The following is a 72089-nucleotide window of genomic DNA, read 5'->3' as shown; positions in this document are numbered from 1 at the left end:
TGGGGAGGGCGCGGTTTTGCAGAAAGGGTAGGAACTGGTTGATAGCTGGGACGAGTCACATGCATATGGAGGCTGAGTTGACTCGGTATGGTAAAAGAGGAGGGTGGTGAAGAAGAAGAAGAAGAAGAAGAAGAAAATGAGTGTGGGAGGAGTGAGAGCTTGGAGCTTCATTGTGTGCGGTTTGGTTAGTTGCAGAAGCGAATGCAGAAAAAAGTGAAAGTTTATAGGGCAGAGGCATGGACAAAGGTCTATATCACTGATGACTGAGCCCACTGCTAGTTTGAGGCCAGTCTCTAATTAAGATAGTTTGTTATATTACTAAAATCATTTAATTTTTTTTTAGATAACATTTTTTTAGATAAAAAAATATTTTATTTTTTGTGAGAAAAAATTGTTTTTAAGTGAAAATAATATTGGTTTTTATTGTCAGTATTAGCTTTCAGGATTTTTATTTTTATAAAAGTGATATTAAAGAAGAAGGGGGGTGAATTGATCTAGGATCTCGAATGCATGAGTAAATGTTCTTAACCTTTTGAACTACCAGCCCTTTACTTGATTTATATTTGAATTAATTTTAGTGATTGAGATTTAAGGGAAAAAAAAAGATAGAAAGAGTGGGAAAAAGAGGAGAGAAATGCCTTTAGTTGATGGATACAGTCAAACAAATGAGTATAAAAAAGAAAGCAAATATAGGGAAATAGCGTTGAATGCCACTGCAGTCCAAACTTTATCTTCAAATACTACATTTATCCACACATTTCGCAAATACAACCTATAAATGCATACTTATTGCCTACTTAACACTTTTTCTCAGTTTTTGTTTTCTATCTCAGCTTTCTCTCGCAGTTCTCTTCCTCTCTCAGCACGCTCTCTCTCTTCATCGTCTCACCACCACCACTCTCTCAGCACTCCACAACCACCACTACTCTCTGTCTTAGCTCCGCAACCACCGCTACTTTTTGTCTCAGCTCCGCGACCACCACCAGCTGCAACATCGAACAAGTTTTGGCTCTAGGCTTCAGGTTCCATCCAACAGACGAAGAATTCGTCATTTACACCCAAGCGCAAGGTCTGTCGAAAACCCTTCAAATTCAACGCGATTTCCAAGGTTGACATCTACAAGAGCGAGCCTTGGGACCTCGCAGGTAATACCCACCTCTCCAATTTTTTTTTAAAAAAAAATTGTGTAAAATTTGCTTCTTAAGCATTGGTGCACCTTGTCTTCTAGAGAATGCTCTGGCATAAATGGTGCTATCTGTGGTTCCAAGCATATAGGAAAGTCATGTGGATGCTATTAAAAACCTATGCCTGGGGTATGATCCGTTTCATATGATTTGCATTTTTGCTTCCTTTTAGTGTATATTGATATATGACTTTTGGTAGACTACTTGTTTAAAGAATTCTATTTTCCGTGGATTTTCTGTTGCCTTTCATATGTTAACAACTCATGGTGGTTTCTCTACCAAACATGTTCTTTCACATGTTAACAATTCCAGTTTATGATGTCATTGAGTACAGCAAGTGTGGCTTGGAGACAGCACTTGTGTTCCTTTAGGCCCAAGAACCTGTTGCGTAGACTTAGTCGTTCACTTCAATGTCTCATGCTGGAGAATTGTCAAAGGGGTTGGATTTTACTATTCTGGGTTACTGTTATGGCTTCTCTTTTTTTGCCTGGAAATTCTACCAGTATAGAGAAAACATGGCAGCATTTCAGGTGAGCATGTGCTTTCCGCTTCGGAAGGTATGGGGTTGGTAATTGCCGGATTGAGATAAAGAACTCGGACCCTGAAGATTGTGATCGTGAGGTTGATATAATGTATTTTTGAATCTTCGATTTGTCTTGAGGATTTGCTCTTGATTTCACTAGGGGACATATCAAAGGGAAATTACAAATGAACACTTGCTTTCAATATTTCTAGTACTCATAAAAATTGGCCAATTAAATAAGAAATGTGGGAGTGATTTTCGTCCCACAAGACTATTGGTCTGAAGATTCCGTCTTCCCCTTCGCTTCTCTTTCTCCTTGCAAAACAATACGGAGTGAAAAGACCACACTTGGGGGTGTTGGCCAAATGCCCTCCGATGCCTAAGTTAGGTCGAGTGTTTGTAGAAAAACAATAGCTAACAATAGGATGGAGATTTCTCTATGGTGAGAACCGGGTGGCCGGAGCCGTGTGTGGTGGCCGGAGCTTTGTGTGAGAGAGAGAAAGAGTATGGCGGCTAGGGTTTGTGAGAGAGAATTTCTGTAGAATTTCAGACAGATATTTAGACGTACCTCAACCCATGGTGTAGCCATGTATTTATAGGGACCTCGGAGGCTCGGGTTTCGGAAGAATAATTCCACATATGGAAAGGAATTATTCTTCCCTAATTTGGAGAGATTGATTAATCAAATCCCTAATTAAGGCAGGAATTGAATAAATCCAAATTAAATCAAATAACTCTCAATTAGGTCAAATAATTCCCAAATTGATTAGCTTAATTATTTGACCTAGGTTAAGATATTTGCTCCCACAAGTCAGCATACCAATAGATGGTCAAAATTTTCATCTTTTCAGAGCAGTGATTTTTTTAAATTTTAATTTTAGTATTGCTCTGATGTGAAAAATTATAGTAGCTAATAGTACTATAGTACAGTTCCCTTTGATTTTCAAACTGGTCTCAGTTTAATTATCGAAATGCATGTTTTAAGCAACATGACATTGATAAGGCAGAGAAGGGTTTACTGGCCTTGCCCTGCTCCACTTCATGCCAAATATTTAGGTCTAATTTGTGCACTTTGGTTTCCTGCGGATTGTGAATGAATGGTAGATGCATGAGCCACAATATTCAAGTTAACATTGTGATCAAATTCTTCTTGCTGCAGCAGAACCAGCATGTGAATGGACAGAAAGAAGCTGACATCAAATTCTTCTGGGAAGCACACTTTCGTATGATAAATATATCATATTTGTTCTACATGATCTCTCTCTCTCTCTCTCTCTCTCTCTCTCTGGTGTCACTACTACAAAAACTGCAAAAGACGACCAGAAAAAGACGACGGTACAACAAAATACTGTCGTTGTGTTTAGAAAGACGACGGTAACAGAAAACCGTCGTGGATAGGTAACTTAAACTAAAAAACGGAGGTCAGCTTGAGTAATTTTAAAAAACGACGCACAGCAATGAAAAAGCGTCGTCTTATTAAAATGGTTTTCTTCAGAGTTAAATTCTGACCGAAAAACAACGACAGCAGGTATGAAGCCACCGACGTAGAAAGTTAAGACGTCAGTTCAACAAAAAAGCCGCCGTGTGAACTACAACATAAACACGACCAAATGTTCTTAGTCAGTGACGTATAATATTATGGAATCGACGTCGGTATATTATAAAACAACGACGTGTTAAATTAATGTACCATGACGCGGAAGATATATTTAAAGACTTATTACTTGGGTGTGTACTACGACGGTACCTACAATACTACTGTTGTATAGAGTAGTAGAGAACAACGATAGTAGAGGAGTAGATAACGACATCTAAATTAGAATATCCACGTCATAGTTATAAAATATCAAAACGTAATTACCACGTCGGTTTGTTCAAGTAGCGACGTATAATATTTATTTACCATGTCCTGACGTTAAAATTACCGTCGTATTTATTCAATTTATACATCTGTCTTCTCTATAAACCGCCGTCTTAATTTTTATTATTTTTAAGGTTTTCTTTTTTCTTTTTCTTTTTTGTAGCCTACGACGGTTGATCTACAAAATGACAAGAACTGAGAAAACCGTCGTCACATGAAAATTAAAATGAGATCCCAAGAGGAATGAAATCTTACCATCGTGATCTTTGGATCCTGATCACTTTAGCTTCTATCCATTTGAAATATGAAATGTATAAGAACCTAAAGAGACTCTTCATATTTCAAATGGATAAGAAGCTAAAGTGTCCACTATAAACCATTTCAAATGGATACACAAACCATCGTGATGTGAGACAGAGCCAAGGGCAAGAAGTTGGAACCCTAATTGAAAACTGAGAGTTAAAAAACGCTTGAAAAAATCATATTTATACAAATTATCTTGAATATCCACGTCGGTTCTATTACATGTAGCGACGTCAAATTGAAATAATAGTCGTTGTTTCGTAATAATTGTAGATGTATAAATAAAAATAACCACGTCATTTCTGTAAACTATGGCCAACGCCTTTTAGAATCAACAATGTCAGTTATGCATAAAATGACGACGTGGTAACATGTAATACCACTTCTACCAAAGTAAACCTTTGAAATACAACGGCGGTTTAGATAAACAAGTGTCGTGATAACATATACTATTAGGTCATCAAAAGTAAACTTCTGTCGTGTAAAACTTAAATAACCACGTCGGTTTCGGAATTCCAAAAGTCGTTTGGCTTTTTAAATAACCACGTCGGTTTCTACTTATTGTACGTCGTTATAACTACATACTAGGGCGGTTTTTAATAAAACCGTCATTGTATTGAACTCTTGGAAGATATATAAACTTTTTTGTGGCCTGACCTAAAGTTCTACATTCTCTCTCACTGATAAAATATCTCATTTTCCCTCTCATTTCCCAAAAGCAGCTTCGTAAGCATCATCGTCTGAATCTCGTCATCGTCTTCGTCTTCATCTCCAAATCACCAAATAATTCGTCGGAAGGAAACTTTCTTTGCACACCAAAGGTTTTTTCTCAATCTCTTTTCTCTTTTTTCACTTTCATTTGAAGAGGGTTTTGAAAGAACGAGTCTGGAAACAAGACTCCGTCAAAATGAGGAAATCTTTCATTGGTTTGATTAAATTCATTAGTCCATTACTCTCACGACGCCTGAAGACGACAGTTCTCTCTTGTTTGCGAAGTTAGAATCGACACACCACGACGGTCGTTAAATCCGACCTAATGCAAACTGCACGACGGTGGTTAATAACTGTCATGGTGTGATAATTAATACGTCGGAAACAAGATAGAACCGTCGTCTCATGGGAGAAAGAACTGGCATTTTTCCTGTAACACGTCTAAGAAAGATGACGGTTGTCTTTTGTGTTTGATGTTGTAATACTAAACCACGTCGGTTCTTAGGCTTAATCACAAACATGGTGTATCAACATTTACGTCCTGAAGGAGATAAAACCATCGTCCTATTTCCATGCATGGTCTGAGAGAACTGTTTAATAAAACGTTGTTGTTTTCGTGATGCCGTCGTGGTTTTTCTTTACGACGACGGTGGTGTTGTACAACCGTCGTCCTAAATTAAATATCACGGCCGTATTTTTTCCGATGTCGTTTTATTATTATGTTGTTCTTTTAAAATAACCATCGTTGTTTTTCTTGCAGATTAATTAAAAATGGTTTCGAAAGCTCAAAACAAGGAAGCTCAAGTGTCAAAGGCTCAAAGGGATGAAGCCAAATCAATTTCAAAGGCTCAAATGGAAGAAGGAAAATAAGTTCAAAGCAAACCCTCGAAGAGGATGAGATTTTCTTCAACCTCCGAGAAAGACTCAAGCACAACCACATTTGTTGAGGAGCCAAAATCCACCCGCGGTATCAACACAATGAGCCGTGTTGTGAAGAGGAAAATTCAGAAGATTAAGCCTGTGATTGAGTTCAATAAAAGGGGCAGACCACATGGCAAGGCTGCTGTTGAGATGCAGTCTTATATTGGTGTTTTGGCACACACCAGAGTCCCTCTTGTGGACAAGTGGACAAGAAATGGACTCAATTGCCTAAGGACCTGAAGGAGCAGATTTGGGAAGCTGTTTAAATGGCTTATGTTATTGGGGAAGGGTGTAAGAAGATGGTCCTGTCGTCTGCCACCAAAAAATGGAAGGATTTCAAGTATAACATAACTAGGCAGTATATCCTTCCATTCGCACATGACAAGGAGAAGTTAAAAGAACCCCCTGAGCTTTATAAGTTCATAGAGAAATCGCATTGGGATGCCTTTGTAGCTTCAAGGTTATCCCCAAATTTTGAGGCTGTGCATTCTGGGCAGAAACAGAGAAGGGAAAAATTGGAGTGCAACCATAGGTTGTCTAGAAAAGGGTATGTTGGTTTGGAGGACCAATTGGAAGAAACCATGCCCGGTGAAGAAATCGATCGACCTCTGCTATGGAAGAAGGCAAGAGAAGATAAAACGGAAAACAACCCTGATCCAAAGGTTGCATAGAAGGCAAAATTAATCGTAAGTCTCACTAACTCTGTTTTGTATAGACGTTGCATGTTTAAATAACCGACGTTATAATCTAAACACCACGACGTTTATATTTAACGACGTTTAAAGGACAATAGAACGTCGGTTTTTGCATGAATTAGACATCTAGTTTGAATTACTACGACGGCTTATATTCCTGAGACGTCCGTCTTTTTTTAAACTTTTAGAACTACCTTCATTTACTCACGCACACACACACACTCTCTCTCTCTCTCTCTCTCTCTCTCTCTCTCTCTCTCCATCTATTTCTCTGAAATTTGTGGTGCACAATTTCTTGAAAAGAATGCATATTTTTGTTAATTTTTTCACCTCTACATTAAAATTTACAATGGTTTTCTCTCATATAAACGTTAGAATTGATATACAACGAAGATATGTTACTACCGCCGTTTGAAATTATGTACTACGTCGGTTTTGTAAAAAGTCCGTCGTCGTTATTGTAATACCGATGTGTGAAATCAATACTACGTCTATTTGTTAAAAAAAATGTTGTTGTCACTATATTATTACGTCGGTTGATTTATTTGTTTTACCATCTCTCTCTCTTTTAGGATGATTTGCAAAAACAAGTCTCCGAGGGCATTCTGACTGTATCCGGGAGCAATGATATTTTGACTCTGGCTTTGGGAACCCCCAAGCATGGTGGGAGAGTCAGAGGAGTTGGAGCAGGCGTTTCCCCAAGTCAATTCTTCAATTTGCCGAGACAGCAGAAAGTAAAATTTGCTGACAAATTGAAGGAAAGTCTTATTGAGGCAGTCAGAGAAGAAACATTGAGGATTGAGGCTAGGTCAAGGGAAAATGTTTTGGAAGCAGTTAGAGTAGAGAGGGAAATTATGTTGGCACAATTCCGTCAACTAATTCCTAATTTTGATACCAACATTGTGGGAACCGAATTAAATCACCCTAGGTCAAATAATTCCTTCCATTTGGGGATTATTTGACCTAATTGGGAGTTACTCAATTTAATTGGGAGTTACCCAATTAAATTGGCAATTACCTAATTAAAATGGGGATTGATTTGATTCCTACCCTAATTAGGGATTTGATTTAAATCAAATAAATCAAATCCCTAATTAATCAAATCTCACCTAATCAGGGAGGAATAATTCCTTTCCTTCTACGGAATTATTCCTCTGAAACCCTAGCCTCCGAGGCCCCTATAAATACCTAGCTACACACAAGGGTTAAGGTACGTCTAAATTCCTACTAAAACGCTGCAGAAATTATCTTTCACAAACCCTAGCCACCATCTTCTTTCTCTCTCTCACCCACAAGGCTCCGGCCTCCACACACGGCTCCGGCCACCCGGTTTTCCTTGAAACACCCATCCTAACTTAGGCATCGGAGGGCCTTTGGCCAACACCCCCCGAGTGTGGTCCTTTTACTCCGATCTATTTTGCAGGGAGAGAGAGGTGCGGAGAAGATGAAGGAATCTTTAGGCGAATATTCTCATGGGAGGAAATTTGCTCCCACAAATTGGTGCTTTCATTGAGAGTGCGAAATTATACTCAAAGCGTGCTCCAAATTAATTTTCCACAACTTTTTCCAATCAACCATGGTCGATACAAGACGTTCGAGGAGTAACACGACCACGACTGGCCCATCTCATGGTTTCGTGGTGGAAGCCTCTCTGCAACCTCACGGTGTTGTGGCTGCCAACGCCTTGCGTCCGCCTCCAAGCGCTTCGCAGCCACCTCCAACTGCCGGAATTGCAGAACAGCCGCTGCAGACAGCTGTTGGAATTGCAGAACAGCCACCACGTGGTCCTGTGACCTGCACAGCCTTGCAGCTGCAAGCGCCAGCGGCTGGAGCTACTCTGCCGCGCCCTCCTGCTGCCGGAACACATCAGCAGCCATACCACTCAACTGCCGACTTTGCTGCGCAGCCCTACGGCTACTTTGACGCCTCCCCAGTCGTGGAGCATATCCATCCTCTGCCACCACACTTGACGTATGCACCTATGTACGCATCTAATGGAGCCCTAGCCCATATGCCATTTGGCTCAATGCACGCCTCTAGTCAGGTGGACCTTAACTCACGAGTTGATCAGCTCACAAAAGAGTCGACGATCAAAACAACCTGATTGGCTAGCTACTCAGGCAGATCAACTTGAACCAAGGCCCTAACCTTGGACCCCGTGACGAGGAGAGGAGGATACATGAGCATGTCGACGAGCAGTTCGAGAGGTCCCAAGCCGGTCAAGCAAGGGCAAGCGGGCAGGGGAGAGAGCGAGATCGTGCTGGCGAGACACAAACATATGCAAGTCGTACTCTGAGTCAGTCAACGATCCGTTCGAGGTTAGGTCCAAGGACCAATGTACGCGAAAGGCTGGGCCCACAGTCCAATGTCCATGCCCGCTTGGGCCCACAAGGAAGTAACCAATCTAGGCTGGGCTCACAAGGAGCTTGAGTTCGTGAACAATCGCGTGACGAGCCCAACAATCGACGCTCACCAGCCCGCTCGAGGACCAACACACGGCAACAAGCCGTAGAGGACTCCTCACAAGCTCAATCTCATAATCTGCCCCACGGGCAGAACAACCAAGAGGATCGACCTTTGGGAACCGAGGAGGAAGTTAACCAGTGGCGCTCGAGACACCGAAGACATCGACCCGAACCACTAGCCCTGCGGGCAGAAGATGTCGAGAAGTCAGTGAATGACCGACTCCAAAGTCTCCAACTTAAAGGAAGCACAGATGAGGCCCTGCACAAGGAAATTGCTCAAGTCGACTGCTCACCCTTTACGGACGAGGTGGAACGAGCTGCACCGCCGAAACGGTTCACAACGCCATCCATCACTCCGTTTAAGGGAGACTCCAACCCTGAGAGCCATTTGAGGCACTTTAAGAGTGCCATGATCTTGTACAAGGCAGACGACGCCCTGATGTGCAAAGTGTTCGCGATGACTCTGTGATGAGCAGCTCAAGACTAGTTCCACACTCTACCGTCCGCGTCGATAGGCAACTTCAAGGAGTTCGCCCTCATCTTCACAAAGGAGTACACCTCCTACAAGACGGTGAGAAAGCATGCAGACCACTTGTTCAACTTGCGCAAGAAACCAGACAAGTCTCTTCAAGACTACCTCAGACGATTCAAGGTTGAGAAGGCGAACATCATAGGATGCAATGACCAAGTGGCATCCTCAGCTTTTAAGAAAGGCTTGCCAACCGAACATGAGCTATACCGTGAGCTGGCCATAATTCCAAGCCAAACCTTGGCAGAGGTCTTCGGGACACCAGAGCGCTACGGACTTTGGGATGACGATCGTATTGCGGCGAAGAAAGCCAGCAAGCAAGCTGATCACCCGACAAGGCAGGCAAGCCAAAAAAGCAACAAGTTCGAGCACAAAGCCCGAGACAAGCGCAGATCACGGCCCTAAGAGGGAGGCTCGAAAACAGGAACCTTCACTGAGTTCACTATCCCGATCCACCAGATCCTGGCCAAGTGAAGAACAAGTCGTGGGTGAGAAGACCACCACCTATGAGGGGAGAACACCAATAAATACTGTGCATTCCACGGGGAGCAAGGTCATTACACAAACAACTGCAACGCTTGGAAAAGGCACCTTGAGGAGCTGGTCAGAGACGGCCATTGCACAAAATTCGTTGCAAAGAAGGTCATCCAGCAGATCGAGGATCGTGATGCGGCTGCCAAGGAACCTCCCCAAAAGGTCATACGGATCAACACCATTCTAGCTGACTCCCAGGAGTCCGAGCTGACCACCAAGGAGCGCAAGAGAAAGATCGCGCATGCGACTTATGTCTCCCAAGTCACAACGGGCATACCAATCATTGCAGATACACCCATCATCGGCTTTCAGAAGAAGGACTTGATCAGGCTTGATCTGCCTCACAATGACGCCCTAGTAATCTGCATCCAAATTGAACAAGCTGTGATCGAGCGAGTTCACGTGGACGAGGGCAGCGCAGCCAACATCCTGCAACTATATGTTATCCAACAGATGGGGTTGGAGCCCATGATCAGCAAACTTGCCAGATCACTCACCGGCTTCAATGGGGCCACGTCAATCACTGTTAGGACAATTGACCTGGACGTCCACTCACCCCCAGTGGTCTGCTCGCAAACCTTCATGGTCATCGACGAGATCTCTCCCTACAACGGGATCTTGGGCCGACCATGAATCAGCAAGATCGAAGCCATCACATCTGCTCTACACCAAAAGATCCGCTACCCCATCCCTGGAGGCGTTATCGGGCAGATCAACAGTGACCAAGCCATGGCAAGGAGATGCACAGCCCAAGGGCTTAAGAAGAGCAAACAGCTGCAGTTTACACCAGTAATGCAGGCTATTGACGAGGCAGGAAACACTCCCAGCAGACAAGCAAGCCCGAATGGGAAGGGAGTTGCTACCTCAAAATAGCAATTAAGGAGCCAGGATCAAGGCGAGGGAATCCGCTCGGAAGACTCCCCTGAAAAGGATTGGAAGCCTGAGGATGACGTTGAGTTAGTACCCCCTGATCCTGGCCTACCAGACAAAGAAGCGCAAATCGGCTCGCGCCAGAATCCAGACAAGAAGGATCAAGACGAGGGAATCCGCCCGGAAGGCTCCCTTGAACAAGGTTGGAAGCCTGAGTAAGACGTTGAGTTAGTACCCCTCGATCCTGACCAGCCAGACCAAAAAGCGCGGATCGGCTCACGCCTAAGCCTAAACGAGAAGGTGGAGCTGACCACCTTCCTCCAGAAGAACAAAGACATGTTCGCATGGTCGCCATCTGACATGCCTGGCATCGACCCGAACATCATCTGCCACCGACTCCATGTCAACCCCGCCAGCAAACCCGTGGTGCAGAAGAGATGCAACTTCACTCTCGAGCGAGTTGCGATCATCGAAGCCGAGATCGATAAGCTTCTAGCTGTCGGCTTCATTGAAGAGGTCTCCTACTCAGAATGGCTGGCCAACATTGTACTGGTGGCGAAACAAGAAAAGGGCAAATGGAGAGTTTGCGTCGATTACACCGACCTCAACAAAGCTTGCCCTAAAGACAACTTCTCATTGCCGAGAATCAACCAGCTCGTGGATTCAACTTCCAGCAATCAACTGCTCAGCTTCATGGACGCCTACTCCGGCTATAATCAAATCCTAATGTACGAGGATGACGAGGCGAAGACTTCTTTCATCATAGAGAGAGGGACCTACTGCTACAAGGTCATGCCTTTTGCGCTGAAGAACGCTGGAGCAACCTACCAAAGGCTCGTGAATAAAATTTTCAAGGAGCAGATGGGCAAAACCATGGAAGTCTACGTGGATGACATGCTGGTCAAAGCCCCTAAGCGAGCAGACCACATCAAGAACCTCACTAAGGCGTTCAGCCTGCTCCGCCAGTATCGCATGAAGTTGAATCCAAGTAAGTGCACGTTCGGTGTATCGTCCGGCCGATTCCTGGGATACCTAGTAACTCAACGAGGTATCGAGGCGCACCCACGACAAATCAAAGCCATTCTCGAGATGAAGTCACCTTCAACAATAAAGGAAATACAAAGTCTGACGGACAGAGCAGCGGCCCTCAACAGATTCCTCTCGAGATCCACCGACAAGTGCAGACCATTCTTCAAGGCTTTAAAGAAGGGGCAAAGAGATAAATGGGACGAGGAGTGCAAAGAAGCTTTCCTGAATCTAAAGACTTACCTCACTTTACCTCCCCTGCTCTCGAAGCCAGTTCCTGGTGAAGACTTGTTCGTGTACCTGGCAGTGTCCAACTCAGCCGTAAGCTCAGCTCTCATCCGAGAAGAACTGGGGGCCCAACATCCGGTATTCTAAACGTCAAAAGCCCTTCTCGATGCAGAGACTCGCTACCCGAAATTGGGGAAGCTTATTTTGGCCCTTGTAGTTTCTGCGAGAAAACTGCGACCCTACAACCAAGCTCATCGAGTCATCGTCATGACAGACTTTCCTTTGAGGTCAATCCTTCACAGCCCTGACGCGTCTCAACGACTCATGAAGTGGGCTATAGAGCTAAGCCAGTATGACCTCCTCTACCTGCCGAAGACTACAATAAAAGCCCAGGCTTTAGCAGACTTTGTTGTGGAATTCACATCATCGGCCAAAGAAGAGAAGTTGGTCAGCAAAAAGAAGGAAAGTTCGAGAGCAGACAAGACCTCCGCTGAACCTGACCAACCCAAAGACATGTGGCAGTTGCGCGTAGACGGAGCGTCGAACCAAAAAGGAGCTGGAGCAAGCGTCGTCATCATCACCTCGGATGGAACCCTGTTGGAGCAAGCTCTCATGCTTGGCTTCCCAGCCTCAAACAACGAGGCAGAATCGAGGCATTGCTCGCTGGCTTGCGCTTGGTGAAGGAGCTGTCGATCAAGAAGTTGGCCATCTACTCAGATTCCCAGCTGATCACAAATCAAGCCTCAGGAGATCAATCGGCGAGACACCATTCTCTCTAGCTTATGGGACTGAAACAATCATCCCCCCACACATCACGGTCCCTTCCATGAGCATTGAGGTGGGCAGTTTTGACCAAAACTGCAAGTAGATGAAAGTCAATCTTGATCTGCTCGAAGAAGAACAAGAAGGCCATTGTTTGAGTTGCAGCTTACCAGCTCGACTCCAAGCAGGCGACGAGCCTTCATTACCTCCATTGCAGACAGGCTGCTCCTCGAAGCACGAACTCAATGGAGCATTTTTTTGAGTGTTATGTCCCCGACATACACTTGCAGGCGACAAGCCCCACCTCCATTGCAGACAAGCTGCTCCTGAAGCATGAACTCAATGGAGCATTTCTCGAGTGTTATGTCCTCGACATACGCTCGCAGGCGACAAGCCTCACCTCCATTGCAGACAAGCTGCTCCTCGAAGCATGAACTCAATGGAGCATTTTTCGAGTGTTATGTCCTCGACATATGCTCTCAGGCGACAAGCCCCACCTCCATTGCAGACAAGCTGCTCCTCGAAGCACGAACTCAATGGAGCATTTTTTTTTTAGTGTTATGTCCCCGACATACGCTCGCAGGCGACAAGCCTCACCTCCATTGCAGACAAGCTGCTCCTCAAAGCACGAACTCAATGGAGCACTTTTCGAGTGTTATGTCACCGACATACACTCGCAGGCGACAAGCCCCACCTCCATTGCAGACAAGCTGCTCCTCGAAGCACGAACTCAATGGAGCCTTTTTCAAGCGCTATGTCCCCGACATGCGCACATAGGCTACAAGCCTTACCTCCATTGTAGGCAAGCTACTTCTCGAGTACAAATTCAATGGAGTCTTTTTCAAGCGCTATGCCTCCGGACATACACTTACAAGAGACAATGAGAATTGAAGTTTGAAAGAGAACTGAAAATTCCATAACAAAGTGGCCAACCGGTCAAGTTCAACAAGAAATAAGGTGGTCAACTAAAGGCCACTTATTGAAAACAAAATTACAAAGTTCAAAAAACAGCAAAAATGAACTACATCTACTAGGGGACTTCGGCAGACGACCCTCAGCCGGTCACGTCCTCAGCTGCCTCAGCATCACTCCGCTCAGCCGGCGCCATCTGCTCAGCAGCCTCAACTGACTGTTGTCAGCTGCCACCTTGGGCATTGTCTTCCTCCATTGCAGCTTCATCTACTACCTGCTCTTCAACTGCTTCTACGTCCACAGCATAGATCTGCTCACTTTGAGCAGGGGGCAGGTCAAGACAGAGCTGCTCACCATCATTAACTTCGAGAGGGAAGCATGGAGAAGCACCATTTTGGCAATCCAAGTATACCAACTTGTACGCATTAGCAGCAATGTCATGCTTGGATGCCTCCGTGGCTTCCACATGGGTGTCAAACTTGGCCAGCAGCTTGTCACGATCCTAGGCCAGAGCAGCATGCTTACGTTCGAGGCGAAAGTAGGCTTCCTTGCGTTCGAGCAGAGTAGCCATGAGAGACTCGAGCTCACCATCCTTTTGGCCAACAGAACTCTTGAGCACAGACATACTCTCCTTCGTCTCGAAAATCCTCGCATCATGGCGAATCCGCTCGTTCGACAGCTTGTCAGCAAGATCAGCATTCTTCTTCACCAGCTCATCAAGCAGGGCAGAAGAGGGGGCAGCAGCACGTGAGTTCCGCATGGCCCCAACACTAAAAATCATCCCCTTTTTGAAGATGATACATGGCGGCTTCTTCTTGCTTATCCAAGGGAAGGCTCGAGAGAGAGCCAAGGTCACCAGCTCGATACATGTGGTCAACCAGCTTCGCACAAGCAGACGGACTTGACAGGAAGCCAGCTTTAAGCAAATCAGACGCGAACTCACCCCCAGCAGTTCTATCACCAATTCCCGGACCAGCAGTTCGTGCAACTGAAGGACTCTTCGCTCGAGCAGACGACTCTTTAGCTCTTTTGGCTGCAACTTGCAATAGGGAGTCAGCTCTGCGCTTGACTGTTCGTGGCCTCGCAGACGAGTCATGATTGCTAGATAGAGGCACAGTCTTCTCAGTTTGATCTCCGGATCTGCGCAGACGCCCCAAACCTTGCTTCTCAGCGGCCTCCTTACGAGGCAGATCACGAGTTTTGGGCAGTACGGGTGGGGACTTAAGCAGAATATCTCGGACCTCTTGCATGCCATTGACCTTGTTGCTGTTTGCGCTGACGAGGCTTATGGTCCTGGCAGACGAGGCATGAGCAACTCCCATATGGACCTTCTCAACAAACGAGACCACCCTTGAGGAAGACTTGCTCGTGGCAGAAGGAGGTCTTGACTGCTTTCGCTGTGGAGACCTATCTCTTGATCGTGAGACTACGGCTTCATCGTGGGCAGATCTGCTGCTAGCCTTCTTCTCCTCAGAGAACTCGGTCGAGGACTCCTCCTGCTCGAATGCAGATCACTTAGGTCCGAGTCATACAGCTTCCATCTTTCAACATCCTCAACAGGGGGCAAGCCATCGACCTCCTTCCGATGCTTGCTCAGCAACCAGCGCCATTCACGAAACTGGGCAGGGATGTTCAAAGCTTGCTGAACCTTGGTCATGTTCGGGTCGAGAACGAGCTTCTTGCGGATGGCATTTCCTGCAAGCAGAAGACGAAAGTCAATTAGACACACAACAAAGAATTCCAGGGTAATTGTAGCAGATCAAAGGGATGCAACTTACCATCACAGTAGGTGAGAGGGACGAGCGGACCGTCGCCAACCTCCCCTTCCCATCTGCCACTGACTTCCAGCACATCCTTGATCCACACATGATCTCCTTGACTCAGACTGTCCTTAGTTCGTAGCACAAAAAAAATTGAAGCAGTTTGGACCAACCCCAGTAACTAAGCCGGCCCGAACTGCCACTCGCTTTAGCAGCAGACCAGCGCGCCTCCAGCCCAGTTACAGCTAGACTGCCCAAGTCCAAGTCCAATTGGCAAGTCAAATACCTCCTCAACTCAGGAGCCCAAATCCAAGAAGGAAGCCCAGTTACAACTGGACAGCTCAACAGATAATTCACATCTCCTACATGCCACCACGCGCCATGCAGAAGCTGGGGGGCATTTGTGGGAACCGAATTAAATCACCGTAGGTCAAATAATTCCTTCCATTTGGGGATTATTTGACCTAATTGGGAGTTACTCAATTTAATTGGGAGTTACTCAATTTAATTGGGAGTTACCCAATTAAATTGGCAATTACCTAATTAAAATGGGGATTGATTTGATTCCTACCCTAATTAGGGATTTGATTTAAATCAAATAAATCAAATCCCTAATTAATCAAATCTCACCTAATCAGGGAGGAATAATTCCTTTCCTTCTACGGAATTATTCCTCTGAAACCCTAGCCTCCGAGGCCCCTATAAATACCTAGCTACACACAAGGGTTAAGGTACGTCTAAATTCCTACTGAAACTCTGCAGAAATTATCTTTCACAAACCCTAGCCACCATCTTCTTTCTCTCTCTCTCACACAAGGCTCCAGGCTCCACACACGGCTCCGGCCACCCGGTTTTCCTTGAAACACCCATCCTAACTTAGGCATCGGAGGGCCTTTGGCCAACACCCCCCGGGTGTGGTCCTTTTACTCCGATCTATTTTGCAGGGAGAGAGAGGTGCGGAGAAGACGAAGGAATCTTTAGACGAATATTCTCGTGGGAGGAAATTTGCTCCCACAAACATGCTCAAAACCCCAATTACCCCAATTATTCCTTTACCACCTCAAGAACAAAGCCCTAAAAATCCAATGTCTGACAAGGCAAGCTGCTCGGGGGCCACTAATATCAGACCCCTAGTTTTGGGGGAAGAAGATCCAAAGGTTGAAGACGTCGCTCTTTTAAATATCCGATGTTAAAATTTCAAACAACGACGGTATATATTTACCGACGTCGGAAAACAACAATACGTCTCTTTCTTCCAAGAACCGTCGATGTGAGTGAAATACCACGATGCTTTTACTTGTTTTGCATTTATTATGCTTTGAAAATAACGACGGTCTTTTTTGCCGACATCTAATTCTTTTATAAACCGTCGTCTATTTCATTAAAGCATTAACTGCATTTAATTAGACGACCTTTCTATAGTGTAGCGACGTTATAACGTTTACACAATGACGATTATGTATTTACCGACGTTTATAACCTTTCCTCCGTCAGTATGTTCTAGAAACCGTCGTTTATATTATATACCACGTCGATTTTTTTGGTTTAGTTAGAGTCGTTTATTTTAGTTCATATACAAACTAACTTATATTTCTTTATTTATTTCTTGTAACATGCCACCTCCTCTGTTAGCCTTATGCCAATTTGTCCAGACCAAGTTGCAGCCTGCTAACGGGACTGTGAAAGTTCACATGCCAGGGGAAGTGTTTGGCACTGAGCATGATACCTTCCTCCTTTCTGATGATATTTTGCAGTTTGGTTCCATGGTTGAGATTGGAAACACAGTGATTGCAGTATACATGAGGTAATTCTAGAAATCATATTTTGTTTTACATTTCCCTTTCTTTTAAATTAAAATCTTATTTAATTGAATTTCATATATTTAGGTACCTATTTGACTATTTAAAAATGGCAAATATGGTAAACCTTGTTGGCCTCGTCGACCCTGGGGTAGTCAGCTCTCAATCTGGATCTCTATCAAACCGAACAAAACAACTGTCCAACCGCCTGAAAACAGCAGATGGGGATCAATTTTTCTTGGTCCCTTATAATCCAGGGTTAGTCCCCTTAACTATTTAAAGTATTGTCCTTGTAATATTTTTCTTTGTACTAATATTTAACCTATATGGATCATTATGTGTAGGGGTCATTGGGTGTTGGTAATTGTGAGACCAGCAACGGAGACTGCCTATTACATGAATTCATTGCCAAAACGCTCCGTTGACGACGACATGAAAAGTATAGTGAATACGTAAGTTGATTTATTATGATCTAAGATTTTTTTTCCTTTAATGCATTTGCGGCTCGTTTGGTACACCATGCAAGCTTGGATTGGCTTGGCTAAAATTTTATTAGATTATTATAAATAAACCCAATCCCAGACATGTATTTATAAAAAAACCCACACACTATTTAAACATAGAAACACACCCAAAATCAACCCCAAAATCAACAATTGTATATTTTTTGGGTGTGTTTATAAATGGGTTTTGAGTGTGTGTAATGATGGGTTTTGGGTGTGTTTATAAAGTGTTTTGGGTGTTGGGTTTTTTTATAATTTCAGCCCCCGTTTTGGGTGTTTTAGTGAAACCCCCAAATTTTATCCCATGTTTGTTTCACCCAGTTCTAATTTTAAGTGGGATTAACTAATACTGGGCCCACCAAAAACACCTTCTTAGGTGTTCTTAGCTAAACCCGTCTGGAGAGGAGGGACTAACAGTCCCTACCCAAGCAACGAGCAACCATGCCCAATCGCTCCACAACCACCGACCCACCAAGCGACAACCACAACCACCAGCCATGATCACCAGCCACAGCCACCAGACACCAGCCACCAGCCACAGCCACATCCACCCAAGAAGGAGAAGACAGAATTGAAGAGGAAGAGGAGAGAACAGAAAATTTTCGAAAAACAAAACAGAGAAGAGGAGAGAAAATGTAGAAGAAGAGATGAGAGAAATTTTTCGAAAAAAAACAGAGAAGAAGAAAGAAAATGGAGAAGAAGAAGAGAGAAAATTTTTGAAAAAATACAGAGAAGAGGAGAGAAAATTTTAGCAAAAAAGAAAGAAAAGAAAAGTAGACAGAAGAAGAGGAGAGAAAATGGAGAAGAAGAAGATGAAAGAGATGTAGAAGGGAAGAAGAAGAAAGAGCAGCAGATTGGTTCGTCCAAAAAAGAAAAAAAGAGATGCAGAGAGGAAGAAAGAGAAGAAGAGAGAAGAAAAGTCAAAAAAATATTTAAAAAATCTTACTTTTTCAAAAAAAAAAAAAAATTGTCCTAGTCCAATCAAACATACACCAAACGCTGTACAAGTGTTATCCAGCTTATGCCAAGCCAAGCCAATCTAAGACAGTACCAATATTTAATCCAGTCTATGACAGTCCCCCGTACCAAACAAGCCCTTGAAGTATACGACGGGTTTTTATAATACCGACGTTATAATGACAATACAACGACGGTAAGTTATTACCGACGTTTTAAATAATTTATTACGTCAGTATTGTCTTAAAAACATCGTGTTAATTTAACTACCACGTCGTTTGGGTTTTATTTTAGAACGTTTTAATTTTTTCTGTTCAATTTTTTGTTATACGACGTTTTTCCTGTTACCGAGGTTATAATGTTACACAACGACGATAGATTTTTACCGCCGTTTGAAACAAAATACCACATCATTTGTTTTAAAACTCTGTCGTTTTGACTGATTTACCACGACGGTTACTATTTGTGTTTAGATTTTTCGTTTTGTCATTAACACTCTTTGTTTTCTTGTAACAGGTCAATGAAAATGTTTAACATTCATATAAACAAAAATTCATCACATAAAACAACCATTTGGAAAAATCTACACGGCACTCCTGAACAACCAACAAGTGTAGAGTGTGGCTATTACGTGATGCGATTCATGAGAGATATAATTCATGATCCATGCCTAGATTTCGAGAAGAAGGTAAAAGGCAAAATTTTTGATATACTTTCTTTATTTTACTACGTCAACTTTTTCTTTAAAACCGTCGTTTGTATCTTTATAACACGTCGGTTTTTTGGTTTATTTTGCAGTTTGAAAAGAAAAAAGATCGAGTTCAGTATACACAAGAACATACTGACGATGTTAGGCATGAATGGGCAGAATTCGTTAACAGGCAAATACAGAATGATAATTGATGTACCTAAAAATTTATTAACAATGTTTAGGTTTATTTTAGTTTATTAAAAATGTACATAAATATTTTTGTTGTAATCAATCGAACAACCATCAAAAAAATTAAATATGTTTTTGAAATTTGTTTAGTTCCCAAAAAATTCATGAAAACTTAATATAATTCATAAACACTTAATTTAATTCTCCAAAAACGACGTCTCATTCAAATTTACACATCTCATATGTGTATACAATGGTCGTCTTGCTATAACTGGAAATATAACATCGACGACAATTCTTAAAAACGACATGTAACAGTCATAAACACGACGGTTTATAATTAATTCATCTTGTACAGATGAATATTGTACCGATATACTACGTCTGTTAGTATAACCATATCGACGTCTTAAAAATAAACAAAGGCCGTGATCTTACAAAATTTGACGTTTTATATTCAAACAATATCTGTTATCCAAAACTCGATGACGTGGTAATCTAAAAACCCATGTCGGTTATCCAAATAGGATGACGTGGTAACATACTCATCCACGTCAGTGATTTAAAGCAAGATGACGTGGGAACTTGATTATCCACGTCGGTGAGTGACAAATTTTATGCACTCATTAAGATTGCCCGTAAAGGCCTGAAAAATGTCATTTTTGTTTTCAAAGTTCAAATGATAATAAAAGTCAAAAAAATTTAGAGACAAAACACAATACTCCTTATACTTTACATAACATAACCCTACGGTTTATGTGATCCATTGGTGCCCATAAATTCAAAATGATGAAATCCAGATTTTAGCCTACTATTACAGAAGGCATTGTTGTAAGGAGTCCGTAACAATTTTCGGTTCATTTTTCTCATACTTGTGTATTTTTTTATAATTATTGTAAAATTTAGGGTTTAGGGTTTATTGAAACGACGCCGGTTTTCTATCGTACGCGCGTTCGAATCCCAGGAAACCCAAACCTTGTCTAATTATTTAATTTTTACGACGTCGGTTTATTAAGAGGTGACGTAAACATAATTTACTACGTCGTTTCCTTCATTTGTCAACGTATGTTTTGTTCACCACGTCGGTTTTTTATGTAAACCGCCGTCGTAAGTGAGTATTAAACGTTGACAGCTAAGTTTTTACCGACGTCGTTGATAAACGCGGTACTTTGATATTTTTGACTGCGATCTAAAATTTTCAGAATTTCCCTTTAACCCTAAAATAGTTCGTTCTCTCTCTTCAACATAAATTTGTCTTAAAGTTTTCGCTCTCTCTCAAAGCATTGGGTATATTCTCCGAGCTCTCTCTCAAGTATTTGTTATATTCTCTCAGCTCTCTCTCTCAAGTATTTGTTATCTTATCCATGTATGTGCGAACTCTAAGCATTTGCTATCTTAAATCCGTAAGTGTTTTCGTTCGTAGCTATATTTGGGTTCTTTTATGTTTTGGTGTTTGCATTCTTGTAATAATTACTCTCTGTTTGGGTTCTTTTATGTTTGTTTGGCCATGGGTTCTTGGAAAACGAATAGGGATGGGAGATTTAGGCTGTGGTTTTTTTATAAACCACGACGACGGTTGATGGATCAAACCGCCGTCTAAATTTTTATTATACGTCGGTTGTTCATTTACTCCCGTCGTCTGAATTTTAATTCGCAACTGGTAACCTAAAGACGACTGTGTCTCCATTAACCGTCGTCTTTAGGCTACCAGAACCCAATACTTTGTTCTTCAAAAGCAATACAAATTTCTGGGTTTGGGTAGCTCAATGACGACGGTAACTAGAGATGCCGTCGTCTGTATTTATATTACACGACGATTATGTTGTAAAAACCGTCGTCTTGTTCTTGTTTTATTTTTTATTTTGAATTTGTTCTCTGCTTTTGAATGTAGTAGTGTTTCATTGCTGGTCTTTTCACTTTATTATATATATATGATTTTATAGTGTGTGAGACGGATAAGTCATGGATGCATGCGGATAGAAGATCGAAGGCATATGAGTTAGGGGTGGAAGGATTTTAGAATTTTGCTGTAGAAAATCTTGGAAATACAACTCATTTTCGTTGTCCATGTGTGAAATGTAGGAATATTCGATTGTTTGGGGTTGGAATTATAAGGGAACACTTATACTTTAATGGAATTGACCAAACCTATAAGGTTTGGACATGGCACGGAGAACCTTGGGAATGGACTACCAATGCTAGTAGAAATGTGGAAGAAGATGAGCAAAGTAGGTTCAGTTATGTTTCTTAAGAATTAGGGATGGATGATATTGATTTTGCCAATATTGGATCTGATCCTTATGAGTTTGCCAATGTGATTGGAGATGGCGATCAACCCTTGTACCCTAGTTGCAGTACATACACGAAGTTGTCGACTTTGGTGAAATTATATAATTTGAAAGCAAAACATGGGATGAGTGATGTTTGTTTTACAGAATTATTGATACTTCAAGGAGAATTGCTTCGAGAAGGAAATACACTACCTTCCTCTATGTACGAAGCAAAAAAGACTTTGTCTGCTTTAAGGATGAGTTATGAGAAAATTCACGCATGTCCCAATGACTGCATTTTGTATAGGAAGGAGTATGAGGATTCAACTAATTGTCCTACTTGTGGTATCTCAAGGTGGAAGGAAAGCAAAGATGGATTCTTGAAAGAGGGTGTGCCAGCGAAGGTGGTGTGGTATTTTCCTCCAATTCCAAGGTTTAAAAGGATGTTTCAATTACATAAGACAGCTAAGAGTTTGACTTGGCATGCTGCAAGAAAATCAGTTGACGGTCATATGTCTCATCTAGCAGATTCCCCGTCTTGGAAACTTGTTGATGATAAATGGCCCGAGTTCGGTAAAGAGCCAAGAAACTTGAGATTGGCTCTCTCATCTGATGGATTCAATCCCCACAGTTCTTTAAGTAGCAGATACAGTTGTTGGCCAGTTATCTTAATTACATATAATCTCCCACCATGGCTATGCATGAAGCGGAAGTTCATGATGTTGACCTTATTGATTTCCAGTCCTAAACAGCCCGGAAATGATATAGACGTTTACTTAGAGCCTTTTATTGATGATTTAAAATCTCTATGGGATAGGATTAGAGGAGTGTATGATGCACACGTAGGAGAATACTTTACACTCAGAGGTGTATTACTGTGGACAATTAATGATTTTCCTGCCTATGGAAACTTATCTGGTTGTGTCAAAGGATATAAAGCTTGTCCAATATGCGGCGATGATACACCTAGTCACAGGTTGAAAAATGGCCACAAAATTTGTTACATTGGGCATTGAAAATGGTTACCAATCAATCATCCATATAGGAGGCAACGTGCAACTTTTAATGGGAAACCTGAATATGACACGCCTCCCGAGCCATTAACCGAAGAAGAAGTGCTGCATATGGTTGAAGATATTAATTACACATGGGGCTCAAAAAATGGGGGAAATTTTGGTGAGAATGATGGTGACAGAGTTTGTTGGAAGAAGAAATCAAAATTCTTTGATCTCGAGTATTGGAAATACCTCCCTGTGAGGCATGCCCTAGATGTTATGCACATTGAGAAGAATGTTTGCGATAGTATCATTGGTACATTGCTAGAGATCCCCGGAAAAAATAAAGATGGGATTGCTGCTCGGTTAGATTTATTGATGCAACAATTGCTCCCTATGGCAATTCGTTCTGTTTTGGAGAAGCCTGCAAGGTATGCAATAACTCGATTGTGCTTCTTCTTCAATGTTATATGTGCAAAGACGGTAGATGTTTCCAAGCTAGATAAGTTGGAAGAAGATGTAGTAGTTACTTTGTGTTTGCTTGAGAAGTACTTTCCCCCTTCATTGTTTGATATCATGGTTCATCTAGTAGTACATCTTGTCAAAGAAGTTCGTCTATGTGGGCCAGTATATTTTAGATGGATGTATCCGTTTGAAAGATATATGAAAGTGCTAAAGGGGTATGTTCAGAATCGAACTCGTCCCGAAGGTTGCATTGCTGAGCGGTATATAGCTGAAGAAGGTGTAGAATTTTATACCGAGTATTTATCTGATGTTAGTACAGTTGGAGTGCCTTCAAGCCAGAATATGGGAGTTTCAAAGCCATTATTAGGTTGCATAGTGAGCTTAGTTGATATGGACTTGTTGAACCAGGCACATCTATATGTCTTGGAGAATACGGAGGAAGTCCTACCTTATATCGAGTACGTATGAGTTTAATTTTTCATATGTAGCCATTTTAAATATTATTACTCCTTATGCTTAATTTTTTTCGTGTCAATTGTAGAGAACATATGATCCACATCAAGACTGCTTATCCAAAATTTAGAAAGAGAACAAAGTGGCTACAAGATAAGCACAATAGCACTTTCATTCAATGGCTACGCTTTAAGGTATATATGTTATTGAATGACATATTGAACTTTTAATTTTCTTTCTTTCTATATATTAGATTGAATTAAGATATATGTTTAATTTGCAGGTTCAAAGTGAACTTAATGGGGAAGACAATAATGGCGTATTAGAAAATTTGAGGTGGCTAGCAGCTAGTCCAAGCATGGCAGTGCCATCATATAGGAGCTATCTTATTAATGGTGTTAAATTTAACACCAAGGTACAAGTTGATGTGCGAACTGTCCAAAATAGTGGTGTTTATTTACTTGCACATACTATGCAAGTTGCTAGTGCCAAGGATAAAAACCCTATTGTCTCCAATATGGGTTTTTATGGGGTTATTCAAGAAATTTGGGACCTTGACTACCAAAAGTTTAGAATCACAGTCTTGAGGTGTGATTGGATAGATAACACTTCGGGCCTTGTAGTCGACGAACTTGGATTTACACTTGATTGTTGTAATTTATGACATTAGTTATGCAGTTAATTGTATGACATTAATTAATAGCTCTGTATATCATTTTAATTTCGATCACATTTTCATTCTGCAGGCTTTGGGCACGACAAATCAAAAATTAAAAATACTGGGTTAAAGTTGAAAATACGACGGTCAAGTTACAAAAATCGCAATAAGAGACGTCTAAAATATAACCAACGTCGGGTTTCTACAAACGACGTGGAATGCCAATGCAAAAATTACATAAAAACCGCTATTTGAAAAAGAAAACACATCGGTTCATTAAAATTAATTTAAACAAGGCTAATAAATATTACCAACAACGACGGTAACGAAAGTGATTCACGACGTACACTAAAGAATAACACGACGGAATAGAGCTTAAACCGACAAATTTAAGGATAATACTACTTCCACCGATTGATAATTACCGACGTAAAAACAATGTTGCACATCCGTTATAATAAAACAATTGACGTCTCAGAGAGAATACACACGTCAAACGGGGTTATAAAAGGGACTTATCAAAGCCAACGACGTCAGGTAATAAACAAACCACCGACGTAGTTAGTTATATAACAACGTCAAATAATTGGATACTTGGGACATAGTAAAGTTCTTAACCACAACCTGTATTTAACAATAACCGACGTCAAATTCATAATTCAAGCCGTTTCCTTTCTTCTTAACGACGGTTAGGCTATAACAAACCAACGTAGTAAATTGGTAACCACGTCGCAAAATGGGAGTCGTTTCCTTTCTTCTCGTTGAAAGAGAACCCTTTGGCATACGTGAAGAATTAAATTTAAATGTTTTAAGAGGTATTCCTATGTGTCAAGTTAAATTGATTTTGAAGAAGAAAAAATGAGTTTGAAGAGATTTTGATATCAAACAAAAATCTATATAGCATATTTTTCTTATTTCTTTGTGTGCATGTGCTGAACATGAGAAATGATTAAGCACCATATGCAGCCTACTAGTCTATATTAAAGTCATATGGGACCTTTAATTATATGGGACCTTTAATTAAAGTTTCATAACTTTAATTGAATAATTAAATTAATCTAATCAATTTAATTACTCTAGTGACTTAACTAATTTAATTACTCACTTGTCTAATGAGTGTTGATCTCGGTCATCCTTCGTTGACCGTGTCAAGTGTCGGGTCAACCGTTTGACCTTTGAGCTTTGACTTTTGACTTCGACCTTTGACTTTCACATTGACTTTGACCAAGTCACAAAATCATTCATTCTCTTCTTAATTTCCCAATCGATTCCTTTTCGGTGTGCGATCTTATAGGTTCTAATTAATGAGGCAGTGGGTATGAATGATTCACTTTGTATCAAGTGTGAATTGTATCCCTTCATACAATTCTCCCTAGGCTAATTATAATTAGTCATTACAGGGCTTCCACAAGGTATGAGTGACACCTAGCAGTATGTCATGACTACCCAAGCTAAAAAGAACTCATTTAGAGAACCTAGTTAGTTTGTGATTACAACGCAATTCGATCCTTCTCTAATTTAATACTCTATTTCATATTCTTGATAAGTTCGGACCGTTCGATCAGTCCCAATTTCAAATATGTTGTTCTCTATACCTCTAGGATCGAGTAGGAACTTTCGGATTGGGAATAGGAGGTCGTGGGCCTCGCAGGCCCTTGACCAGTTTGGGAAGTTTGACCACTAGATTGATTGTGAGTCTTCCAAGGTCGTTTCACCTTTCAAAGAGCATTAGACTGGCCTTAGAAACTCCCCTGTAGTCGTGCACACACACTTTGAATCCCGGGAACTTAGGAGCTGAATTTAAGTTTGTGGTTGGTTTACTCGTTTTAATTAAGTCCTTGCCTTTCAAAATAGGTACTCAAGTTCCACGAGCCTAACAGGCGGGACCCTCTCAGGGTCAAGTAGCTTTGGATTATCTGTGAGTGGACTTTGTTTTTTTAAATGATCATTATTTTCAAAGGATGGAATGTCATGCATATATATATATATAGCACCACCCTATGTACCTCCCCAGCACTTGGATACTTGGACATCGATACTTGGAAATGATGAATTCTTGAATATGTCGGAACCCGGGCACCTTTGACAGAGTGTTACTGTAGGCCCTTGTCGGGCAGTCTACGCACGTAGGACTTAGTTTAGCCGTACGAGTATTGAGGATTCTGTTATGTGTGTTTGGGATCCCAGTCCCTCGGTTGGACAGCTCGTCCCTAGCCACATGGTTATTGAGGATTCTTCCATGTGGTCTAGTCAAACAATCCCCTGGTTGGATTGTTTCCCTGGTACTTGTAGTGGTGTAACTGTTATACCTATATATATATATATATATATATATATATATATAATGGTCATTCTTATTTATTTGTGAGGATCCTTCCTCGCTTGTTGTGCTTGCAGGCATGTGTCTTGGAAGAAAGTGGTCTGGGAAAGGAAAAAGGTCCAGTTTGAGTTTGTGTTATTTGCTATATCGGGATTATGGGATACCTTGATTTTAAAGCCGATTATATATATAAATGGTTTTCGTTGCATGTTTTGGCATCATTTTCCAAAACGGTGGGGTTAGTTTGTTGTTTACAATTATGTTAAAAGTTTATTTTTGTCCACTCAGAATTTTTTGTTTTTTGCGCCCCCCGGGCAATAGTTGACGCGTGTCGAGCAGTCAAGCCGAGCCTTCCTCTTCTCGTGCCTCGACTTAATTATAGGACACTTGTTGTCCATTTCCTTGAAACTTTTACTTTGGTTGTTTAACTAGAGATTCTTAGACTTGTCTGATATTGCTCGTGTAGGGTTGAATTTAAGGTCAAAGGCCTATTTTGTAATCTGTGTGCTATTGCATTGTGCGTGCTGGTAGTTGGACTATTATTTCTGTTGTTTTTCACAAGTGGAAAATTTGGTAAAGTTCATTTTTCAAGGGAGACTGCCGAAATTTCAGTAGGAGTCTCGGCCCCTTTTCCTTTGTTTCGAAGAAGATGATGTTTTTAGTAAGTGGGCCCAGCATCGGTTACTGTTGGTTTCGCAAATCTCGCAGCCTTAGGTTCTGGGCCGAGGGGATCTGCGTCAACACAGGTCGTCCACGTCAACACAAGCCGTCCTTCTTCGGTTTACCGTGCGGGCGTGCCAGCACGGTTTACCGTGCGCTTGAGGGTGAATTGGTTGGGTGAATAGATAAGAAGTGCACCTGTTTAAATTTAACTTCTAATCGAGCGACTGTGGCCGAGAGAGGAACTGATCTCGGCCGTCAGGTTCACGGCCTGAGGTACAAGGCCGTTAATGGTGGTTTCTAGGTGGTGCTCCGGTGCCTCGCTGGGTGGCGACGGTCGTATGATATATGAGATGAACAAAAGGGTAACAAAGATGGTGCTCCGGTGCCTTGAAAATGAAGGGTCATATGATATATTGATGAATGGATTTTCCTACAAACTGCCACTACTCCTAGGAAAGCAAGTAAAAGTATTGAAAATGCATTACAAGAAGATAAATGACAAGAAGTAAATGACAGGAAAATATAATCTGCTCCATGGGAGGCTTGTGTTTGGTGTTGAACCCTTCAAATGTAGTTGGAGCCTAGTATTTATAGGGAAGATCTTGAGAAGATAATGAGGCTGAAAATCTGCATGGTGAGATTGATCAGAGCTAGTGGGTAGTCGAATCGACATTTGGGAATGTGAAGCATGGTGGTGTGACCCCCATAAACCCCGGCCGCCGCCCTGATGGTGGGCTCTGCGCTCGGGCCTTGGAGGAGCATTTATTGCCCTGGTCTGATGGTTGGTGACTTGATCTCATAAGTCGTGAGATTTTCGCATCTAATCCCTGATTTTACTCGCCATACCTTCACTCCAATCACGTCCCTTCTGTCTTGGCTCATTAAATGCTTCTACGTGAATCATGGGCTTTCTGCTGTGGTCAGAGGCACTACTTCATTAAATGAAGTGTGGGACCTTGACGCCACGTGACGACGCCGCTTAACTTTCCCTATCTTGGCCTTGTATCTGCGGAGTTTGTCCTCGGCCAGTATCGCCGAGGCCGTGATGATTTTTTGCCTTTACCAGCTCACCTTCGTTTTTAAAAAAATGGAAGCAACCAAAGTCCTGTGAGGCTCAGCTGTGGGCAGGCGCTAGGGCTGAGCGGAAGTTCCCTCGATCAACTTCCTCGGCCGAGATTTACTAGGCACAAACAGTTAGATGTCAGAAAAATCACAGGGTCCGTCATGGATTTAGAGAAATTCAAGGCGGGTCTTGTCACCAACCACAAAACCCTTAAAACAACATCCCATTACTACGTAGGTATTGTCAAAGAAGTCCTCCTACGATCTAGAAAAAGCATCATAGTTCTTCGTATAGAGTCAAAAACGTACTATGGGTATCAAAATAAATCCAGCCAATCACCCAATCGCAAAACCATTGAAACACATCCCATCACTACGCAAGTACTGTAAAAGAAAGCCTCCTATGATCTAAAGAAAGCATCATAGTTCTTCGTACTGAGTCAAAAACGTATTGTGAGCATCATAACAGATCCATCCAAATACCAACCGCCATCTCCAATTTTCTTGATCTAGAACCCCAGTTGACAAGCAAGGGAGATCAAGATTGGCCTCTTAGCTTGAAGAAATTTTCAAAGAAAGATCTTCATAGTAGGAAAGTTCATTGGTTGCCAAGCCCATGAACGTCCCATAGGAGAATTATTAGGGAGACCTTGGAGACCCCTCGAGGCTGGTCTCCTTCGCCTTGTCAACAAAATCCTTGATACAGAAACTACGCTTACCAGAAAAAGCCATGCCACTAACAATCAGATGCCCAACACCAGTTTTTGCATGCTTATGATTCCCGCTTAGTGCCGCATACTTGTCACCCCCTTGAGCAGAAGAGGCGGTGGCCACCTCCATAGCATTAAGATGAAGACCTCTCACCAGCGACTGGCTCTTTGGGAACCCAAAAAGGAAGCCGACACAGCCACCCAAAGGAGAACAAAAGAGGCAAAAAAACTTCGTACCCAATACACCAAGAAGAACCCAAAGAGACAATCATTGAAGACTGAGAGAGACGGCTCAGAGAATGAGTAAAGAAAACTAGAGAAACTCTAACCCTAACCGTCAAGGCTCTCCTCGCATGAACGAGAGAGCGACCTTGTATGTTTCTTGGAACTTTGATGGTAAGAAAATCAGGGATGACTGGAAGGATGGGAACCCTGCGTCTTAGAGTGCTAGCCCACAATATGAGGTGAGTAATTAATGCATAATTGTACTAATAGATGTAGCTTCAATCTTTTAATCTATTAAGTAGCTGTAATATTTTGGTTTTCAGCCAGGAAGTCCTAAATCACGAGCGTATGAAGCACCAACTCCTGGTGGAAATTATAGTGAAGCTAGCACACGTAGGGACAGTAGTTTTGGTTATGGTACAACTTTTAGTTTTCATTCATTTAAAAATTTGTGCGATGACCTCTATTTTTCATTCTTACAATCCCCTTGAGTTCCTCTCATTTTGTATCCTTGTTGCAGCAAATGCTCCTAAACCTTACTTGCCATCAACTCCACAGGTGGACAACCAATGACACCAAACTCGGCATTCTATCTTCTTGGAACTCTTGGGGAACAACCAATGACACTGGGATTCCCATTATAATTATATTTGATTTACTTTAATTCCTAATTTCCTACCATAAGTAGAAATAGAAATTTATTATTTACTTGGCCACTAAGGCTTAGTTGTACTATAAATATGACCTCCTACAAGGAAAGGAATATACAGAAAATTCCCACAAACAAATATTCTAATATTAGGTTTTATATTTTAGAATGGAATCAGAGCGGCGATCTTGGAATTGCTGACTCTAGTTTCCAACCCCTACCGTCTCTATGGGGGTTGATGATTTTTTTCAACCCTCATGGAGGTAGCACCACCGACTCATTCTCTCCCTCTCAACCAACCTTAGCCGAGTTGAGTGCCTAGGTGGCTCAGCTCATACAGATGCAGACTTCGACACCAAACCCAATCCTAAATCAGGATCCTATTTTGATGACCTTGAACCCAATCCTAAATCAAGATATTATTTTGACGACCTCGACCCCGACCACGATGACAACAACCCCGACCCCGACTCTAATGACGACCTCGACCCCAACCCCGAATTTGTCTATAATTCACACCCAGATCCCAACTTCGACTCCAACTCCGACCCGGACTCAAGCTCAGATCCTGATCTGGATTCCTACTAAACATGTATCCTATACATCTTCCGCTGTACAGATTATGACTTCCTGACTAACGACCCTGACACATGGACGAGATTACGCATACTGTGGTGATCCGAGACACTCATGAGACACTACTACAATTTAGTTAAACAACGACTCAAAATAGACGACGGTGCACTTTAAAACCGTCGTCGTGTTTTAAAAGATGACGGTTTTACAAAACCGTCATGCTATACCATCTTATACACCATTAAAATAGGGTTGCGGTGGGTTGGTTTTTAAAACACGACGCTTGTCAATTAACAAGCGTTGTCTTTTAAAACACGCTAAACAAAAGAAGCCGCTTAAGTGAATTCTTCCTCGACCTAAAATTCAGATTTCCCCAGGTCTATGAAAACTCTCTTCCTCCTTGAAACCCTCCTGAGCTCTTTTCTCTCCCTTCTTGAAAGCCTCCTGAGCTCTTTGAAACAGTCCCTCTCTCACTTCTTTGCTACTCATACATATCTACCAGCCACGCCATGGATGCAGCGACACCATCGATGCCAGCGACGCCTCGAGGCCATTGACGCCATTGACGCCGTGATGCCATCGAAGCCACCAAAGCCGCAACGCCATCGACACCATGACGCCACCGATGCCATTCTTTCTCATCCACGCCACCGACGCCATCGTCTTCTTCGCATCAGTCACCACCAGCCGCCAGCGACGCCAACTACTTATTTGGTCTCTTTCTTCTCTTGTGCCTTGCTTCTGTGCTCTGAAGAATTTTTCAGCCTTAGAGATATGTCTGCTCAGATGCACCAGATCTATAGAAATTTGCTTCAAATTTTATCTGGGTATTGCATATGCTAATTTGTTTCTTCATTTTCTTGTTCTTTTTCCACTCTCTGCTTGTGCCTGTGTATTATGTTTATGAAACTGAAGGCTGTTTTGACTCCCCTGCTTCCAAGCCAAGGTCTGCTACTCGGTATGTTGCGTCAATTAGCTTTTTACATGAATGTTTATGATGGCATCTGATTCTTCAATTAACCTTTTTCCTCATATTACTTTGTTATATGCCTTATCGCTGTTTGAGTTAATTTTTTCTTTGGTCATTAGTTTTCTGGTTATGGGTAAATGCTTAATTTGATATTTTACTGTGATGAATGGTCTGCTTTGTTGTTCTAGGAGAGCCACTAGTCCGATGAGACGGTCAGCGAAATGCTGGACAGAGGAAGAGGTCAGTAGTGGAAATTCCTTAGTTTGGTAGTTTTGTTAATGCCAGTTTAGCATGTAAATTTTTGATACATTGTTAATGAAGAAGGAAATACTGAAGTTTTTATATTTATGCAGCGCTGGCAAAATGTTCTAAATCCTGAAATTGTGAAGGGACCCTGGACAAAGGAGGTGCAAGCAAAATACTCTTGCATGCTTTTATAACTATGGGGAAATCATGCTTTTACTATATATATGCTAAACTGATATGTGATCATGGTTTATTTGTGCCTTTATCTGGATTTCAGGAAGTTGAGAGACATGGTGCTAAAAGATGGTATGTTATTGCAAAGTTCTTACCAGGTCGAATGGGCAAGCAATGCCGAGAAAGGTAGGCAACAACGATTTCTAGTCAGTGCATCAAACTTTTGGCATCAAATACCTTGAATCAACATATGTTCTGCAAATCTATGGTTCACATCCTTTGTGTTTTGTTATAGTTAGCTATGCAGATATTATAGAATAGACAAATTAAGTTAGTAAGGTGGTACAATCACTTATGCCCGGCTATAAATAGAAATGCATGGACAGAAGAAGAGGAGTCGGTTCTTACTTACTACCACCAACTCTTTGGTAACAAATGGGCAGAAATAGCAATGTTTCTAACTGGAAGGTATGCAATAACTGAGCTGATGGTTGAACATATATGTACATAGTTTTTTGCCTGTGAATGTATGTGGTGCAAATGAGGTAAAAATCTGGATTGTTTATCTCTTGGATAGGGATTAATATATGATATTAATTGGTCAAAATTTAGATCGTAGACATGCATTATTTGTTTACTATTTGCACTCACTCCTCTAATTTTTATTGAAATTGGCAGGACTGACAATGCAATGAAAAATCACTGGAACTACACACTAAAGAGAAAATCAGATTCATACTAACATGTGGATATGCATCTTGATGTCTGGAATGGTGAATTAAGGTCGGGCCTTGGCAGAAAGACCTTGTGCAAAAACCTTTGAGCCTCAAAAGCAGAGACTCACCTAAGAGCTCCAAGAATGAAGGCTGGCAAACCAATGAACTTTGGGTATTCATCCACTTTACGTGTAACTAGTTGAAGTTGATTATGTAGAATTCCTCATTTTTTATATATATATAAAGTATGTTTGTTGTAGAATAAAGATTGGTTAACTATGTAATTAACTATTGAATCTTCAAGTTTTATGAAAGAAATCATTTTTGAGTGTATATATTTAAGGGAAATAGCAGTATATGCCACCGATTTTATAATCTTAACTAAAAATACCACCCCCCCCCCCCCCCCCCCAAATGTTTTTACAACTAACACCTATAAATATAAAATTATTGTACACTTATTGCTCACCTAACACTTATTCTGAAAATCACCTCTCGCGAATCAGCTCTCTCTTTGGCTCCGTCTCTCACAGTCTCCACTCTCTAGTCACTCAGCTCTCACTCTGTCGTCGCTCGTGGCTGAGCTCTCACGCTCTCAATCTCTGGTCGCTCAGGTCTCACTCTCTCTTCTCTCTTCCTCTCCCAGCGGAATCCGTTAATTGAAGATCAATGCCATCGATTACATGAACCAGGTACTGTTCATCGACATTTTCTTACGGCTTAGGGTTTATGGGTTTGTATGAAAATCGTTTATGGGTTTGTTTGAAATTGGTTTAGGGTTTAGGGTTTAGGGCTTTCTCTGAAATTGGTTTAGTGAGTTCTCTGAAATGGGTATAGGGTTTAGGGGTTTTTCATAAATTGGTTTAGGGGTTTCACTGAAATTGGTTTAGGTCTGAAATGCTGTGATTCCGATGATTCATTGTTTGAAACAGTGAATGAGTTTGTTGTTTGTGGAATGATGCTTGCACTGGTGTTGTTTTGCTGTTGGTATTGATGTTGTATTGCTCTTTTGTTGCCGGGTTATTGCTGATGTAGTGACGTTGTATATTCATTTTAGTGTTGTTGTATTGCTAGTTTGTTATGGTTGTAATGGTTTATTATGGTTTTATTCATGTTCCACAACAACAAATGTAGTTCAATGACACACCTTTATGACTTGTTTTAAATGTACGTCTTTGAAAGTAATTTGGGCTATACATTGTACGGCAGTGAAACAAACACGTCATTGATAAGTTTAGGGCTTGCATATTGGATATGGATAAGTTATCTTTGTTTTTCATATTCTGTTGTGATTATTTGGAATTTCAGTTTGGGGATGAATATTGAATGTGTAAACAAAGGGCAAAGAACCATACGCGGGGATGTATATTAGTTTTTGGTGCACAATGGGCTAGTTTAGAAGTTACAGTACCTGCAGATGTGTTGCTTGTGCTATCTTTTAAATGGATTTGAAGAGCCTATACTGAAATAGCTTCTCCTTCCCATTTCCCTTCTCATTTGGGAAGCATTTTCGTGTTAGGCCTTTGGTTTATCAGTCACTTATTTGTTCAAACAATATTGGATGTAACTAGTGTTTCGTATCTAATTGTAGAAACTAATTTGCAGGTTTCTAGTGAGCAGAAGTCACCATAACTTTATCTTTTGGAGAATATTGTAAAGAATAGCGGACGGGACTACATAAAATATTTTGTTGTCAGACTCCCTGAGGTTAGATTTCTGTTTTTTGTGATGCCTCTCATTTCTCAGCATGCTTTTTGTGGTTACGTAACGCAGCTTCTTGATTTATTGACATGTAACAATGTCTGAATCAACCTGGAATACACAACATATTTAGTTTGAGGTTTAAATAATGGCAATTGGGATTAAATTATCTTTGATATCCACACTGTTCACTGCTTACGAATTACATTGTTTCTTTCAAATTAAATGATGTTTTTCGCACAATGTGTCATTATTACCCCCTTGTGTCAAATCCGACGATAGGCTTCACTTCACTTCACTCCGTAGTTACTTTGTAGTCAAAAGTTTTTCCCATTTTTTGCACTTGTAGGTGTATGAAATGGGAAAAACTTTTGTAGGAAGCCTTTTGAAGATAAAATATAAGAGAAGGACGTGGGAAAGTATAAGAGCACGGCTTGTGGACAGAAAATATAACATAAGGAAATTGGAAAATATAAGAGAAGGAAATGGGAAAATATAAGAGCAAGACTTGTGGAGAGAAAAGATAAGGGTTGAAGGTACAATGAATTTGTATTTTTTATGTCATGGGCCATTGGTGAACAAACATAAAATGCATATAAAGTTCTATTGGGGCTGTATTGTAGGTTTATCACTGATATATCTTGTGCATATTGCCATGAGATGCATCTGTATTGTGTGTTTATTGCTTGTAATTGTGTATATTTAAAAGGCTTGAAATTATTTGTATAATGGTGGTGTGTAGGGAAATATGGTCTCGAAAGTAAAGTTGATGATTGTTGCGGATGAAAAAATCCAGGGAAAGGCGTTGACCCATTCCCATACAAAAACAGCGATCTGTACAATTAAGGACAAATTTAGTGGGCAACGGTTACAAAGGTTCAAGGACAGTTGTTTTGGCCATTTGTTAGTAATTGAGGACCTGAAGTGGACAACACAAATTATCCATGGCTTGTTGTTGAGAAAGGCAGACCCGAGGACAGTTTCTCAAGTCAACAGGATCAAATTCATCGTTGGCAACAAGGTCATACAGTTCACAGTGCAGCAGTTTTGCGTCATCACAGGGCTGCAGTTTGGAAACCTTCCCTTCATTCCGACTGCAAGTAATGACAACTGCTCATTGAAGAAGAAGTATTTCTGCAACAATAAAACGGCCAGCCTTTCCGAACTCGAACAAGCCTTCATCGACTGCAGTGATGAGGAGGACGTCTTCAAGTTTGGGCTTTTATATTTCGCTGTTTTTGTGCTGTTGGGCAGTGAAAAGCATGTCAACATTGACATGCGCTACTTGAAATTGGCCGAAGATGTTGAAGACTTCCAGAAGTATCCGTGGGGTGCTGTGTCATATGCCAAGACAAATTCGTCATTGTTGAGGGCACTGTGCGCAGAGTACCAGCGAGTCAAAGTGCCCCAGAAAGCCTTAAAAACCAAAAAATCAGCAAAGCAATCCAAGACAATGGCAAGTGGTAGACCAAGGGAGTACCACATAAAAGGATTTGGCTTTGCACTTCAAGTGAGGAAATATCCGTTTATGTATAAGTTCCATTTACTTTGTTTACAGTGATTGATATATTTTTCTTGAAAACAGATATGGGCTGTTGAGGTGTTTCCAGCATTCGCTGCATTGCATATCGTTGTGCGCGAAAAAAATGCCCAAGTCCCTCGTATACTACAATGGAGAATCAATAGTTTGCCTCGTTTTCACGAAGTAATGAGCCAAGTCTTTGAAAATGCAGAGGTTAGTTCTGTTTATAATACTAATGTTATGCTTCTGATTCAAATTATAGGTTTAATAATATGTTTTTTGGCTCTGTAAATTGCAGGTTGATGTGCAACCTCTCCGCCCATCTGTAATTGAGAAGCAGCAGCCGTATTGGAGTTGGGGTGACGATGTTGACGACACTGAAGAAGTTGTTGAGTTGTTTGGCGATGACGAAGAACCAAAAACCAGCACTTCTGCCTCTGTGCAAGAAAAAGATGAGGACATTGCTAAAATTGCTAGCCTTCCATCGTCTTCTAAGGCAAGCATTACCTTTTTTCCAATATATACGTCATAATACCATAGGAAAAAAACTGCTGTTGATGGGAAATATTTTCGAAATATTGTAACATTTGCATTATAACTTAATGCAGGGTAAAGTGGCGTCCACTCATTTACGCACTTTGAAGCGTGACTTTGAAAGGACAAAGGATGAATTGGCCAAAGTAGCCGCTTCGAATTGAGGACTTCGCAAGAGAGTGCATCAGTTGGAAGAAATTGTACGGACGGAGTCCTTGAAACGTGAAACAGAGTCTGCAAAATATAAAAAGTCAGTGGAGGATTTTGCCAAGACCCTAGCTTCCATGGAACAGTATTTCAAGGGGGAGATAGAGCAGCTGAAAAAAAAAAAAATAGTGGGTTGAATGAGGGTGGGGAAGGACATGAGGACCTCCGTAGTCCTCATATGAATGAAGGACCATTACATGACTATGGTAGTCCGCATATAGAACCGGCAGCAATGGAAACAAAAAGCCCCGGTGATGGAGCCGAACCATCCGCAGCCTTGGTAGTCGAAGAGGCAGAAATGGTCACTTCCGTTCCTCACTTAGAAGTGCATGAAGCAGCTGAGCATGCACAAGTGGAGAAGCTGCCTACCCCGGAAGATGTGGCCGGGTGTGACGAAATCTGCAAAAGACTGATGTTTTTGTTAGAAGATTGGAAAATAAGTGATAGTATGGCATCGGGAGGTCCGATCAATCCTCCAAGTATACCCAAAGTGAGTATGGCTGGTGATGGAGAAGGGTCTAAAAGTGTTGCAACAAAAGAAGAGAAAGGTAAAGGCTGTAGATAGAAGCGTCCGTCCCACACTTTGTGTAGTCCATTTACTGATCCGTTGAGGAAGAAGAGGACGATGAGTGTGTCAGATGCGACTGAAACCCCGCCATGTTTTGATCCATCAAAACCCCTTCCCATTGAAGATGTGAAGGCAGTAATGGAGTTTTGCATTGGCTGGAAAAACGAGATCAGGTTAGGATTCTTTACCTTCAAAATCCAATCTTCATGTTATGCTAGTATGTGCTGATATAGAAATGAGAGAATTACCAAGTTCGCTTTAATATACATGTGCATATTTGTGATGAACAAAATTCAGACTTTGTTAAAGCAAAAAAATATTGACTGCTGCTGTTAAATGTATTTTGTTAAATATAGGTACTAAGAAATTTTGAATTGTAGTTTATTATTATAACATTTAGACTCAAAAGAAGACAATAAAATAGATTTAGAAGGGGTTGTAATAGCGGCTCCTTCTGCCCATGTGATCGGTTCATAATTGTATATTATTTCTTACCCTTCTAGCTTATGATTTGGTTATGTTTTTGAGTTAAACTTGTGCTTTTAATCCTTTTTGTGTTTATCTTTCAGTTAATTGAGCTTTAGGTAACAATGATGGCTTTGGAGAACATAATTCATGCAATTCAAGCATGTTAAGGCCTAATTTGGATGAATTGATGAAGAGCTTAAAGACAAATTCATTATGGCTACAGCCCCCTGCCAGTCCAGTTCCGTAGGTCATATTGCAAGCTTTGTTTCAGCAACCTACATAGCTCGGATGAGGCCACATTCTTCATGAAAGTTGCTCCAATTGGTGTGTACTATAACATATCCAAAATTCAGCCCAATTGGATAAATCTGGAGTCAGTTACCTAGCAAACACAGAACCATGCTCAGGATGGATCTTATCAGCGCGGAAAATGAGTTAGCAATTTGTTTCGGCCTTAACTTCTTCCTCCGACCTTGGATTGGCCCAAATAACATATGGCTGGAAAGAAGACATTCTGAACTTCAATTTAGAGTGCTTAAAGTCCTAATTTGATTAAGAGAAGCCCAAGTTGTAAGCCCTTGAAGTTGCTGGTCATGCTGACCTCAGCATGTGCTGGTTGGATGCTTGGTCATGGTGAGCTAGGTATGAGCTATCATTTCTGGTTGGAAGCTTGGTCATGGTGACATGAAGATGAGCTAGGGCTGCTGGTGGGATTTAGTGGTGAAGTGCATCAACCAATTCAAGATTTTCTAATACAAGTGCATCACCCATTTCAGATTTTCTAATACAAGTGCATCAACCATTTCAGATTTTATAATTCAAGTGTTGTATGCATTAGTCTTATTGAATTCTGATTTTCACTTCCCCTAGGCCTATAAATAGGGAAGTTCTCTAAGCTTGTAATAACACCCCAAGGGGGGGAGCTCTCAAACACTTCTCTAGAGCTCCCTTCCCTTCTCTCCCTCAAATTCTCTTAGTTTCTCTTTCTAGTTTTCAATTGTTGTAATGAAATCTTTTGTGTTGAAATTTTCCTTAAGTTTTTCTTAGTTCCACTTTACTTTTCATTATGTAAATTCTTTCTTAAGTATTCAAGTTTAATTAGTTTCCAAGTTTCAATTATGGTTTTTGTTCTTATTCATTATGCTTATAAGTTAATATGCTAGTTTGAATGATTGATCACCATTTAGGCTTGCGTGTTAGCTATCTTGGTTTGAATTAAGAGTATACACCATGCTTTAATTCGAATTGAACTATGAATAGGAAGAGTATGTATGGACATTCGACAACAGGGATTAGATACATGCTTGGTTGTTTAAAATGTTCTTCTATGCTTAATGGGTTCCTAATGCTTAATTTTAGGTTAGACAACAAATGATCAAATTAGGGAATTAGGAACACAAGGTTATGACCACACACCATGGCTTAATCATACTTTAGCTAGAATCAATCCATTAATCTAAATTGAACTTGGGAACTTATTTGCTTGAGTTACTTATTTCTTTCTTCCTTGTTTTATGTTCTTTGTTTTTGTTTCTATTTTGTGTAGGGAAACTAAATTGGATCATTCAATCACCAATCCCTGTGGAATCGACCTCGCACTTACATATGCTATACTACCAACGGTTCGTGCACTTGCGAGTATCACAAGTTGAGGATGCAGCTTAATCCATTTTGGTGGAGCTAAATCTACGCAACAAGTTTTTGGCGCCGTTGCCGGGGATCGGTAACATTGTTTGATTCTATTTGGCTTTCCTACTTTAGTTTTTTTTTCTTAACTGGACAATTTCAAGTTTTAAAGTTAATGACGTTAATGGACAAGTTGTGTTTGTAGTCCAACAGAAAAGGACAATTGCCCAACAAGCAAGAGAACTGGGTTTAAGTCCCAGCTTACACAACTCATTGGTGCTTGTTGCTTTGAAGCATGGAATTGGATGTGTGTTGATTTTTCCTTTTCATTTTTAGTTTTTTTTTATATTTCGTAATCCTTTAATTCTGTTTCAAGTTTTTTGTGTTCGTTTTAGCAATTTATGATAGCTTAATAAAAATGGAGAGAGATGGCAACCTCAATCATAAGAATGGGGAGTGTGGAGCAGTGGGAGAAGTCGCGACCTCCAAATGCATCCATGCTCGACCTAATCGCTTCAAGGGGGAGTATTCCAATCTTTTCTCTTTAGTTGTTTTGTTATTATTTTAGTAATTTTAATTTTCTATTTCTTTTATTAAAAAAAAATTAAAAAGATTTTTTATATTAGCTGACTCGTGGTAACTCCAGTGAGCGTCTCCGTCAATACAGTGTCTAGGAGTTCTTTAGGCGACACCTTCGGTGTCTAAGAAGTTTGGGTTTTAAGTGGGACCTTTGTGACCCCTCCAACCTTCCCGGATCCCCTGGCTGTGTTTTCTGAGGCCCTTAACTGGTCATCCATGAGTTGCTTGTATATTTGTGTGTTTTATAAAAAAAAAAAACAAAAAAAAAAAAAAATTTAAAAAAATTGAAATTTGAGTTTTTATTTTTTTTATCCTTGTAAATTGAAATTTGGAACTTCTTTTTTTTTATTTTTTTTTATTTTTCTTTGTGTGGTCAGTTAGTTGTAAATAATAATAAATTAAAAAAAAAATCAATTTGGAACTTCTTTGTTTTCTTTTTTTTGTTTTGTTAAGTTAGTTTATGTATTTATTTACGTGGTGTGGTTAGTTAGTTTATTTCTGAGTGTTAAAAACATATTATTTTTATTTCACTCAAACACTGCATTACAAACAAAGAAAAAAAAAAGAAGTAAAAATTTTAAAAACAAAAAACAAAAACAAAAAAAAAAAAAAAAAAAAAAAAAAAGAACATTCAAATAAATTAAAAATAAAAACAACTTCTTCTTCTTCTTCTTCGTCTTCATCTTCATCTTCATGGCATGCCTCTATTATCTCTTACTTGCAGAATCTGCAGCAGCTCCACATGGTCCTCATTTTTTCTCTGCAGTGCTTCCACGTGCTGATTGGCACAGTAGAGCCGCTTCTGCAAGTCCGCCACCATAGCCTTCAAGGAAGTTATTTCCTCGCTCATCGCGGCACACTCCCGTGTTCTCGCCAGCAATCGCATACCCAAATTGGTAGCCGAGACCGCATGGAGAACAGTTAAATTATTGGACTCCTCCACCGCTGCTTTGTCAGACCTCTGTGCTACATGCAGATGATCTGTCGGTGTGAGCTTGCTGCCAATCATGCCTCCAAGCAGCGCTGCTCTGTTCGGCATTGCCTCAGAAAAGTTCGGTATTACCTCAGCAAAGTTTGAGGCCGTACCGTGATGATATGTGGAGTTTGGGAAGACATGGTTTTGAGGAGCCCTTATCTGCGCATTCGGTGGTGCAAGGGACAGTTCAAGGCTAAGATCATCAAGGTGAGTGCATGAGGATGCCATTGTTTTGTTTTTGGATTTTTTGATGTTTTTCTCTGAATTTGCAGGAAGAAATGCGGGGTACTCTTCTACTTCACCGAGATGAGTTTAAATAGACTTATGCAGATGAGGGAGCCGAAAGCACTTCGGATCTCGAGGGTGCTATCCTGTGCTCTTTTCTCTCGGATCCCTTCATTTCTGGCGCAAATTGCGAGCACGTTTTTTTTTAAAAGGGAGCATGTTTACACTTTCACTTACTTTTGCCTCCCTGTTTTCTGATGTTTGTGTTTTTTCTTTTTCAGTTTTTATTTTATTTTATTTTATTTTCAATTATTTTCTTCTTGTTTGACAGGTTTCTTAATAATGTAGTTGGAAGAAGAGACAAAATTAAAGATGCGTCTTGGACACCTGGTGCAAGAATCCCAACTCTTCTTTTAAATTCTTGTTTGAATTGCGTGTTTATTTCAGTTTATTTATTTATTTATTTATTTTGTTTTTTTTTATTTAATTAGGTAGTATAATTTAAAACTCATAGGATATTCTTTGAAGGAGCTAAATTTTTGGTAACTCCAGTGAGCAACCGCAGTCTATACAGTGTCTAGGAGTTCTTTAAGGCGACACCTTCGGTGTCTAAGAAGTTAGGGTTTTAAGCGGGACCATTGTGACCCCTCCAACCTTCCCGGAACCCCTGGCTGTGTTTTCTGAGGCCCTTAACTGGTCATCCTTAAGTTTTTCTCTTAAAAGAAGAAGCAGTTATTTGTGTATTTACTTAACTAAAAATAAAAAAATAAAAATAAAAAATCTTGTTTGGGTCTTCGTGTTTTTGTTTGATTGTCGTTCTTTACATTTAGGGTCAATCGTTTCTTTGAGATAGCTAACGTTTTTATTTCCCAATTAAAGAAAAAAAAAACACACATACACTTTAAAATTAAATAATAAATAAAAACTGAAATCATTTCTTCTTGGCGCTCGGTGTCTCGACCATAGGAGCTTTGAGTTTGGCCCTCTGGCTGTCCTCTTCCGGGGCTTCACGCACAGCCTCTTGGGGCTCATCACTTGAGCTCCCAAAGATCGCAATCTTAGCTTGAGCGTAACTACTCTCGCGATCCGCTTGCTTGCGTTTACCCGGTCGGTCTAGGTCCTCCAGTTGCTTTCTCATGTCGCGAGAGTACAACTCTACCATCTTTGATAGATTTTTATTCTCGTCTCGCAATACTTCTAGCTGGTGTCGATTCACCTCCACAATCCTTGACCTCTCCCTTTTCAAGCTTTTTATAGCACTCTGACAGTCTTCAACCAAACTTCGCTCCGCCGCCAACTGAGCTTTAAGCACCTCTACCTCATGGGACTTCGCAAGTAGGCGATGACCCAAACTTGCGACACATGCTGTACTCTGCACGCTCAGTGCCAGGGCATCACTCGTGACCCGGTTGTCATCCCTTGTCCCGAACACACGTATATCTTTGGGAGTCACTAAATTTCTGCAAACTCCAATGGCAACATCGTTGTCCAGGAGTATTGAGTCATTGACAGTCACAGGCCCCCGTGCGGAGGCAAAGTAGGGCATCCATACTGGTGCTACTGCTTGGCCTCGTGTCTGAGTCGGTGGAGCTAGGTTGAGATCTAACGAAAATAGGTAGGAAGAGGCCATTTGATTTCTCACTTTTTTCTTCTTTTCTCTTTTGTGTTTCTGAGTTTGTGGTTTTGTTTTTATCCCCTTCTTTTTCCTTCTTATAGATATAGTCTTTGACAAACCCTAGCCATTGCAGCGTCTAAGCATTTCTGAATCTCCAGCATTCATCGAGTCCCACAACCTTCTCGCTTTCCAACCGTACCCAACACATTTATCTCGACGTGACCTTTCTGAACGGACGCGTTCAGTAAAGTCATCACGACTTTGTATGGCCCCGTAATTTCTGCTTGTGGAGTCTGCGGCGCCTCTATGCGTCGACACGTGGCTCCTGCTTTCTGCCCGTGACTATCCATGAGACGACATTAGGGACCACGTGCTTTCTTTTCAGAAATCCCACTTTGCGCTCATAATTCACGTTTTATCTTCTTTTTAAAATAATAATAATAATAATAATAATAAAATGTGTGGGCTTCAGAATTCATTTTGGGTCGGTTTTTCACCTTGTTTGGGTTTCAAGGTGGGTTAATTTCATTGTGGGCTTTGGGCTTCAAATTTTTTTGGGTTTCAGAATTGTGTGATTAGGGTTTACTGTTTCATTTTTTGTTTGTTTGTTTGTTTGTTTTGAAATTTTTATTTTTGTAATTATTTTATTTGTGTATTTTAATTCTTGTGTGTTTTGTGATTTATATTTACTTTAGTACCTTTCATTTCTTGCTATGACATTGCTTGTTCCTAATTTTTAAACATTGAGGACAATGTTCATTTCTAGGTTTGGGGGTATTGGAGTTTAGCATGTAAATTTGATTTTTTTCCTTAATTTAATTTAATTTTTTTACTTGTTTTTATTTTTATTTTATTTTGTTTGAGTCTTGCTTTTATTTTTATTTTGATTTTATTCACTTTCCGAACACATTTGATGAGATTGTGATAAATGTTTGCATGACTTAAATGAAAATTGGATTTCATTTTATTTTAGTGTTTTTTTTCTTTATTAAAAAAAAAAAAACATTTAAAAAAAAAAAATTTAATTTGGCATTGTTCTAACATGATATGCTTGAAACCTTCTTTAAACTTGCCATTTGTTTCATAATTTTCCAATTAAAGGATTTGCATGATCTAAAGAATTGTATGAAGCATAAATTAGACTTATATAACCAACCATATAAAGTGAGCTTTTGAGCCTTGTACTTCAATTCATGAGTGTTATATACATACTCTTATTTTCTTGTCATCAAAGTTGTTGTTTGATCTCATTATTCATTGATTTGGTTGAACACTTAAAAGTCATTCATTCTTATGCAATTTGATTTCATGACATTTAAGAAGTGATATTAAGGCCCTCTTTGGATCGTTTGTGCCTTTCAAGCTAACCTTATGCATGCTTAAGCATGATTTTCCATTGTTAACCATTTTGAGCCTACATGTAAACCTTTTCTTTCATTTACCAATTTTATTTCCTCGCCTTAGCCCGAAAAACAAATATTTACCTTTCTAAGGAACTCATGAGCTTTAATTGGGATGTGTTTTTCATACTAAGTTTGGGAATGGGTGTTACATTTCGAAGAAAAAAAAAAATCACACAATTGGTGAAAGAAAAGAGAAAATTTAAGTGGTGGTTGATTGAAATTTCATTTTTGGGCCTTCAAAATAAATTGGTGTTTGTTCAATTAAAGGAAAGGAGTATCAATCAATGTAAATGAAGGTATAAGGAGTTTTGATCATGTAAAAGAAAAAATCTAATCGTGATGATTCGAAGTCTTGTAAACAATTATTTTATGCTCTTACATTGCGAGTTCCTTGGACTTTGTATTATCCATATCCTTCATTTCTTACTCACCTTACACCCTTGGCCCCATTACAACCCATGTTAAAGACCTAAATTGATCTTAAATGTCATGTGGTTGAATTGCATTCATTTTTCTACTTTTAAGTGTTTGACATCCTTCTTGAGATCATATTAATGCAAGTTCTTCATATTTCTATTGCGAGTTAAGTCCCTTATGGTTTAACTCTATTCTCATGTTTATAACTGAGTGTGCATTATAGCCCTCTTCTGAGTGATTCATTTGTGAGAGGACAACTTTGGTGAGATTTGAAGTTGAACTTATGCTTTGTATGATTTTTGAAATTGTGTGAAAACTAAGATTGGGGAATTTGTTGCATTTGGCTATCACACTACTACACTTTGAGCATATTGTGTTTAGAACTTTGCCGCTTTGTAAATAATGTCTAAAAATTGAGCTTTTATTGTTAAAACGTTTAAGTCATGTGCATGAGTCATTTCTCTTCAGAAAATGTTCGGAAAAATTGTTTTAAGTTCTTTGTGTTTTTGTGTTTGTTTTTGTTTTTGGTTTTGCTTAAGGACTAACAATCTTTAAGTTTTCTAATTACTTTGTTTTACAGAGTCAGTAAAACGTTTGTGGGTATCGTATCTGTTAAACCCTCAGGAGACACAACTCCTCCTACTAGGGATGCCTAGAGGTTTAAAGGCTTGTTGCATATGCTAAATGCAATCGAGTTACCTACGAAAGTGGTTTAGTTAACTTCTAGTTTTGTTTTTAACTTTGTTTTGTGTTGTTTTGCTCGAGGACTAGCAAAATCTAGGTTTGGGGGTATTTGATCGGTTCATAATTGTATATTATTTCTTACCCTTCTAGCTTATGATTTGGTTATGTTTTTGAGTTAAACTTGTGCTTTTAATCCTTTTTGTGTTTATCTTTCAGTTAATTGAGCTTTAGGTAACAATGATGGCTTTGGAGAACATAATTCATGCAATTCAAGCATGTTAAGGCCTAATTTGGATGAATTGATGAAGAGCTTAAAGACAAATTCATTATGGCTACAGCCCCCTGCCAGTCCAGTTCCGTAGGTCATATTGCAAGCTTTGTTTCAGCAACCTACATAGCTCGGATGAGGCCACATTCTTCATGAAAGTTGCTCCAATTGGTGTGTACTATAACATATCCAAAATTCAGCCCAATTGGATAAATCTGGAGTCCGTTACCTAGCAAACACAGAACCATGCTCAGGATGGATCTTATCAGCGCGGAAAATGAGTTAGCAATTTGTTTCGGCCTTAACTTCTTCCTCCGACCTTGGATTGGCCCAAATAACATATGGCTGGAAAGAAGACATTCTGAACTTCAATTTAGAGTGCTTAAAGTCCTAATTTGATTAAGAGAAGCCCAAGTTGTAAGCCCTTGAAGTTGCTGGTCATGCTGACCTCAGCATGTGCTGGTTGGATGCTTGGTCATGGTGAGCTAGGTATGAGCTATCATTTCTGGTTGGAAGCTTGGTCATGGTGACATGAAGATGAGCTAGGGCTGCTGGTGGGATTTAGTGGTGAAGTGCATCAACCAATTCAAGATTTTCTAATACAAGTGCATCACCCATTTCAGATTTTCTAATACAAGTGCATCAACCATTTCAGATTTTATAATTCAAGTGTTGTATGCATTAGTCTTATTGAATTCTGATTTTCACTTCCCCTAGGCCTATAAATAGGGAAGTTCTCTAAGCTTGTAATAACACCCCAAGGGGGGGAGCTCTCAAACACTTCTCTAGAGCTCCCTTCCCTTCTCTCCCTCAAATTCTCTTAGTTTCTCTTTCTAGTTTTCAATTGTTGTAATGAAATCTTTTGTGTTGAAATTTTCCTTAAGTTTTTCTTAGTTCCACTTTACTTTTCATTATGTAAATTCTTTCTTAAGTATTCAAGTTTAATTAGTTTCCAAGTTTCAATTATGGTTTTTGTTCTTATTCATTATGCTTATAAGTTAATATGCTAGTTTGAATGATTGATCACCATTTAGGCTTGCGTGTTAGCTATCTTGGTTTGAATTAAGAGTATACACCATGCTTTAATTCGAATTGAACTATGAATAGGAAGAGTATGTATGGACATTCGACAACAGGGATTAGATACATGCTTGGTTGTTTAAAATGTTCTTCTATGCTTAATGGGTTCCTAATGCTTAATTTTAGGTTAGACAACAAATGATCAAATTAGGGAATTAGGAACACAAGGTTATGACCACACACCATGGCTTAATCATACTTTAGCTAGAATCAATCCATTAATCTAAATTGAACTTGGGAACTTATTTGCTTGAGTTACTTATTTCTTTCTTCCTTGTTTTATGTTCTTTGTTTTTGTTTCTATTTTGTGTAGGGAAACTAAATTGGATCATTCAATCACCAATCCCTGTGGAATCGACCTCGCACTTACATATGCTATACTACCAACGGTTCGTGCACTTGCGAGTATCACAAGTTGAGGATGCAGCTTAATCCATTTTGGTGGAGCTAAATCTACGCAACACCATGGCATCTGGTCTTCTCCTCCATGTTATGTTCCTCATGTTCCTCGACTCTGCTAGTGTCTTTCCTCAGTGATATTAATGCAGTCGAGGATCTGGAACATTTGGATGGAGCGCAATCGAAGATTTTGTCAGGGTCAGTTAGGAGTAAGGGCTGAGGAGTTATGGGATATAGTTAAATTCCGGGCTTCTCTTTGGGCATCGGGTTCTAGGCAGTTGAAGGATTATCATTACTGTATAATCTTGAGAGACATGGCTGCTGTCTTAAGATGATGTTACCTAAAGTCTTGTTTTCTTCCTATAGTTTTATCTTCAGTCATAGCTGCCTAGATTTTCTTTAGTTGTTTTGGAGTTTTCCTTTTCATTGTTTAATCGATGTTTTTTCCTCTTGATTATCAATAAAACGTTTCTATTCATAACAAAAAATATTAATGCAGTCGAGGATGTTTTTAAAGTGTATATGGCAGTTACCTCTTGGATTATGGTTATGTGTTCAAAGAGTTTCTTAATCTAAAACAAATTATTACTCGAACAAAGAATTGAACTTATGGTCACATTTGAAGTGAAGAAAAACAGAGTTGAAATAGAAGACAAATACAATTGCTTGGTTGTCGTTACAATTTCAAGTGGAGAAACAAATAGAGATAAGTAGTTTACCTAAGAATTCTCAATTGGTGCTCAAGGGGACAAAAATGGAGACAAATAAAGTCAAGATGATTGGCCACTAAAACATGGAGATAAAATCTAAAAACTGTTTTGTTTCCTGTTTTATCATGTTTCTTCATATTTATATATAGAATTTGAAAGTTTTGTTACAATTGAGGCAAAATTATTCCACTCCCCAGTGAAGTAGCTTCCTACTTAGCAAGAATTCTATATTTGTCTCACCTAATTGCTACATATAAGTCAATTCTATATTTGTCTGACGTAAGGGCCATATATAACTCCCTCATTGTAGCCGGACTGTAGCCGGATTTCAACTTATGCCCGTAGGGCCTCCGCATGACGGCCACGTTATTGATTGCTCACGGCCCAATGTGCTTATAGTATAATTTGACAGCATGTATACGACTATTGTTTTACAATATAAACGATTTTAAATGGGAATTTACGTTTTTGCCTATGTTCTGAAAACTGTTATTTTAAATGGGACAAAATTATTTTATATATGTTGTGAAAACTGTTACCACCTAAGTTCTGATCGGGAATTTACATTTTTGCCTCTTGTAGTGCGGAGGTGCAGCTGAAATCATGTTCGGGGGGCGCTGATTTTTTCTACAAACTGATCGATGATACGGAATGGATTAGCTCAAGGGTAAGAATACACAATTCTCTACTTTATTACGATACTTCAATTGTTTTCTAACCTTTATCAAGTGTACAGTTGTATGAAATTGTGCTGATATTATATACGTGAACTTTCAGCACTTGGACATGGCAACCTTTCTCATCCGGAAAAGGCAACTCGCGCATCCGTTGGTATTTGGAACTCAGTGGACAACGGCAGATTGTTGCTTGCAGGTAAACATGTTACCATTTAACATTCACTGCTTCATTTGCTTTTGGTTGTCATTATGTAATATGGCTTCATTTCAATGTGTGCAGCAATTTCTAGAGCCGGTCAAAGCGACTGGCAAGACACGTGAAGCGAAGAAGGCAGCTGCTTCAAACATCAGTGACCTTACACCCAGCAAGCTGAACAATATACATCACTATGTGCGCGGAACGTGGCAACACGGGTATGGCCAAGCTTGGACAAAAGTTAGGAAGGTCTATTTTCCATATAATCTGAAATTGTCCCACTGGGTTGCAATCGAACTTGATTTCGTCAATCATACTGCAACTGTGTATGACTCGTACTCTGATTTTACCGCCACAAAGAACCTGGTTGGACTGCTTCGCCCTATTTCCGAGACGCTGGCACAAGTGCTGTACAATATGCATTTTTATGAAGCTTCTGAGCTTGAAGAGGTTAAGCAAAGGGGGCTGCAGATGTCAAGCTTTACGGCATTCTCAGTTTGCACCATTGGAGATGTGCCACAACAACAAGATGGGTAAGGTTTGTGAATTTAGTGGAGTTTAGAAACTTTTTGACATAAATGCAGTTCTAATTTCCCAACTTATTGGCTTGACAGTGCGTCTTGCGGAATCATGACCGTAAAATTCTTGGAGCATCTCAGTGCTGGGATTTCGTTGCATACAATTGACCCTTTGAAGAGCAAATATTACAGACTGAAGCTTGCAATAGAGGGTTGAAGGGGGGAGGCATATGTATGAGGTATATGTCTTCATGTCTGTGAATTTAGTTGAGTGTGGACTTAGGACTTGGGAATTCACTGTGCTCATTAATTATGTCAGGAACTCGTTTATATGAAGATGCAGACGTGGATGCTTTGCTGGAAATTCCTGCCTTTTTGCTAGAGCTACTAGGTTTAGTTATTATGTGTAGCAACCCGGGTCTTTGGCCCTGCTGTATATTGTGAGGTGTAATATTGTACAATCTAGAAGCAGTGGCTAATTGCCTTACATGGCACACACACTGTTTCGATTTTGAAGGTTACCTATTTTGTACACCTCCATATATAAATATTGTTGCTCTTTATGGATGCTTTTGTAGCCATTGTTCACATTTTCTGTCTGTGGTTTTGTTTGCAATTTATGTGATATAGGTAAATTTCATTTCCTGCACTGGGAATCTGTTAGTGGACTTACTGAAGCATACAGCTTTCTTAAGATTTCTCAATTTCGTTTTGACTTAGTTCGTTTTAAATAATGTCCCGCAATTCTACTTTTCTGCGTAGCATTATGTTGTTATTGGAATTTGGAACTGAGTACTGTGTTTGCTGATGTTAGCTGGAGCAGGATGAATGTCACAGGTGGTTTGGTATATTTGGGAATTGCTACAGTTTTACATTACATGCGCTCTCTTAGTTTTTTACTTTCCCCTTATGTACTAATTTTCCTTTACATCACTCTCTGTGAGACAAATGTTGCTTTCAATTTGTAGAAACTTATGTTACTTTTCCCTTTGGCACGATTACAAGCTAGGTTCCATTTCAGAAAAGCAGGTAAAACAGCTTTATTTTTAGACTAGTTTAGACTCTCGCGTGTATCCAAAAATTCAATTTCAGTCATGCCACTTTCTTGCAGGGTCTAAAAGAAATTGCGGAGTGTTTGTCTGGAACTTTGACGAAGTGAACTGATGCTATTGTGCAAGACGATATTGAAGGTCCAGCAATGAACCCGAGAAACCTGCTGAGGTTTGAATAAGAACTCTTTTATCTAGTATTTACATCAATCTTGAACATTGTAATGGAGCCAATCTGCTTCTATGCTTATGTGATGCTTTCTGCTGAGGTTCCCATTTATGCCATGCTCTTTTTTCTTGTTTGCTTTGCTTTTTTTCTTGGGATCTTTTGGCTTGGCACTATGAACTGACTCGGTGGCAGGTACAAATTAACATAGGTCTTAATTCTGGAACTGCCATTCATAAACTCTATCTCTGTACTTAACCCAGTTGTTTTTGCAGGTCGGTCTCACCCAAGTGTTGATTGCAATATTCTAAAGAAGATGACCATACACTGTTATTTTCTGTAGGCATACGTATGAGATGCCTTAGCTTTAATTGGTTAGGTTGTTCCAAGTTTTATGTACACAATCTCACAGTCACGGCCGAGTTGTTTTTCATTTCAAGTATTTGTCCGTGCTTTTTTTTCCCCCATTATTCTGATTATGGAGATGAAGTAAATACTACTGTGGAGCTTATAGCATGTTTACTTTATTTTGTGGGCTTAATTGTGTGAGAGATGCCCTTATAATGTCAAACAAACAGTATTGACATCAATCTTTTGAAATTATTGAAATCACACCGTTTATTATTATGATTATTTTTGTTTTTTCCTCCGAGAACAAGCAAAGTGGTTACAAATATGAAAGATTCTGAATAAGTTTTCTTCTATCAAATTCCGCATGGACCTAGAGTTCTACGGTACCATCCCAGGATACTTCACACTGGTCTTGGAAGGACATGTAAAACGGTTATTGTGCGTTCCATTGTACAAGGTTGAATGGATTTTCTTTTGTGTTGTATTTGGCCCAAGCATGCCAAAAATCATCCTCGTTTTCAACCAAGTGGAGACTTATTACACCAAATGCCATTGACATACGATATAATAGCAATATCAGGCCAATATACATACACTATAGAGGCAATATTAGGACAATAGAAGATAATACGATAGCAATAGTATGACAATATACATCCAATAGGGTGGCAATATGCATACAATATCTATACAATACAAAGGCAATATTAAGCAATATACATGCAATCTAACAGCAATATTAAGTGAATCTACATACGATACACACACATCCATTACAGACAACATTTTACACATGCAAAACAAATTGCCACCGAAGCTTAACAATACTATCCCGCGAAGGGAAAACGAAGAAGTAGTAGGGCATTACATTAACAACAATAAATTTGGCTTACAAACGAAAAAAGCAAACCTTAATGGGAAATTGGAAATTGTGGATTTCAACCCAAAATAGGACTATGTAACTAAGCATTTATTGCGAATTTCAGACAAGAAAATTGGGAATTAGGAAAATAGGAAAATAGCAAAACTGCAAACTTGGAAATTGGGAAATAAGGAAACTTGGAAAATTCAAAAATTGGAAATATAGAAGAAAAGGAAAATTGGAAAATCGGAAATACGGAAAAATGGAAACTTGGAAAATTGGAAATAGGAAAAAAGGAAAATTGGAAAGAGGAAAGTAGGAAATAGGATAAAAGGACACTTGGAAAATTGGAAAATTGGAAAATTGGAAAATAGGAAATTGGACAATTGGAAAATTGGGTAATTGGAAAATAAAGCAACTTCGAAAATTGGAAATTGAACAAAAGGAAACTTGGAAAATAGGAAACAGGAAAAAAAAGAAACTCAGAAAACATGAAAATTGGAAAATTGGAAATAGGAAATAGGAAAAAAGGACAGTTGGAAAATAGGCAAATTCGCAAATTGGAAAATTAAAAATTGGATAATTGGATAATTGGAAAATTGGACTATTGGACTATTGGACTATTGGACTATTGGATACCTGGATAATTGAAAAATAGCAAATAAGGCAACTTGGAAAATAGCAAAATTGGAAATAGAACAAAAGGAAAGTTAGCAAATTGGAAAAAGGAAAAAATGGAAACTTAGAAAATAGGGCAATTGGAAAAAAGAAAATTGGTTAATAGAACAATTGGATAATTGGACAAAAACTGAAAATTGGATAAATGGAAATAGGAAACAGGGACACATGGAAAATAGGAAAATTGGAAACGAATTGAAATTGTGGAAATGGGAAATAAGACAATTACCATATTGGACAATATTAGTTACTTTCTCAATTAGCCAAAGCAGGCAACTTTTTTTCATTACATAATGGGAAAATAGGAACATTGAAATATTGGAAAATTGGAAATAGAACAAAAGGAAACTTGGGAAATATAAGGATGGATAACAATTGTCGTGTCCGTGATATTTGAAATCAGGATTACTTTTAACGAAGTGGACTGTTATTAGACCAAATGCCATTGACATACGATATAATAGCAATATCAGACCAATATACATGCACTATAAAGCCAATACTGGTACAATATATGGATGATACGATAGCAATAGTTTTACAATATACATCCAATAGGCTGGCAATATTCATACACTATATATACAATACAAAGGCAATGTTAAGCAATATACATACAATAAAAGAGCAATAGTAAGTTTATCTACATACAATACACACACATCCATTACAGAATACATTTCACAGATGCAAAACAAATCGCCCCCGAACCTTAACAATAGTATACCGCGAAGGGAAAACCAAGGCAACAAAAGATCCATGTACTCGTGTCAGATGAACTCAAGCAGCACTCACCCTTACTACAGGTCCATCAAAAGATCCATGTCTTTGTCCTTTGTCCTCGCTGCATGCACGAGACTATGATGAGCCATTCCCTCATCACCCATATTCAGCACCTCCCACACACCAGCTACATCAATTTCACTCCAATTGTAGTTTGGTAAGATCACCGAAGCATAATCTCGGAACATTTCGAAGCCGTTGTTGAAACATTCAACCATTTCATGGTTATATTCTTCAGATTTTGAGAAATTTTCGACGGCATCTTTCTTTCGCTCTTCCAATTTCAACTTCAACGACTCTAACTTTTTGCTCCGACTTTTTGCTTTCAGAGTTTGCTTAACTTCTCCAGCAAATGCTTTGTTCAACTTGTTGGCCAAGTTTCCCATAACTTGGCCATGAATATCACATTTGCTCTCCCACCAATCTGTTGCCTTAGACAAATATTGGAGGTCGTGCTTGACGGCAGAGATTTTGTCAAGCGGATCAGTGCTCTCGGCCTCACTTCTAGATGAAGTGGGATCGTGATTGGGAGTCAGCGGTGGAGATGGGAATGGCACATGCCACGGCAGGTCCCCCGGGTAACTGACTTGGTCGTTTGGAGGCCGTACATCCAACATGTTGAAGTATTGAAGTATTGAAGTATTGAAGTACTAGAATTCACAACTGCCGACTGCAACAAAACAAATAAACGTAGATTCTGTGTCAAGTTGTAAACGACAATATGGTTAGCTTTAGTGGACAATGTTTGCCTTTGAGTAAGATAGATATGAAGTACTGATATGAATGTGGAGAATGTTTGCCTTTGAGTAAGACTGATATGAAGTACTGATATGAATGTTTGCCTTTGCCTTTGAGTCAGACTAATATGAATGTTTACATTTCCCGTTAATTAAGCTGCCTATGTTGCAGTTATATATAGGAAGGTTCATATATTGGGTCTTTAGTTGGTGCATTAAATTGATGGGATTGCAAACTACACCATTAACTCCTTGGCTGTAATTTACAGCAGTAGAGCATTACATTAACAACAATAAAATTGGCTTACAAACGAAAAAAAGCAAACCTTAATGGGAAATAGGAAAATAGCAAAATAGAAAAATAGCAAAATAGCAAAAGTGCAAACTTGGAAATTGGGAAATAAGGAAACTTGGAAAATTGGAAAATTGGAAATAGAACAAAAGGAAAATTGGAAAATTGGAAAATCGGAAATACGAAAAAATGGAAACTTGGAAAATTGGAAATAGGAAAAAATGAAAATTGAATATTGTAAAGTAGGAAAGTAGGAAATAGGAGAAAAGGACACTCGGAAAATTGGAAAAAGGAAAAAAGGACACTTGGAAAATAGGAAAATTGGAAAATAAAGCAACTTCGAAAATTGGAAATTGAACAAAAGGAAACTTGGAAAATAGGAAACAGGAAAAAAAAGAAACTCAGAAAAAATGAAAATTTGAAAATTGGAAAATTGGAAATAGGAAATAGGAAAAAAGGACAGTTGGAAAATAGGCAAATTCGCAAATTGGAAAATTGAAAATTGGATAATTGGATAATTGGAAAATTGGACTATTGGACTATTGGACTATTGGACTATTGGATACCTGGATAATTGAAAAATAGCAAATAAGGCAACTTGGAAAATAGCAAAATTGGAAATAGAACAAAAGGAAAGTTAGCAAATTGGAAAAAGGAAAAAAATAAACTTAGAAAATAGGGCAATTGGAAAAAAGAAAATTGGTTAATAGAACAATTGGATAATTGGACAAAAACTGAAAATTGGATAAATGGAAATAGGATACAGGGACACATGGAAAATAGGAAAATTGGAAACTTATTGAAATTGTGGAAATGGGAAATAAGACAATTACCATATTGGACAATTTCAATTACTTTCTCAATTACGCAAAGTATGCAACTTTTTATAATTACATAATGGGAAAATAGGAACATTGAAAAATTGGAAAACTGGAAATAGAACAAAAGGAAACTTGGGAAATTGCAAAATAGGATAAAATAGGCAAAAAAAATGAAAAATTGGATAATTGGATAATTGCATAATTGGATGACATATGGAAAATAGGAAAATATGAAAAATGGAAAAATGGAAATGAATTGAGATTGCTGAAATGAGAAATAAGACAATAACCATATTGGTCAATTTGAATGAGTTGATCAATTAGGCAAATAGGCAAATCCCTTTTTTGAATTACATAATGGGAAAATGACCAAGTTCGGAACATCCAAAATAGAAATATATGACAAAAAGGCATATAGTCAACTGGGTAATAACTCCCACCCAATATTATCCCGCCTAACACTCCCGCCCAATACTATCCCGCCTAAGACTCCCGCCAAGCCCTCCCGCCAATGACTCCCCCTAATCCCTCCCGCAACTAACGCTCTCTGTTACTCCAGGTCATTAAAACCTGCCTATATTAATCAACCCAGCTGTTTGAAATGAAAGCTTCCATCACATTAACTCCTGCTTGCAGCCATTACCTTCCCCACTGATTTCACTCACATCGCATTTAGTCCCCCTTTTTTCCAATGAAGTCATACACCAGCCTACATTAAATATCAAAGACCATGGACCATAACCTCACACCAAACCCAACGCTTTCAATTACTGAAGGAGGGGAGACTGAAACATAAGCCAAGTCACCCAATTCACTCACTACAGACTTGGTCCATGGCATGCAGCAATGTCGAGGCAATACGATGTTTTGGAAAAATCTCCATGCAGACATAGTATCAAAAATTGTGGAGGGCCAAGCTAGATGGGATGTCATAAGAAAGCGCACAATTAGCTCTCGTTATCATGCCCGCATGCATCTCGTACATATAAAGGCAATCAAACGAAAAATTGAAATTGCCCATACCACTGCAATTATGGTATTCAAGGAATCAGAAGAAATGGCCAAGTTGAAGCAACAACAAGTGGAAAGGGGATTTGAACTATTTCGTAAGTTTGCAAAAATAGTGGATCTGGCAGGAAACTGGGCCAACATCACTGTGGCCGGGGTCATGAATTTCATGGGTCGTGGTCGCCGCACTTGAAGAGTATGCAAACTTCGAATTTGTCAACAGCAGGGAAATGGAACTATGAGGTGGCCTCTTTTTGTATTATGTAACCATGGGGTGGCGTGTTGTTGTATTATGTAAGTTTGGAAATAGGATTTTATGGAATGATCATGCCTCTTTTTGTATTTGTGTGTATACAGTTTATCGGTGTCCAGTTCAGTGGCGATATAGCAGCAATAACTATACAATAAACATGCGTATAATGGCAATATTATGTCAATAAGAGTACAATACAGAGGTGATAGAGTTACAATATGATCGTATTACAGTACGTACTGCATCAGAATGTTTTTCAAATTATTTGGTCCTCAAAAAGTCAAGAAAAAAAATATTAAGTAATTACAACCTGGAAAAAGGATGAAGTATACATCCCTTAAAAGACATATGGCCTACATTACAGACCTTCAAAATGAAATCTATATATATAATGCGTGCCTTGTAGCACCATCACATCCCCCCCTAAATTACAGAAACATGACACCCCAAAACCTCATGCTCCTTCCTCTTTCAACCCCTAAATTATCCATTGGATGCCCAATACTAGATCACTGCTTGGGGGGTGGGATACCCTGCAACTCCATAACAGAATTGGTAGGGGAGAGTGGTTCCGGGAAGACGCAGCTTTGTCTCCAACTTACGGTACGAGCTCAGCTCCCACCCTCACATGGCGGACTAGGGGGCTCCTCCGTCTACATATTCACAGAATTTAGCTTCTCATTTCGTCGATTGCAACAACTAGGCAACCTTTATCATGCATCATACCCCAACTTAATAAGGTTGGAGCCATTGGAAGACATATATGTTCGTGGTGTTCATGATGCTCAAGAACTCATCCATGTCCTTGGAGACATAGAAGCATTTATTGCCATTGATCACGCCCGCCTACCTGTCAAACTCATTGTCATTGATTCCATTGCTGCATTGTTCCGATCACAGTATCAGACAACACCGGCAGATTTGAAACGGCGGTCTGAAATGTTCTTCAACATATCTGGGACATTGAAGGGTTTAGCAAATAAGTTTGGGTTGGCGGTGGTTGTCACCAACGAAGTGGTGGATTTTATTGGGCCACATGATGGAGTGAATGGGGTGAAGTTGGGAAACTTGGAGTCCCTGGACACATCAGGCAGACGGGTGAGTCCAGCTTTGGGACTGGCTTGGGCACATTCCATAAATTCAAGAGTGTTCTTGGCAAGACATGAGCAATCTATTGGGGTTAACATTCGTAATGCTCCTTCAACAACTATATGTAGTCAAACACATAGGACATTTAACCTTGTATTTGCCCCACATCTGGCCTATGCATCCGCTGAATTTGTAATCAGAAAAGAAGGTTTAGTCGGAGTATCAGGGTAACTGTGTAATAAAGGAATTCTAAAAACTTTAATGTTTTGGATCCTTTTGGAATTACATTCCAGGCCCTTTAATTTCGCACTCAAATTATAATAGCAATCTTGAAGCAATACCAGTGCAATAAAAGTACAATAAAATAGCAATCTGGAAGCAATACAGCATGCTGTAGCAATGCAACCCAAATTATGCAAATTTAAAACAATTCCCATTCAACATAACACGAAACCCACCACAAATCAAAGTAAAGTTTACATGACCTACCAAAGCAACACAAATCATATTGTCTAAGATACATTGCGCAATGGAATATTGTTTTTACAGGTGCTTTTATTGTGGCCTCCGGAACCACACCTTGAGCACTTTCTTCTAATGGTGCCCTCTCCGTGCGAGGGAATTCTTAACTTCTTTCGTCTGCCTAGCATGACCCTTGCCATGGGAGGCAGCACAACTTGACTTCGAACATCTTCAGGAATATCCCACCTTCCGTGAGGCTGTACCGGGTAGATGCTATCCGAATAAGCATCCATCCAAGTTTTCCGAGTGTAATAACGAGAAGCCTTTGAGTATACATTTACTTTCAAGAAGCGGCAAACTGCAACTACATGCTTGCAAGGTAGCTGCTCAAGCTGAAACTTTCTACAACTACAACTGTTGTTCGTCAAATCTACGAGGCTGTCCATATAACCGTCCAAAACATTATACTGTACATTATTTACTTTAACCACATTCATCCTTGCAGCATCCTCCAACCTGTTCCTCAACTTCTTCTCTCCAAAATTGGGGCACAATGTTGTTGTGCAATTCAAAGCCAAGTCACGACGTTCGGTGAACCATTTCACAAGGAGATTCATAATTTCCCCTATCAAATGAACCACTGGCATCATCCTTGCAAACCTAAGGACTGAGTTGATTGACTCCGCAATATTTGTTGTCATTACATTGTAGCGGCGTCCATCCATGTGAGCTCTAGACCACTTATGTAACCCTGCCTCTTCAAGATATTGAGCAACATGTTCCTTTCGCTTGATCTTGCGAAAATGACAATCAAATTCAGCAATGGAATAAGATTTCGCAGCCTTCTCAAAGTGCATAAGTATGTGATCATGCTTTTTCAACTTGCAAGTGCGTTTCATGTTCCCCTTCATATGATAAAAGCATATGCCATGTTGCGCCGTTGGAAAAACTTTGTTCCACACATTCTCTATGCTAACATTGCGATCAGAAATAATAACAAGATTGGGACACTCACCAATGGCTTCATGAAGTTTAGTGAAAAACCAATGCCATGATGCATCCGTCTCCAAATCCCTGATCCCAAAAGCAAGAGGATATATATTTCGATTACCATCAAATGCATTTGCTACAAACATAACACCCTTGTACTTGGATTTTAAATGAGTGGCATCCACGGCTATCACTGGGCGCATGGAAGAACGAAACCCTCTAATACATGCGCCAACCGCCATAAATAAATACACAAAGTGATTGTTCTCATCAGTTTGGATGTGTGTTTTTGTGCCGGGATTCATACGCTCCAATTCATAGCAATAAGCTGGAAGGATATAATATGCCTCCTCCGTTGATCCTCTAATGGACAATAGAGCTAACTCCCTTGCTTTCCAAGCTTTTGAATAATGGATGCTGAAACCAAAGTTGTGTTTCACATCTCTCATAATGTCACTTGGTGTGTATATTGTCCGAGAATCCTTAAACTTCCTTTTAAATGAAGTGGCAACAAGTGCTACAGTTGCTTGACGATGGTTGTCACTTACAACCCTCAAATCACATTCATGGACAGTTGTACACCTCACAATCATGAAGCTGTTATCTCCAAATCTCGATGCTCGGACTCGCCATGGGCATGGACGTTGACAACAAACCACAACCAACCTCTTAGTGCAAGACGATTGCACCTTAAATTCAAAGTGGCCTCTTAATGCCATCAACTATAACTCCGTCAACAATGCTTTCTTAGTAGAGAAAATTTGCCCAACTGTAATTTTTGGATTCCAATCACTTCGCGAAAACCCCCCATCCAAATATGCTTCTCCATCATTTACACCGGCTTCATTGTACCAGTTCTGTTCACCTATTTCATTCGAATAATGTTCACGAATGGGTTCAGATTCTCCTCCTAAACGCGTTATTGGCAGTTGGGCAGATGTGTTCAAGCAGCCCAAAATAGGAGGGGCAGAGTACACTGACACTTCATTTCTTTCAGTACCATTATCACCACCATGCATCTGATCCACCTCGCTAAAATCAATCATATCCATAAAATCTGTCCCTACTTCACCTCCCACATCAGTGCCATTTGTATTATTCCAAGTTACTTCATTGCTTTCAACAATGGCAACTGAAGAACGACCCATCCGACTACTATCTGTCGTGATATGCATACTATCAACTACATCATTTCTCAGTCCTTTATCTTCTATACTCACGAGTAAGGGAGCTAGTTTTGAAGGTGTTACCTCAGAATTGTACTTCATAAAAAATTTTACATCATCATCGTCCTCAATCTTTATGTGCTTCCACTCATTCGAGGCCACCAAAACTAAGAATTTTAAGCTAACCTTATCTTCGCTGCTGTTTGTATTACCAATCTAATGCACACGGTCCAACAGTTCAGCAAATTTGATGGTCCGTGAAACTATTAAGCCTTTTGACTCACCCCCTTCGTATTTGCACATCTTCTTCGAGGTGACCCATTTTCCATTGTAGCACACGAGAATAACAATTGTCTCCATTTCTGACCATGACAAAACAACATTTCATTAACACAATATAACCACAATAACCATACAATACAATAGCAATATAACCACAATATAAAAACAATATAATAGCAATATAACATCAACATAACAGCTATACGACAGTGAAATAAGAGGAATGCAACAGCAGTACACCAGTAACACATTAGCAATCACACTATACAGATATACTACATCAAATGGAAAATCCCAAGTTTCAAGATTCACATATCCAGACCAATCTAAGTGCAATTGGTACAAACCCAGATGACTGAGCATGAATATTCAACAAAACCTAACCCAAAGCAATTAAAGCCAAAACGAATTTAACACAAACCCAAACAATCAAAATATAACCCATTTCACATAATCCCACTAATTTTAAGAAAATAACCATCAACACTACCTTTTCGAGGTCGGCAATCCACTAAAGCTTCAAGGTTGCAAGCAGCTATTCAGAAGACATACCTAAAGGGAGGGGTTCCGATTCCAAACAGAGAGCAAGAGACCGAATACAGGGAGAAAGAGAGAGAGAAAGAGCTGCGCTATGAGAAAGAGAGCAAATAGAGAGACACAGAGTTGCGCTAGAGAGAGAGAGAGCCAAGAGAGACACAGAGAGCTGCGTTAGACAGAAACCAAAGAGAAAAAGAGCTCTGCCAGAGAGAGAGAGAGAGCTGAGTGACCTAAGAGAGAACAAACTTTCTGAACTTGTGAAAATTCAGCAATAAGTGGACAATAATTTTATATTTATAGGTGATAGTTGTACAAAAATTGGGGAGCAGTGGTATTTTTAATTGAGATTATAAAATTGGTGGCATATACCGCTATTTCCCTATATTTAATAATAAAGCATTATGGTTGGTTTTCAAGTTAAAATTGTTGTATAACATCATAGGAAACAAAAAAGAACCAAAATGTTATAGTTTGGGAAATTATTAGACCATGGTTTTTATGATAAATCGTCGTCTTTACAAATAATTAACGACAATTTTCGTAAACAACATCGTCTTTACATATAATCAGCGACGAGTTTGATAAAAGCCGCCGTCTTTACAGATAATTAACGACGGTTTTTATAAAAACCGTCGTCTTTACAGATAATTAACGACGGTTTATATAAACAACCGTCGTCTTTACTCCTATAATTAATTATCTTTACCTCTAAACAACGACGGTTTTTAACAAACAATGTCGTTTTTATATGAAAACAACAATGGTATTTAAAAAAAAATCGTCGTCTTTAGATGAAACAACGACGGTTTTTACGAAAATAGTCGTCTTTTTTCACCGTCGTAGTTTGACACCCCAAAAGATGTCAGTCAATTTAACGACGGTTTTCAAAGCATTACAACGACGGTGAATTCCCGTCGTCTATTTCGTTTTTTGTAGTAGTGAGACTTGTTTTAAATTGCATGGCTATCCCGAATAGTGGGCTACTCACAAAGATCGAAAGCAACGCGATACGACCAGTAATGGTACTAGTTATGGATTCCATACTTCAGATAAAAGTGATTCCATGAGTTGGATAATTGATTCCTGTGCAACTGATCATAGACGTTTGATCTTGATGATTTTCTGAATGCTACACAACCCTGACGAACTTGTATTGCTAACACTAATGGCGTTGCTTATCCTGTGACAATGGTTGGCACTGTTGCCCTCTTATCCTCTCTCTCACCGTCTAATACTTTACTTGTTCCATTTTTATCCAATAAATTGATGTCCGTTAGTCAACTTATTGAACAATTGAATTGTTGTGTGCTAATTTACTCGAGTTTTTGTTTGCTTTAAGGATATTCACACTGAGGAGATTCTTGGTCTTGGTACTAAGAGAGGGGGGCTATATTATGTAGATGACTTCAGTCCCGGCATGGCTAACAGTGTGACGCATCCTTCTAATAGCAAACAAAAGCAAATCTGGTTGTGGCACCATCGATTGAGACATCCATCTTTTAGTTATATGAAGCATCTTATACTTGATTTATTCTCAGGTTGCAAGACTCTGATTTCCCATGTGACACTTGTATTTTGGCCAAGAGTCACCGTGTGCCATATCCATTGAGTACGAACAAGTGTACTACTCCATTTACGTTAATTCACTATGATGTCTGGGGATCTTCACCTATCACTACTCATTATGGAATTCAGTGGTTTGTCACATTCATGAATGATTGTACACGGATGGCATGACTTTATTTGCTGAAGAATAAAAACGAAGTGTTTTCCCGTTTTCAGTTCTTCCACAAACATATGAAAACTCAATTCAATGCTCAAATACAAATTCTTCGCTCAGACACATCCAACAACATAGAATTATCCATGAGGCGACTTGTCCTGAGACACCACAACAAAATGGTGTTGCTGAACGAAAGAATCGGCATCTTCTTGAAACCGCTTGAGCAGTTCTGATTGGCGCTCATGTTCCTGCCATCACTAGGATGATGCTATTGTCACTGCAGTTCACCTGATCAACTTAGTGGCGGAACCACACTAAGGGCTACAGTGGGCTGTAGCCCAGTGTGGTTTTTTAAGAAAAAAAATATAAACCTATATATTTAACTTATTTTCAATATTAGCCTAGTCAGTGGCGGTGTACAGATTACCTTATTTCCATTTTCAACATTTAAGTAAATGTCTTTGTCATTTTACTTTTATTTATTTTTATATTACTCCATTTACTTAAGTTTACAATGTAAATAAGGAAGTACCCCCTATTTGGATTCAAATAAAAATACTAGAAAATCAAATTCCCACCAAATCAAATTATGAAAAATCGGTTTTAGTGCAAAATACGATTTAGGCTAAAAATGATGGCTCATTAAGTCAATATATACTTCATACTAAAATCCCATAAAATCAAGTTTTTCTTATTTGATGTGTGAGGAATAAAAGCCGCCAAAAATTATCTTGAGAAAATGATTATTCCAAAAACCCATTTTTCATACTTAGTCAATATTTTTACATAAAACAATTTTTCATGTATGATATGAATGCATGAAGGAACCTAAGGTCAATCTAGGTAAAAAGCCTTAGATGTTCAATCCACTATGATGTTAAACCCTATTTGGTTTATGTTAAAACTTATTGAAAATTATTCTATGGAGATATGAACTAGCGTGGTTTATATGATTTAATGTTTACATTTATTTCTAGAATGACTACAGAAATTGTAAGTACCAAAAAAATAATTGTTAAATTTTAAGCTAATAACTTTAGCTAGCCCACCCGTTGAAAAATTCCTGGTTCCGCTACATGCCTTCTAGTGTATTGACCTTTAAAAGTCCCTTACAAGTGCTTACACAACACGGGCCCCTGCCCTCTGTTTTGGTACTCACATCCCGAATCTTTGGATGTGTGGTCTTCGTTCATCTCCACAAAAATCAACGTTGCAAACTTGATCCCTGTGTGCTTCGTTGTGTTTTTATGGGTTATGTCACTCATCAAAAAGGCTACCGCTATTATCACCCTCCTACCCGACATACCTATGTCACTTTGGATGTGACCTTTCTAGAATCTGAGATGTTCTTTCATGACCCATCATCCAATTCTACGCTTCAGGAGGAGATACGAAGTGAAGAGCAGAATTGGAGCAACTTGGAAAACGACGAAATTCGCCTATGTACAGAAACGATCGATCGTCCAAACCTAACAATCGATCGTCCCAAGTCTGGAGCATGAGATTGCTCTATGCCGAAAAGTGATCCTCAGCTTCTAGTTTCTGTTGGTCCATGTTATACTGTTGATGATCCTCAGCTTCCAATTCCAACACCTTGGCGCAAACTCTTATTGATGGTACCACTGGGTTGTTGTTCTAAGTCAATGTATATTCGTCTTTCCAAACTAATAATTACAAGATGAAGCAACCTCTTTCGTGTTTTATATTTTGGCCACGTATTGATACAGCTTCTCTTTGTGACTTGTCAGCTTACTTTTCTTTGTAGTGTGTTTGAGAAGAACCCACATTCAACTTAAACAATTAAATTATTACTTGTTTACTTGGACCATGGACAAATTTTTCTTCAATTATCATTTTCCACATAAAGAGTTGAGTGATATATGAATAAGTTATTACTTGTTTACTTGGACCATGGACTTCTCCTCACTAAAGGTCACAAGACGCCACCCTCTCAATTCTTTTTTCTTTTTTTTACCCACCCTCGATTCTATGTAGAAAAAACCTACACTCCGTATATAATTAAGAAACAAAAAATAATAAATAAATAAATAAAAAGTTACAGAGGGACAATGGGAAAACAAGAAAAACTACTTTGTTATTAAAGTATAAATTATAACAAAAATCAATTTGGTTTCTGTTGATAATTAAAGTAGTGGATTAATTCAAGTATATGTAATTGAAATCAAAATAACTTCACTGGGAGCGCGTTTTGCTCTTTGGTTTTAAATATATATATTTTTCATTTTAGTTATTGTTTAATTTTTAAACTTTTTTTTTTAATAACCCTTATATTATAATTTATATCCAAGGGTGGGTGACCACAATTTCCTTGGACCACAAGAGTCCAGAAGAACATGACTGAGTAATTCATAGACTAATCATTTAACGAGCAACAAAACAAAATAGACTTGGTCAATAACCAAAGTGTTTTGAAATACTCTTGTATTATAGTTGTTGAATAAAAACCCAATATTCATTTATTAGTATCAATAAGATATTTGTAATATTGGGTTGGGTAGAGATATTTCCATATGCTTCAGTTAAGTCAAGTCCGCATTTGCAAGAAGATATTTGTAACTTGTGCCCATGGGGATGGGATGCAAAGTCAATGGTTGAGTGGACATGGGAAGGCACCTTACCAAGTCAAGTCGAGTCAATACCTGCAAGTCAGTTAGAGCACGCATTGGAAGGCAAATCACCATACCAAGTCTAATTCACAAGTCTTCGATATCATCCATTAATTTCCCCAATGTTCATTGAATTATTACTTGTTTACTTAGAGCACTGACAAATTTTTCTTCAATTATCTTTTTCCACATAGTAACATGAATTAAAGTGGTGAGTCTCTCTTCCTTTTGTTCACCCGTGTCCTTCATATTCGCTTTTCAATCTTTCATTTGAAATCACTAAAATGGCACAGTTTTCAAAGAGATTCCCAAGCAGCTTCTTGGCCTTCCGAGTTCGGGGAAATTAGCAAGTGGAAAAACAATTTTCCGGAGCTTTGCTTCTACGACCAATTGGCTTTTCAAAGAAAGAAAAAACATAAAAATGGTAAAATAAAGTAATTGAGCAATTAAAAAAGCAAAAGGAAAAAAATAAAGAAGAAATTACCGTTTGAGCAATTAAAACATACCGCCTTTTACCTCGTCGACCTCTGAGCCCATCCAACCTTAGCATGGCCACCACACCTCTGCCCCTGTCAACAATGTCCAGACCTCCGAGCCGCATTTGCCAAATGACCAAGTTGATTTTCAAACATTGTTTGATTAGTTTTTTACTTTCTTAATTACGTACATTTATATTATGTTTGATTAGTTTTTTACATTTTCAAACCTCTTGTACTATACATTTATATTATGTTATAAATAAAAAATTTCTCTTCATTACATTTTTTATATTGTAATTTCATTTTCTTACCCAAAAAAAAAAAATCAAATTTATTTTTTTTACAAAAACAAAAAATATATATTATTTATGCGCGACGAAAAATTTGTCGTCGCGCAAAATCACTTTTTACAAAAAACAAAACTGTAATTTTTTTTTTTTAAAACAATATATTTTAAGTTTGCGCAACGAACGTTTTCGTCTCTCTGAAAACAATGCGATGAATATGTTTTCGTCGCCATATGTATGCGCAATGAATATTAGTCGTCACTCTGTGTTCTTGCAACGACTGTAGTTTCGTCGTGCAAATATTTGCGACACGAAATACTCTCGTCCCAACATGTTAGCGCAACGAAGATCAATCGTTGCTTTGGTGTTCTTGCAACGATTGTGTATTCGTCGCGCAAATATTTGCTCGACGAATAGTTTATCGTCCTTGAAATTTTGGTGCAACGAAGGATTTTGCGCGACTACAACACAGTCATTGGTCGCACAAAGTCTTTCTTCATGAACTTCGCACGACGGATTTTGCGCGATGAAGATTCTGTCGCGCTGAGATTTGTGCGATTTTATTCAACGTTGCGCGACCAACTCTTCTTTGTCACGCAAACTGTAAAATGTAGTATATATGTGCTTGAATAGATGTAGTGGACCATTCATGCCCACTTTTTTTTTCTGGTAAGTTTGCATGTGAATTATATTTATAATGCATGTGATTACTTTCAATGATTCAGAAATTGAAGTTGACATATGTACATATGTGTACAAAGAGACACATATCATGAACAGTCTAAATCATAATATGTGATTGGTGGCCGATTTATACTTTCATGTATAGTATTACTATTAATAAATAACATGTGCTATATTTTCAGTTTTTTTATTTTAGCACAAGCGATAGTCAAAACTAGATGAGAATGTGGTTTCTCACATATACCACAAATCAAATTTTTTGTTTTGTACCATGAAGGTTCGAACCTGAAACCATCAGTCTGCAAATCAATTTTTTTTTTCTACTAGCTAAACCCCGTTGGCATATCTTTTAGCTAAGTCAAGTCTATATTTCCAAGAAAGCTTGTGCAAAATTAAATGGTTGAGTTGAGTGGACATGGAGGGCACGTTACCACTCTCAAGTCAAGTCAACTGAAGCCAACACTCAATACCAGCATTATGCATGTTGGAAGGCAATCATCATCTCAAGTCTAAGTCAATAGTTGCGTGGGAAGAAAAATAAGAACATTGGGCCAAAATTTGAGTGGGTAGGTATTATCTAATAATTTAAAACTTATTTGTCAGTAATTTACTCCAGTGCATAAAAAGAAAAAAAAAAACTTGGGTTCAATCTAGATTGTTAAATGTATTATCCAAAGTTTACAATTTATAAACTTTTCATTAGTTTTCGTTAAGTGATTGAATTAAATACCTTTGGTCTTTGGGTTTTAAAATACAACTTTAATTTGAGTTTTCGTTAAGTGATTGAATTAAATACCTTTGGTCTTTGGGTTTTAAATTACAACTTTAATTTGATCACTCATACAAAAATTTAACCGAAAGCCATGTTGATGCTATGCTCTTGCAACTTTGTTCTTAACTTCTTTTTTTCTTTTTTTTTCAAATCCATGTATTGATTTAGTTATGGATGGCATATCTTTTAGTTAAGTCAAGTCTATATTTCCAAGATAACTTGTGCAAAATTAAATGGTTGAGTTGAGTGGGCATGGAGGGCACATTACCACTCTCAAGTCAAGTCAAGTCAAGTTAATACTCAATACCTGCATTATGCATGTTGGAAGGCAAATCATCATTCTAAGTCAATAGTTGTGTGGGAAGTGAAATAATAAACATTGGGCCAAAATTTGAGTGGGTAGGTGCTCCTCACTAAAGGTCACAAGACGCCACCTTCTCAATTCTTTTTTGTTTTTTTTGACCCACCCTCGATTCTATGTAGAAAAAACCTACACTTCGTATATAATTAAGAAACAAAAAATAATAATAATAAAAAAGTTACAGAGGGACAATGGGAAAACAAGAAAAACTACTTTGTTATTAAAGTATAAATTATAACAAAAATCAATTTGGTTTCTGTTGATAATTAAAGTAGTGGATTAATTCAAGTATCTGTAATTGCCATCAAAATAACTTCACTGGGAGCGTGTTTTGCTCTTTGGTTTTAATTATTATTATTTTTTTATATTTTAGTTATTGTTTAATTTTTAAACTTATTTTTTTTAATAACCCTTATATTATAATTTATATCCAAGGGTGGGTGACCAGAATTTTCTTGGACCACAAGAGTCCAGAAGAACATGACTGAGTAATTCATAGACTAATCATTTAACGAGCAACAAAACAAATCAAATCAAAGAATCTGAATGGAAAATGAAGGAAGCTGCTCCGAAACTCTATGATCAGATATCCAACACTAAATATACCTAAGTGTTTCGTGATCATCACTATAATACGAGAAACTTTCATGTGTAATCATAAGACCCCATGTAATATCAATCTAAATTATAGGGGCATTTCAAAATAGACTTGGTCAATAGCCAAAGTGTTTTGAAAAACTCTTGTATTATAGTTGTTGAATAAAAACCCAATATTCATTTATTAGTATCAATAAATATATAGGTATTAACATTAATATTGGGTTGGGTAGAGATATTTCCATATCTTTCACTTAAGTCAAGTCCACGTTTGCAAGAAGATATTTGTAACTTGTGCCCATGGGGATGGGATGCAAAGTCAATGGTTGAGTGGACATGGGAAGGCGTCAAGTCGAGTCAATACCTGCAAGTCAATTAGAGCACGCGTTGGAAGGCAAATCACCATATCAAGTCTAAGTCACAAGTCTTCGATCTCATCCATTAATTTCCCCAATTTTAATTGAATTATTACTTGTTTACTTAGACCACTGACAAATTTTTCTTTAATTATCCTTTTCCACATAGTGACATGAATTAAAGTGGTGAGTCTCTCTTCCTTTTGTTCACCCGTGTCCTTCATATTCACTTTTCAATCTTTCATTTGAAATCATGGCACACTTTCCAAAGAGATTCCCAAGTAGATATCCAACACTAAATATACCTAAGTATTTCGTGATCATCACTATAATATGAGAAACTTTTGTGTGTAATCATAAAACCCCACGTAATATCAATCTAAATTATAGGGGCATTTCAAAATAGACTTGGTCAATAACCAAAGTGTTTTGAAATACTCTTGTATTATAGTTGTTGAATAAAAACCCAATATTCATTTATTAGTATCAATAAATATATAGGTTATTATTGATATTATATTAATATTGGGTTGGGTAGAGATATTTCCATATGTTTCACTTAAGTCAAGTCCACATTTGCAAGAAGATATTTGTAACTTGTGCCCATGGGGATGGGGGTTGAGTGGACATGAGAAGGCACCTTACCAAGTCAAGTCGAGTCAATATCTGCAAGTCAGTTAGAGCACGCGTTGGAAGGCAAATCACCATATCAAGTCTAAGTCACAAGTCATCGATCTCATCCATTAATTTCCCCAATGTTCATTGAATTATTACTTGTTTACTTAGACCACTGACAAATTTTTCTTCAATTATCTTTTTCCACATAGTGACACGAATTAAAGTGGTGTGTCTCTCTACCTTTTGTTTACCCATGTCCTTCATACTCGCTTTTCAATCTTTCATTTGAAATCACTACAATGGCTCACTTTCCAAAGAGATTCCCAAGCAGCTTCTTGGCCTTCCGGGTTCGGGGAAATTAGCAAGTGGAAAAACAATTTTCCGGAGCTTTGTTTCTACGACCAGTTGGCTTTTCAAAGAAAGAAAAAACATAAAAATGGTAAAATAAAGTAATTGGGCAACTAAAAAAGGAAAAGGCAAAAAAAAAAAAGAAAAAAAAGAAGAAATTACCGTTTGTTGACGTTTGAGTTAAATGTGGATGTGCAAAGACTAAAAAGTCTAGTTTACACTCAAGTATGTAGACTTAAGTCTTTTTGTGGAACTAAAAAATTGAAAAGACTTAACAGTCTTTTTGTGTGAGTTAGTCATCATGAGAGTTTGCATACGAAGACTTCAAAGTCTACTTGAAGATAGCTATCCACAGCAAGCTCCCTGCCCAACTTTACAAATTACTAAGATGGACCAATGCTCAATAGGATTTAATTAGGATAATTAGTTGATTTAACAAATATCTCTTTTTCACTTGTCATTTTTTTTTATCACACCATCTTGAAATGTTTCCCCTTAAACTTGTTTGCCACACTAATCACAAGGTATACTAATAAATGTTTCAAACCACTTAGGATAATTTTTTCAAGTATTATTGTGGAGATAGCAAAATAGTGCTATTCCCGTTACAAGAAATGTTTTTCCTTTCTAAAAGATACATTCATATGTATTTGAAATTGAATTTACATATACGGGGTGGTTGTCCACATGTCATGGTATGAGAGCATCATTGAGCTATGTCACTATTCAGCAAAACAGTATGCTATGTCACCGAATGTACACAATTCTTTTTATATTAAAAAAATTAACCCAAAATTTTAAAAATAGTACTTTTTTTATTATCGAAATTAAAAAATAGGAATATGAACACTACATCTGTCATCCTCCTTTTTCCAGCATAAGAAATCTTAGTTGATCTTTCTCTGCAAACTCTTCATCATTTCTAACTAGTATAATTGGACAGCCAATACCTACTTGACGTGTGAGTTACATATGGCTGTGGAGACTTAAAAGTCTTCAAAAATTCTACAGTGCGCCAGTTGTATCAATGCGCCATGAATTAAATCTAATGTGTACGTTGTATAGCTTTTTTCTTCTTCTTTTTAGAAAATTTGGTATAGTCCACTTCTGATGACATAAGTGAAATTGGACCTATATCTAAGAGTTCCTTTTTGTAAATTATAACTAGAGAGTTCTCCTCATTACAGGTTACAAAATGCCACCCTAGATTCTTATTTTTTGTTGGACCCACCCTCGACTCTTAAGTAGAAAAAGCCTAAACTTTGTATAACATTAAGAAATAAAAAATTAAAATGAAAATAACAGGGTGATAAGAAGCAAAACCCTTCAAAGAACGAACAATGGGGAAAAAAAAACATGCATACAATTGACAAAAATCAATTTGGTTGCTGTTGAGATCTAAAGTAGTGGAATATTATTTAAGTATTGTGATCATCATTCATTTCATCCATGCCATCATAATTAATTTGGTTTCGGTAATTGTTATTCTTGCATCTTACTTTTTTGCTCGTGCATCATAATTAATTTGGTTTCTGTAAGTTATGATGGAACAATTAGAGTGTACTTAATTTTAATTACCTCCATAATAAAGAGATTTGAATCCAAAGTATTAGGAATTTTCTTTACCAAGTGATTTGTATTCTTATTTGTAAGAACTTAGAATTGCGCCTTGACATTCTAGTCTCATTGTGATTGACGTGTGATTTCCATAACATTAACTATGCATTGTATATAGCAGATAATTTACTACTTTATATGGTTTTTTCTTGTATGAATGTGTGGCACTGTTTTAGCTAAACCGTGTTTTTCTTTGTAAAAGCTTTCTTCCTTTTTTCCTATATATATCTGATGCAAGCTAGCATATATCAATATACACTTGCAGTGTTTTTGCATGTGCATGTGCTTTTGATCAATTAACATGAAGGGCGACGGAAGGTGCTTGAAACTCTTTCTTGCATTCTCGATCCTTTTCCTACAAAACATAAAAGGAGGAGAAGTTGGCCACAGCCACAGCCACAGCCTCAGAGATGCTAAAGTGACAGTGAGGTGCATAGAGAAGGAAAGGCAAGCACTACTTGCATTCAAACGTGGCCTGGGGGATGAGCTCAAGCAATTCTCTTTGTGGGGTTCAGAAGCCCAAAAACAAGATTGTTGCAGATGGGAAGGAGTCTATTGTAGCAACCAAACTGGCCATGTGATTCAACTTGATCTTGGAGATCTATTTTTCCAAGGTAAGATGATTAGTCCTAAACTGATTGAGTTGCAGCATTTACAATATTTGGACCTTGCATTCATTGATTTCAATGGGAGCCAAATTCCAGATTTCATTGGTTCTCTAACCAATCTAAGAAACCTCAGTCTCTATTACTGTAATTTGGTTGGTCAAATTCCAAGTTCGTTTGGAAACCTCACGCAATTGCAACATCTCGACCTCAGCAATAATCAGCTTCAAGCAGAAAATCTCAATTGGCTCCCTGCTCTTTCTTCTTTAACGTATTTGGACCTAAACGGAGCCAATCTCAGTACTGTTTTCGATTGGCCAGAAGCAGTACTTAATAAGCGCCCTAAACTAATATTCTTGAGATTGGCTAACTGCAATCTTCCTCCTCCTCCCACTCCAATTCTTTCCACTACTCTTTCTAAAACAAATTCTTCTACATCTCTTGAGTATGTTGATCTCAATAACAACCATCTCACTTCGTCAATATTTCTTTGGTTGTCCAACTACAGTACAAGCCTTGTTTTTCTTGACCTCTCCTACAA

At 39.0% G+C, this 72089-nt stretch overlaps 4 protein-coding genes and 2 pseudogenes across 5 annotated transcripts in view; 4 read left to right on the top strand and 2 right to left on the bottom strand.

Annotated features, from left to right (window-relative positions):
• Positions 1 to 31962: 31962 nt before the first annotated feature.
• Positions 31963 to 36540, top strand: LOC110768123 (uncharacterized). Of its 2 annotated transcripts, none has more exons than XM_088249712.1 (8): positions 31963 to 32045; positions 32538 to 32747; positions 33123 to 33267; positions 34181 to 34282; positions 35019 to 35786; positions 35862 to 36011; positions 36097 to 36294; positions 36407 to 36540. In XM_088249712.1, the coding sequence occupies exons 5-8, from the start codon at positions 35025 to 35027 to the stop codon at positions 36494 to 36496; spliced, it is 1200 nt and encodes a 399-aa protein (XP_088105838.1). In that variant the 5' UTR covers positions 31963 to 32045; positions 32538 to 32747; positions 33123 to 33267; positions 34181 to 34282; positions 35019 to 35024; the 3' UTR covers positions 36497 to 36540. The 2 variants fall into 2 exon arrangements, with proteins under 2 accessions (XP_088105838.1, XP_088105837.1); XM_088249711.1 differs by having other exon boundaries at positions 33082 to 33267.
• Positions 36541 to 37146: 606 nt separating this feature from the next.
• LOC148296619 (uncharacterized) lies at positions 37147 to 49536 on the top strand. The gene is made up of 6 exons (XM_088249713.1): positions 37147 to 37280; positions 48140 to 48224; positions 48335 to 48430; positions 48515 to 48963; positions 49045 to 49187; positions 49268 to 49536. Exons 1-5 carry the CDS (start codon positions 37165 to 37167, stop codon positions 49163 to 49165), a joined length of 867 nt encoding a protein of 288 aa, XP_088105839.1. The 5' UTR covers positions 37147 to 37164; the 3' UTR covers positions 49166 to 49187; positions 49268 to 49536.
• A 3318-nt stretch (positions 49537 to 52854) lies between these two features.
• On the bottom strand, positions 52855 to 53454 carry LOC148296618 (uncharacterized). The gene has a single exon (XM_088248214.1). The coding sequence runs from the start codon at positions 53452 to 53454 to the stop codon at positions 52855 to 52857; it is 600 nt and encodes a 199-aa protein (XP_088104340.1).
• Positions 53455 to 56386: 2932 nt separating this feature from the next.
• On the top strand, positions 56387 to 57268 carry LOC148296617 (DNA repair protein XRCC3 homolog pseudogene; annotated as a pseudogene).
• Positions 57269 to 57511: 243 nt separating this feature from the next.
• On the bottom strand, positions 57512 to 60062 carry LOC148296616 (uncharacterized; annotated as a pseudogene).
• An 11155-nt stretch (positions 60063 to 71217) lies between these two features.
• The window catches only part of LOC110768125 (receptor-like protein EIX2), a 3147-nt gene continuing 2275 nt past the window's right edge, over positions 71218 to 72089 (top strand). The window contains exon 1 of the mRNA XM_021971807.2: positions 71218 to 72089. This exon is cut by the window's right edge and continues 2040 nt beyond it. Within this exon, the coding sequence (XP_021827499.2) occupies positions 71245 to 72089 (845 nt within the window). The 5' untranslated portion in view covers positions 71218 to 71244.

The sequence above is a fragment of the Prunus avium genome, chromosome 2 (assembly GCF_965620075.1).
Source record: "Prunus avium chromosome 2, drPruAviu1.hap1.1, whole genome shotgun sequence".
In the NCBI taxonomy this organism is placed as follows: Eukaryota; Viridiplantae; Streptophyta; class Magnoliopsida; order Rosales; family Rosaceae; genus Prunus; species Prunus avium.
This window is presented reverse-complemented; position numbering and strand designations above follow the sequence as displayed.

Coding starts and splice junctions, on each gene's coding strand:
- LOC110768123 (XM_088249712.1), top strand. CDS start 35,025: ATGGTCTCGAAAGTAAAGTTGATGATTGTTGCGGATGAAAAAATCCAG. Junction 35,787..35,861: donor GATTTGGCTTTGCACTTCAA/GTGAGGAAATAT, acceptor TCTTGAAAACAG/ATATGGGCTGTTGAGGTGTT. Junction 36,012..36,096: donor AAGTCTTTGAAAATGCAGAG/GTTAGTTCTGTT, acceptor TGTAAATTGCAG/GTTGATGTGCAACCTCTCCG.
- LOC148296619 (XM_088249713.1), top strand. CDS start 37,165: ATGAGTGTGTCAGATGCGACTGAAACCCCGCCATGTTTTGATCCATCA. Junction 48,431..48,514: donor CGGCAGATTGTTGCTTGCAG/GTAAACATGTTA, acceptor CAATGTGTGCAG/CAATTTCTAGAGCCGGTCAA. Junction 48,964..49,044: donor GTGCCACAACAACAAGATGG/GTAAGGTTTGTG, acceptor TTGGCTTGACAG/TGCGTCTTGCGGAATCATGA.
- LOC148296618 (XM_088248214.1), bottom strand. CDS start 53,454: ATGTTGGATGTACGGCCTCCAAACGACCAAGTCAGTTACCCGGGGGAC.